We start from the raw sequence: 72,089 nt of genomic DNA, 5'->3' as shown, positions 1-72,089 counted from the left end.
CGACGCGGTGGGTCGGGGGTGCGGTGCGGCGGGTCGAGGGGGTGGCAGTCGCGGTGCGGGGAATTATCGGCTTATCGGCAAGTTAATTGCCGATACCGATAATGCCCAAAATCGTGATTATCGGCCGATATTATCGGCCATACCAATAATCGGTCGATCCCTAGTATTATCCCTGTACTGTGACATCACTGTGTGTTTTATCCCTGTACTGTGACATCACTGTGTGTATTATCCCTGTACTGTGACATCACTGTGTGTATTATCCCTGTACTGTGATATCACTGTGTATTATCCCTGTACTGTGACATCACTGTGTGTATTATCCCTGTGCTGTGACATCAATGTGTGTATTATCCCTGTACTGTGATATCACTGTGTATTATCCCTGTACTGTGACATCACTGTGTGTATTATCCCTGTACTGTGACATCACTGTGTGTATTATCCCTGTATTGTGACATCACTGTGTGTATTATCCCTGTACTGTGACATCACTGTGTGTATTATCCCTGTACTGTGACATCACTGTGTGTATTATCCCTGTACTGTGACATCACTGTGTGCATTATCCCTGTACTGTGACATCACTGTGTGTATTATCCCTGTTCTGTGACATCACTGTGTGTATTATCCCTGTACTGTGACATCACTGTGTGTATTATCCCTGTACTATGACATCACTTTGTGTATTATCCCTGTACTGTGACATCACTGTGTGTATTATCCCTGTACTGTGACATCACTATGTGTATTTTCCCTGTACTGTGACATCACTGTGTGTATTATCCCTGTACTGTGATATCACTGTGTATTATCCCTGTACTGTGACATCACTGTGTGTATTATCCCTGTACTGTGACATCACTGTGTATATTATCTCTGTACTGTGACATCACTGTGTGTATTATCCCTGTACTGTGACATCACTGTGTGTATTATCCCTGTACTGTGACATCACTGTGTGTATTATCTCTGAACTATAACATCACTGTGTGTTATCTCTATACTGCAACATCACTGTTGATACTTACACTGCACTGTGACATCACTGTATATATTAAGCCTGTATACCCTAATGTCACTGTACATATTTACATTGCACTGCGAGTGACAATACAGGGTAAATATGCACAGTGACATCACAGTTCAGAGTTAATATATACAGTGACATCACAGTTTAGAGTTAATATAAACAGTAATGTCTCTGTACAGGGACAATAAACAGTTTTGACACTACAGGGTTAATAAACGCAGTGTTGTCACAGTAGAGGGTAACTATACAGTGATGTCATTGTACCGGGAAAATACCGATAATCGGTGCAGGTTAGGGCCGATAGCAGATAACTTATACCGATATTCCGGTATAAGTTATCGGCTATTTAACCCCCTGCGACACCGCTGCAGATCATTGATTTAAAGCGGGTGCTTTAAATCAATGATCTGCAGTGGCTTTTGCGGGGCCATAGGCCGCCGCCACAACCCGCTTCTCTCCCCCTACCTGTCAGGGTGGTCCGGGCCATCCATCCTTCCTTCCTGTAGTGTCCGGGGGCGTTCCGGGTGAAGAGTGAACCGGTCCGGGCTGTCCTTCTTCTCCGGCGGTCATCTTCTCCACTCCGGGCAGGCTCCGGCCTAGTACGCTGCATAGACGCCGCTGCGCAGTGACGCCCGTGTGCAGCGACGCACCTGACGTCACGGCGTAGCTGCGTCTATGCAGTGTACTAGGCCGGAGCCTGCCCTGAGTGGAGAAGATGACCGCCGGAGAAGAAGGACAGCCCGGACCGGTTCACTCTTCACCCGGAACGCCCCCGGACACTACAGGAAGGAAGGATGGATGGCCCGGACCACCCCCATTACGGGTAAGTTTAATTTTTTTATTGACTCGGAGAGTGGGGGAGGGGCCCGACCGGTTTAGCGGTATGGGCAAAAATCCATACCGGTATACCGCCCACCATCACGGTGGGGGGGGTGCGACGCGGTGGGTCGGGGGTGCGATGCGGCGGGTCGAGGGGGTGGCAGTCGCGGTGCGGGGAATTATCGGCTTATCGGCAAGGTAATTGCCGATACCGATAATGCCCAAAATCGTGATTATCGGCCGATAATATCGGCCATACCGATAATCGGTTGATCCTTAGTATTATCCCTGTACTGTGACATCACTGTGTGTATTATCCCTGTACTGTGACATCACTGTGTGTATTATCCCTGTACTGTGACATCACTGTGTGTATTATCCCTGTACTGTGATATCACTGTGTATTATCCCTGTACTGTGACATCACTGTGTGTATTATCCCTGTACTGTGACATCACTGTGTATATTATCTCTGTACTGTGACATCACTTTGTGTATTATCCCTGTACTGTGACATCACTGTGTGTATTATCCCTGTACTGTGACATCACTATGTGTATTTTCCCTGTACTGTGACATCACTGTGTGTATTATCCCTGTTCTGTGATATCACTGTGTATTATCCCTGTACTGTGACATCACTGTGTGTATTATCCCTGTACTGTGACATCACTGTGTATATTATCTCTGTACTGTGACATCACTGTGTGTATTATCCCTGTACTGTGACATCACTGTGTGTATTATCCCTGTACTGTGACATCACTGTGTGTATTATCTCTGAACTATAACATCACTGTGTGTTATCTCTATACTGCAACATCACTGTTGATACTTACACTGCACTGTGACATCACTGTATATATTAAGCCTGTATACCCTAATGTCACTGTACATATTTACATTGCACTGCGAGTGACAATACAGGGTAAATATGCACAGTGACATCACAGTTCAGAGTTAATATATACAGTGACATCACAGTTTAGAGTTAATATAAACAGTAATGTCTCTGTACAGGGACAATAAACAGTTTTGCCACTACAGGGTTAATAAACGCAGTGTTGTCACAGTAGAGGGTAACTATACAGTGATGTCATTGTACCGGGAAAATACCGATAATCGGTGCAGGTTAGGGCCGATAGCAGATAACTTATACCGATATTCCGGTATAAGTTATCGGCTATTTAACCCCCTGCGACACCGCTGCAGATCATTGATTTAAAGCGGGTGCTTTAAATCAATGATCTGCAGTGGCTTTTGCGGGGCCATAGGCCGCCGCCACAACCCGCTTCTCTCCCCCTACCTGTCAGGGTGGTCCGGGCAATCCATCCTTCCTTCCTGTAGTGTCCGGGGGCGTTCCGGGTGAAGAGTGAACCGGTCCGGGCTGTCCTTCTTCTCCGGCGGTCATCTTCTCCACTCCGGGCAGGCTCCGGCCTAGTACGCTGCATAGACGCCGCTGCGCAGTGACGCCCGTGTGCAGCGACGCACCTGACGTCACGGCGTAGCTGCGTCTATGCAGTGTACTAGGCCGGAGCCTGCTCTGAGTGGAGAAGATGACCGCCGGAGAAGAAGGACAGCCCGGACCGGTTCACTCTTCACCCGGAACGCCCCCGGACACTACAGGAAGGAAGGATGGATGGCCCGGACCACCCCCATTACGGGTAAGTTTAATTTTTTTATTGACTCGGAGAGTGGGGGAGGGGCCCGACCGGTATAGCGGTATGGGCAAAAATCCATACCGGTATACCGCCCACCATCACGGTGGGGGGGGGTGCGACGCGGTGGGTCGGGGGTGCGATGCGGCGGGTCGAGGGGGTGGCAGTCGCAGTGCGGGGAATTATCGGCTTATCGGCAAGGTAATTGCCGATACCGATAATGCCCAAAATCGTGATTATCGGCCGATAATATCGGCCATACCGATAATCGGTCGATCCTTAGTATTATCCCTGTACTGTGACATCACTGTGTGTATTATCCCTGTACTGTGACATCACTGTGTGTATTATCCCTGTACTGTGACATCACTGTGTGTATTATCCCTGTACTGTGATATCACTGTGTATTATCCCTGTACTGTGACATCACTGTGTGTATTATCCCTGTACTGTGACATCAGTGTGTATATTATCTCTGTACTGTGACATCACTGTGTGTATTATCCCTGTACTGTGACATCACTGTGTGTATTATCCCTGTACTGTGACATCACTGTGTGTATTATCTCTGAACTATAACATCACTGTGTGTTATCTCTATACTGCAACATCACTGTTGATACTTACACTGCACTGTGACATCACAGTTCAGAGTTAATATATACAGTGACATCACAGTTTAGAGTTAATATAAACAGTAATGTCTCTGTACAGGGACAATAAACAGTTTTGCCACTACAGGGTTAATAAACGCAGTGTTGTCACAGTAGAGGGTAACTATACAGTGATGTCATTGTACCGGGAAAATATACACAGTGAAGTCAGCGTTCAAGAATAATAAACTGTGATGTCACTACAGGGTTGTTATACACAGTGACATCAAATTATATTATGAAGCACGGTGATGCCACAGTTTATTATGAAGCGCAGTGATGTCACAGTTTATTATGAAGCGCGGTGATGTCACAGTTTATTATGAAGCACGGTGATGTCACAGTTTATTATGAAGCACGGTGATGTCACACATTATTATGAAGCACGGTGATGTCACAGTTTATTATGAAGCACGGTGATGTCACAGTTTATTATGAAGCACGGTGATGTCACAGTTTATTATGAAGCACGGTGATGTCACAGATTATTATGAAGCACGGTGATGTCACAGTTTATTATGAAGCACGGTGATGTCACAGTTTATTATGAAGCACGGTGATGTCACAGTTTATTATGAAGCACGGTGATGTCACAGTTTATTATGAAGCACGGTGATGTCACAGTTTATTATGAAGCACGGTGATGTCACAGTTTATTATGAAGCACGGTGATGTCACAGTTTATTATGAAGCACGGTGATGTCACAGTTTATTATGAAGCACGGTGATGTCACAGATTATTATGAAGCACGGTGATGTCACAGTTTATTATGAAGCACGGTGATGTCACAGTTTATTATGAAGCACGGTGATGTCACAGTTTATTATGAAGCACGGTGATGTCACAGTTTATTATGAAGCACGGTGATGTCACAGTTTATTATGAAGCACGGTGATGTCACAGTTTATTATGAAGCACGGTGATGTCACAGTTTATTATGAAGCACGGTGATGTCACAGTTTATTATGAAGCACGGTGATGTCACAGTTTATTATGAAGCACGGTGATGTCACAGTTTATTATGAAGCACGGTGATGTCACAGTTTATTATGAAGCACGGTGATGTCACAGTTTATTATGAAGCACGGTGATGTCACAGTTTATTATGAAGCACAGTGATGTCACAGTTTATTATGAAGCACGGTGATGTCACAGTTTATTATGAAGCACGGTGATGTCACAGTTTATTATGAAGCACGGTGATGTCACAGTTTATTATGAAGCACGGTGATGTCACAGTTTATTATGAAGCACGGTGATGTCACAGTTTATTATGAAGCACGGTGATGTCACAGTTTATTATGAAGCACGGTGATGTCACAGATTATTATGAAGCACGGTGATGTCACAGATTATTATGAAGCACAGTGATGTCACAGTTTATTATGAAGCACGGTGATGTCACAGAGACTAAAGAATGTACGTATGATAAAGATGGCTGGATGCTATTGAAACGTCACACATACATGGGGGAAGAAAACACTTGGATAATGTAGATTAATAGATAGATTTGAGATAGATAGATATGAGATAGATAGATAGGTGTATCCCAATCAGGGGGCCTCTAGCTATTCCAAAACGACAACTCCCAGCATGTCTTTGGCTGTATGGGCATACTGGGAGTTGTAGTTTTGCAACAGCTGGAGGCCCCCTGGTTGGGAAACACTGATCTATCTATCTATCAATCATCTATCTATCTATCTATCTATCCAGACAAAGAATAAGTCAGCCAGCACTTTAGTTGATACCAAACTATTATATGGACCTGGCCTACAGGTGCACGTTACTAGGCTAGATATACAGCAACAGAAGAATGCAGCAGCACACTGCCAGCACAAGGATATAGGTGAAACATGAACATGCAGATAAAACCTGTAGAGCTATACAGCTATGGTGTAATAGATGCAAATGTGAAACTAGGAGATAGTGAGGCACTTAGCTCGCAAATAGCTGTATAGCTCTCCATGTTTTAACTGCATGTTCATGTTTCACCTATATCCTTGTGCTGGCAGTGTGCTGCTGCATTCTTCTGTTGCTGTATATCTAGCCTAGTAGCGTGCACCTGTAGGCCAGGTCCATATAATAGTTTGGTATCAACTAAAGTGCTGGCTGACTTATTCTTTGTCTGTATTGCACATACGGGGGAGTGGCTACCTCCATGTTGGCCTTGCACCCCACCCACCTCTATCAGGTGTGTATATAAGGTGTCTTGGATGTTCCAGACCCTGCCATGCTTACTGAACTGTTCACACAGAGGCATATTCACAGTGTAGGGTCCGTCCCAAGGAGGCCACCTTATCGCGGTGGGACGGTCCAAGCTATTTGACCGCCGGCGGAGACAAATTTGCGAGCTAAGTGCCTCACTATTTCATCGTTTCACATTTGCATCTATTACACCATAGCTGTATAGCTCTCCATGTTTTAACTGCATGTTCATGTTTCACCTATATCCTTGTGCTGGCAGTGTGCTGCTGCATTCTTCTTTTGCTGTATATCTATCTATCCATCTATCTCCTATCTATCTATCCCTCCATCTCTCTATATCCATCTTTCTATTTATCTATCTATCTATCTTTCTATTTATCTATCTATCTATCTTTCTATTTTTCTATCTATCTTTCTCATATCTATCTCATATAGATGAGAGATAAATGAGATATAGATAGATAGATGAAAGATAGATAGATATGAGAGATAGATAGATAGATGAAATATAGATAGATAGATACATAAATAGATGGATATATAGATAGATATGAGATAGATAGAAAGATACATAAATAGATGATAGATAGATACTATCTCTTTCTATCTATCTATCTATCTAAAACAAATAAAAACGGCACAAACAAAATCCAGAGATTAGAGAGAAGTCGGGGTGCCCGCATACTTGGAACCTGGGTCCACTGGTTCTTCAATCCAGACAAAGAACAATGGGGGAGATTTATCAAAACCTGTCCAGAGGAAAAGTTGCCTAGTTGCCCATAGCAACCAATCAGCTCACTTCTTTCATTTTTGAAAAGGCCTCTGAAAAATGAAAGAAGTGATCTGATTGGTTGCTATGGGCAACTGGGCAACTTTTCCTTTGCACAGCTTTTGATAAATCTCCCCCAATATGATGCAGCATAGTCTATGCACATGATGGAATAAACCACCATTTTCTGCAAACCTGTGGCGTGCTGCATCATATTGTTCTTTATCTATCTATCTATCTATCTATCTCCTATCTATCTATATCATACCCATCTATCTATATCATATCCATCTATCTCCTATCTATCTATATCATATCTATCTATCATCTATTTATCTATCTTTCTATCTATCTCATATCTATCTATATATCCATCTATTTATGTATCTATCTATCTATATATCATCTATCTATCTCTCATATCTATCTATCTTTCATCTATCTCTCATCTATCTGAGATAGATATAAGATAGATAGATAGATAGATAAATAGAAAGATAGATACATAAATAGATGGATAGATAGATAGATATGAAATAGATAGATATTATATAGATAGATAGACATGAGATAGATAGATAGATGGATAGATAGATAATAGATGATTGATTGATAGATAGATCAGTGTTTCCCAACTCGGGGGGCCTCCAGCTGTTGCAAAACTACAACTCCGAGTATGCTCATAAAGCCAGAGGAATGCTGGGAGTTGTAGTTTTGCAACAGCTGGAGGCCCCCTGGTTGGGAAACTGATCTATCTATCTATCTATCTTTCTCCTATCTATCTATATCATATAAATTTATCTATATCATATCCATCTATCTATATCATATCCATCTATCTCCTATCTATCTATCTATCTATCTAATCTTTCTATCATCTATCTATCTGTCTATATCATATCTATGTATCTATCATCTATCTATCTATCTGTCTATCTATCTATCTATATCATATCTATGTATCTATCATCTATCTATCGATCTGTCTATCTATCATCTATCTATCCATCTATTTATGTATCTTTCTATATATCATCTCTCTATCTATATATCATCTATTTATCTATCTATCTATCTATCTCATATCTATCTATCTATCTATATATATTTATGTATCTATCTATATATCATCTATCTACCTATCTATCTCTCATATCTATCTCATCTATCTGAGTTAGATAGATAGATATGAGATAGATAGATAGATATGAGAAAGATAGATAGATAGACAGATAGATAGAAAGTTAGATGCATGGATGGATGGATAGATATGAGATAGATAGATGATAGATAGATAGATAGATAGATAGATTGATTGATAGATAGATAGATCAGTGTTTCCAAACCTGGGGGCCTCCAGCTGTTGCAAAACTACAACTCCCAGTATGCTCATAAAGCCAAAGGAATGCTGGGAGTTGTAGTTTTGCAACAGCTGGAGGCCCCCTGGTTGGGAAACACTGAACTACCTCCCACTGTCTCCCGAACTACAACTTTCCCCTCTCCCCCAAGCAAGTTACTTACTTTAAAAGGGCAGCATGAGCAGTGGGCACTGGGCAGGTAAGTCTTCCATACTGGTGGTGTCCGGGCCTGTATACACACAGCGGGCCTGCTCCACAAGGTCCAGTATACAGGGGAGTGAGAGAGGGGGAGGAGCTTCCTGTCTGCTCTTCCCAGTCTGCATAGCGCGGCCCCTGCGTGGTGACAGGGCTGCAGGCTGAAGGTTTATTTAAAAAAAGGATGCCCCTTACTGGTGAACTAGCGGTACCCCCCTGATGGCCATGAGAGCTGCTAGTGACCTACTGCTGCTAGGGGGGCACAAGGGGGGGCCAATCATGATGTAGGGGGGGCCGTGGCCCCCTCTGCCCCCCCCCTAGCGACGCCACTGAACACGTGCCTCAAGCTGTTGCATAACTAGAACTCCCAGCATGCGCTTTAGCCATCAGTGCATGCTGGGAGTTGTAGTTTTGCCACAGCTGGAGGCACACTGGTGAGGAAACACAGTTAGGTAACAGAACCTAACTCAGTGGTTCCCCACCAGTGTGCCTCCAGCTGTTGCAAAACTACAACTCCCAGCATGCACTGACAGACCATGCATGCTGGGAGTGTTCGTTTTGTAACAGCTGGAGGCACCCTGGTGAGGAAACACAGTTAGGTAACAGAACCTAACTCAGTGGTTCCCCACCAGTGTGCCACCAGCTGTTGCAAAACTACAACTCCCAGCATGCACTGACAGACCGTGCATGCTGGGAGTGTTCGTTTTGTAACAGCTGGAGGCACCCTGGTGAGGAAACACAGTTAGGTAACATAACCTAACTCAGTGGTTCCCCACCAGTGTGCCACCAGCTGTTGCAAAACTACAACTCCCAGCATGCACTGACAGACCGTGCATGCTGGGAGTGTTCGTTTTGTAACAGCTGGAGGCACCCTGGTGGGGAAGCACTGAGTTTGTCTGTTCCCTAACAGGGTTTTCTTCACCAGTGGGCCTCCAGCTGTGGCAAAACTACAACTCCCAGCATGCACGGTCTGTGAGTCCATGCTGAGAGTTGAAGTTTTGCAACAGCTGGAGGTTTGACCCCCCCCCCAATGTGAACGTACAGGGTACATTCACACGAGCTGGGGTTTACAGTAAGTTTCCCGCTACAAATTTGAGCTGCATAAAATTTTCCACCGCAGCTCAAACTCCCAGTTGAAAACTCACTATGAACCCCTGCCCGTGTGAATATACCCTAAAAACCCTACACTACGCTACCACAAAATAAAGAGTAATACACTACATATACCCTTACACAGTGTAAACCCCCCCCCCCCCTATAAAAATTCAAAACGTCTGGTACGGCACTGTTTGCAAAAAGTAGCCTCCGGCTGTTGCAAAACAACAACTTCCAGCATTGCCGGACAGCCATTGACTGACCAGGCATGCTGGGAGTTTTGCCACAGCTGGAGGCACCCTGTTTGGGAAACACTGCTGTAGGGTATTTATGGTAGCAGAGTCAATTGTAATGCTTGCATCCGGGTCCTCCCCTATGCAAATCCCTAATTTAGTCCTCAAATGCGCATTGCGCTCTCTCAGTTTGGAGCCCTGTCATATTTCAAGGAAACGGTTTAGGGACACATATGGGGTATTTCCGTACTCGGGAGAAATTGCGTTACAAATTTTGGGGGCTTTTTCTAATTTTACCACTTATAAAATGGAAAAGTTGGGGTCTACACCAGTATGTTTTTTTACACTAACATGCTGGTGTCGTCCCATACTTTTTATTTTCAAACAAGACCCCCAAAATTTGTACGGAAATACCCCATATGTGGGCGTACAATGCTCTGCAGAGGCACGAAAAGGCTCAGCAGTGAGAGCGCAATATGTACATTTAAGGCCTAAATTGGTGATTTGCACAGAGGTGGCTGAAAGTTGCAACGGTTCTGACATAAACACACAAAAAAAAAAACACCCACATGTGACCCCATTTTGGAAACTGCATCCCTCATGGAACATAACAAGGGGTATAACAATCTAATTTTTCACTTTCAAGTCCAACTTAAATGCAAACCTGTTAAACACCTGTGAGGTGTTAAGGTTCGCTGTACCCCTTGTTACGTTTTTGTTTTTGTTTTTTTTGCTTTTCTGACACCATGGGGGCTTGCTAAATGCAACATGCCCCCCAAAATCCATTTCAGCAATATTCACCCTCTAAAATCCCACAGTTGCTCTTTTCCTTTTGAGCCATGTTGTGGGCCCACAGAGCACTTTGCTTCAATATATGAGGTATTTCCATACTCAAGAGAAGTTGGGCTACAAATTTTGTGGGACTTTTTCGCCTAAGAACCCTTGCAAAAATGGAAAAAAAATTTGGGCTACATGAACATGTTAGTATAAAAAATGGAAATCTTAATTTTTCTCCTCCACTTTGCTGCTGTTCCTGTGAAACACCTAAAGGGTTAACAAACTTTGTTAATGGCATTTGAATACTTTGAGGGGTGCAGTTTCTATAATGGGGTCATTTGTGGTATATTTCTCACAGAAAGGCCCCTCAAATCCACTTCAGACTTAACTGGTCCCTGAAAAATTCAGATTTTTTATTTTTCGTGAAAAGTTTGAAAAAATGCTGCTATACTTTGAAGCCCTCTAATGTCTTAAAAAAATAAAAACATGAAAACTTTACGATGCAAACATAAAGTAGACATATTCGGGGACATTTATCATTGTTGCTTTGGTAATCGAGTTCTGTTGGCATTTTTTTCTTGCTTTTGGTTTTGCTTTTGTGTGACACATTATTAAACTACCACAGGGGGTTGATAAATTTGGCTTACATAAGCAAAAACCAATAAATCACTTTTGAATACCATTTTTTTTTTTGCACACATAAGCAAAAACTAATAAATGACTACAGAACACAATTTTGCAGCTTTGAATTTATATATATATATATATATATATATATATATATATATATACACACACACACACACACACACACACACACACACACACACACCGTATATACTCGAGTATAAGCCGACCCGAATATAAGCCGAGGCCCCTAATTTAACCCCAAAATCCCAGGAAAAGTTATTGACTCAAGTATAAACCTAGGGTGGGAAATACATCATCCCCCCTGTCATCATCCAGACCCCCGTCATTAACACCCCCTTCATCATCACCCTGTCATCACCCCCCTTCATCATCACCGCCTGTCATCATCCCCCCTTCATCATCACCCTGTCATCATCCCCCCTTCATCATCACCGCCTGTCATCATCCCCCCTTCATCATCACCGCCTGTCATCATCCCCTCCTTCATCATCACCGCCTGTCATCACCCCCCCTTCATCATCCCCTTGTCATCATCCCACACACCCCCCCTTCATCATCCCCTTGTCATCATCCCCTTGTCATCATCCCCACCCCCTTCATCATCCCCTTGTCATCATCCCCTTGTCATCAGCCCCACCTTCACCATCACCGCTTGTCAATGTCTGATACAGTGCTCTTCTGCGGACCTCCAGAGGTTTCAAAACTACAACTCCCAGCAAGCCCGGGCAGCCATCGGCTGTCCGGGCTTGCTGAGAGTTGTAGTTTTGAAACCTCTGGAGGTCCGCAGGTTGAAGACCACTGCGGCCTTCAATATCATCTAGCCCCCCCTCTCACCCCCTTTAGTTCTGTACTCCGGGCTGCCATCTTCACCGGGGGGGCCTCTTCTCCGCGCTTCGGGCCCGAAATAGAGGCGTTGCCTTGATGACGACGCAGACGGACGTTGGTAATGAACGTCCCCCTGCATTGTCGTCAAGGCAATGTGACTATTCCGGGCCCGAAGCGCGGAGAAGAGGCCCCCCCCCGGTGAAGATGGCAGCTCGGAACCACTATCCCACCAGACGACCTCCCACCGGACAGTCCTGCAGCACTGGACCAGCGGAGCACCGTCCCGCCGAGCGGAGGTGAGTACAGAACTAAAGGGGGTGAGAGGGGGGCTGGATGATGTCGAAGGCCGCAGTGGTCTTCAACCTGCGGACCTCCAGAGGTTTCAAAACTACAACTCCAATCAAGCCCGGACAGCCGATGGCTGCCCGGGCTTGCTGGGAGTTGTAGTTTTGAAACATCTGGAGGTCCGCAGGTTGAAGACCACTGAGGGCGGAGAGGTCACTCGAGTATAAGCCGAGGGGGGTGTTTTCAGCACGAAAAATCGTGCTGAAAAACTCGGCTTATACTCGAGTATATACGGTATGTATGTTTTTTTTTTTTTACCCTTTTTACCACTTTTTTTTTACCCTAAATGTACTAACTAATTTTTTTTCTTCTCATTTCAGATACGTGTATCTTGTGGATTACTTTAGATTCAGGGGAGTGCAGTGATTAGCATTTTTTTGGTTTAATGTTAATAAAATGGTGAATGAGGACTTTTGGGGGAGTGTTTTTTTGGAATACATTTTTTTTTAAATGTGTTGTTTTTTTTTATTTACTTGGCAGGCTTAGTAGTGGAAGCAGTATTATAGACAGAGTCCATTATTAAGCTGAAGCTTAGCATTAGCCCCCAAAACAGCTAGCGCTAACCCCCAATTATTTCCCCATTACCCACCACCACAGGGGTGCTGGGAGGAGCCGGTACCACCAGGCCCAGAGGCTCAAATATGGCGCTCCTGGGCCTAGGCGGTAACAGGCTGGTGTTATTTAGGCTTGGGAGGGCCAGTAACAATGGTCCTTGCCCACCCTGGTAACATCAGGCTGTTGCTGCTTGGTTGGTATTTGGATAAAAATAGGGGGAACCTTATCTTTGTTTTGCATGAATAATTATAAAAAAAAAATAAAACGCATAGGGTTCCCCCTATTTTTATTTTCAGCCAAATACCAACCAAGCAGCAACAGCCTGATGTTACCAGGGTGGGCGAGGACCATTGTTACTGGCCCTCCCCAGCCTAATTAATGCCAGCCCGTTACCGCCTAGGCCCAGGAGCGCCATATTTGATGCTCCGGGCCTATTGGAACCGGCTCTTCCCGGCACCCCTGTGGCGGTGGGTACCGGGGTAATAATTGAAGGTTAGTGCTAGCTGTGTTGGGGGCTAACACTAAGCATAGGCTTAGTAATGGATTCCGTCTATTAGACTAAGCCTTTCAAGTAATAAAAAAAATAAAAACACAACACGTTTCAAAAAATTTTATTCCAAAAAACACTCTCATTAACATTAAACAGGTTTAAAAAAGACGCTGGTCATTGAAGCAGTCCACCAAATCCGCAATAGTCCACAGGATACATGGATCTGAAATGAGGAGAAAAAAAGAAAAATAGGTTAATACATTTATTGTCACCCGTCCGCGCCTGACTACAACTCCCAGCATGCCCTTACAGTAAGAGCATGCTGGGAGTTGTAGGGGGGGGGTGACAATCTCCCGCCCCACATGACTACAACTCACAGCATGCCCTTACAGTAAGGATATGCTGGGAGTTGTAGTGTGTGTGTGTGTGTGGGGGGGGGGGGGGTAACAATCTCCCGCACCACATGACTACAACTCCCAGCATATATTTACTGTAAGGGCATGCTGGGAGTTGTAGGGGGGCAGGTGAAAAGCCTGTCACCTGCCACACAACTACAACTCCCAGCATGTCCTTACAGTAAGTACACCTACACATCTCCCTGACGGCTGTGGGAGTCCCGTGGGGGGCTGCTGAGTGAGGTTAGCCCGGGCACCTTACCACGGCGCCGCAGGATATCTGAGGAGCCCGGGAGGGTGCAGACTGATGCCAGCCCGGGCTCCTTTTAACATCTAGCGGAACCGCGGAGCTTTTAGTCCTTAATGTAATATCAAATTTCCCGTGATTGGCTGCTCGGTCCTGGCCAATTACGGGACCCAGTGGGAAATATGAAATTACATTAAGGGAAATAGAAACTCTGCTGCGCCGAGGTTTGTTAAAAGGAGCCCAGGCTGGAGTCAGTCTTCAGCCGCCCGGGTTCCTCCGATTCTATCCCCGCTACCCTAATACAATGATGGGGATGGGGACACTGCTTTATATAACCCCCACCCCCCTTGTCTTCCACCTGCCCGCGCCGCACATTGTCCGCCCGCTACAATACTACAACTCCCAGCATGCCCTCACTGTATGGACATGCTGGGAGTTGTAGTCTTGCAACAGGTAGCAGACAGATGGGAGATGTGCAGCGCAGGCGGGTGGGAAACAAGGGGGGGTGTCCTTATGTTAGGGTAGCGGGGTTAGAATCAGACAGAGCTGGGCGGCTGCAGAGTGATGCCAGCCCGGGCTCCTTTGTACAGTTGCAATATATTTCCCGCTGGAGCTGTGATCACGGCTGCCAGCGGGAAATATAAAATTTGCTCTCAAAAGCCGTTTTGTGTGCCAGCTCCGAGCTGGCTTATATTTATGCAGTTTTTGAGGGCTTGCGACTTTTTATGCGACTTTGGCACTTGATAAATCCCTGACCATTGCAAAGTAAAAAATAAAATTTACTTTCGTACGCTCTTTTGTAGCTTTTTGCTTACAGCCAAAAGTCGCACAAAAAATTGCTTAAGTGCTAATGCGACTTTTTCTGCGACTTTTGTAAGCAAAAAAAGAGCTCTAAATCCCTTGATAAATGTCCCCCATTGTATTTGTGAATCAATATATAATTTGGAATGTCCATTTTCCTTACAGGCAGAAAAATGCTAAATTTTCAAAATTTTGGGATTTTTGACCAAGAAAAGATGCAAGTAACGACAAAAATTACCACTATGTTAAAGTAGAATATGTCACGAAAAAACAATCTCAGAATCAGAATGAAAAGTAAAATCATTCCAGAGTTATTCATATATAAAGTGACAGTCGTCAGATTTGCAAAAAAGGGCCGTGTTGTTAAGGTGAAAATGAGCTGCATCCTTAAGGGGTTAAAAATCTAAATATAGCTATTAACTGTTACAGTTTAATAAAGGGAATAAGTGCCTCCTCCAATAAAAAATGAATTCCCCCTCTTTTCCCATTTTATAAAAATTTTTTTTTTATTTAAATAAAATAAATCAACATATTTGGTAGAATAGTCTGAATGACTAAAATATAACGTTAATGACTCCATACGGTGAACGACATAAAACATAAAAATAACAAAGTCCAATGCTGAATTGTGATCACATCCCGGGGAAAAAAAAAAGGAATAAAAAGTCATCAAAAATGACATATACACAAATGTGGTACTGATGAAAACAACAAATCACAGATTAAGTGCCCATACAAGCATAACCATATGAATAAAACATGTCCAGGGATTAACCCCTTGGGTACGGAGGGTTTTCCCGTTCTTGCACGTTAGTTTTTTCCTCCATATGATGGCTCCATATGATGGCTTATTTTTTGCACGTATACCATTGCCTGTGCGGTTTAATTTACTATATATTTTTATAATTCCGACATTTCTGCATGCGGCTATACCATATATGTTTATTTACACAGTTTTTGGATTTTTTTTTTACGGGAAAAGGGGGGTGATTCAAGCTTTTTTCACTTTTTTTTTTCAATGTTATAGCTCCCATAGGGACCTATAACACTGCACACACTGATCTTTTACATTGATCAATGGTTTCTCATAGGAAACCATTGATCAATGATTCTGCCGCTTGACTGCTCATACCTGGATCTCAGGCACTGAGCAGTCATTCGGCGTTCGGACAGTGATCAAGTTGAACGCTGCATCTAAAGGGTTAATAGCGCGCGAAACCACGATCAGTGCTGCTCGCTATTAGCCTCGGCTCCCGGCTGTTGTTAGGGGCCTGGCCCGACCCGCTATGACGCTGGGCCACGGCGTGGCCCCGCATTATAGAAAGGTGGTGGGCGGAGGGCGTATAGGTATGCCCTCCGTCCCCAACAGGTTAAAGGAGATCTTTAGTGCTTATAACTTATACCCCAACCTAAGGATAGGGGATGAGTTATAGATCGCGGGGGGGTCCGAGCACTGGGGCCCCCCACGATCTCCTGTATGGGGCCGTGGCAATGAACAGGAAAGGGGGCATTCTGTTCCCGCATGACGCAGCAGCCGGCACGCCCTTCCATGACTTCCATAGAAATACATGGAGGGGCGTGCCCTCTGCCGCGTCAAGCGGGGACGGAATGCCCCCTTTCCTGTACATAACTGTGGCCCCGTACAGAAGATGGCGGGGGGCCCGATCGCTCGTACCCCCCCCCGTGATCTATAACTTATACCCTATCCTTAGGATGGGGGATAAGTTATAAGCACTACAGATCTTCTTTAAATGTGAGTGCAGGTGCAGTGACCATGCCGGCGTATAAGATGACTTGGCGTATAAGATGACCCCCAACTTTGCCGTGCTGGGAGTTGTAGTTTCACAACAGCTGGAGGCACCCTGGTTTTTAGTATACAGTATTAGTTTTTACTTGCTCTGGCCGGCCCCTGCCTGCAGCTACACACAGGAGCCGGCCCGGGCAGATAATCAGAAGTTTTCCTATCCCGGACCTAAATACCCGGCGTATAAGACGACCCCCGGCTTTTCAGAAGAAAATTTGGGGTTAAAAAGTCGTCTTATACGCCGGGATATACGGTATTTATATATTTTTAACCCCTTCAGGACAGGTTTTTTCATTTTTGCACTTAGTTTTTTCCTCCTCACCTTCTTAAAATTATAACACTTTCAATTTTCTACATACAGAGTCCTATAAGGGCTGTTTTTTTGTGCCAACTATTGTACTTTGTAATGACAACAATCATTTCACCACAAAATCTACGGCAAAACTAGGGGGGAAAAAAAAACTCCATTCTGATTTTTTTTTTTCGGGGCTTCAGATTCTACACAGTGCACTTTTCGGTAAAAATGACACCTTATATTTATTCTGTAGATCCATACGATTAAATTGATACACAGCTTATTAAGGTTTGATTTTGTTTTACTTCTGTTAAAAAAAATTATTACTTTTACACCAAAATTAGTACGTTTAAAATTGTCCTCTTCTGACCTCTATAACTTTTTTTTTATTTTTCCGTATACAGCAAACAATTAGCCCTCATACAGTTTAAAACATACTTATATTGTTCAAAAAGTTAGATTTTTTTGAAGCAGTACAAAAAGAGTAAAGCGTTTACCCAAGCATTGACCCGCAGTATAAAAAGAACATGTCAGTGAATAAAAACGAAAACCCTCAAAAGTTGCCAAATTGTGGTTTTCTTTTCAATTTCCAGCCGTAAATAATATATATATATTTTTTTATAGTACCGTACATTTTATGTTACCGTACATTACAAAGTACAGTTGGTCGCAAAATAAACAACAACTCATATTGGTCTTTGGGTGGAAAATTAAAAGATTTATGGCTCTTAGAAGGGGAGGAGGAAAAAATGAAAATGTAAAAATGAAAATGTCCTTTGTCCTCAAGACCAAAAAGGGCTGTAACCCTGAAGGGGTTAAAACTGTAATCTTCAAATCCTTTGTAAACCCCCAGTATAACTGTACATAGTGTAAGTAAAGTACAGTACAGCCATTACAATGGATACACATACACGTGATGTCATCTGCTGTGACATCACACATCAAAGAGACTTTCTCCAGGGTAGAATCCAATCCCTAACACTTATTTCCTCGGTTCGGCGGGTGAACACGTTCTCCTACTAGACCTGCGCTTATTTTGCAAATTGAAGAGAATTTTGTCTATTTAGGCAAAAGGATCCTGTAAGGACGGTGACCATGAAGCTAAGAGGTAGGAATAATGAAAACTTCCAAAATTTCAGTTTATAAATGGATTTAACATGAATGTATTAGTGTAAAGTTAATATAGTAGAGTTCAGTAAAGTTACTGATGTTCTCTTGTACAGTCTATCCTGGGTGGCTTTAAAGGGGGGCTTCCCCAGCGTTCGGCACATTTTGTTCCAAACGCTTGGAGCGGGCGGCGGGGGTTGTGACATTAGGGCCACACCCCCTCAATGTAAGTCTATGGGTAGGTTGTGGTGTGACCTCACGAGGGGCGTGGCCGTGAAGTTGCGACCCTGTCGAATGCTGAACGAACGCTGGGTGCTGCACAGAGATCGCTGGGGTACCAGCTGCGGGACCCCTGCAATCAGACATCTTATCCCCTATCCTTTGGGTAGGGGATAAGATGTCTAGAGGCAGAGTACTCCTTTAAGTCTCTTACAGCAATTGAGCAAATGTTTATTCCTGTGAGATAAATGATTTCAGTTTGTGAATCAATGCTTTAAGTATTTTGCCTTCTAAAAGAAAACATGGGAAGCTACTCTGAAATTAGTGAAATAATATAATAATAGTAGTAATATAATTATAATAACAATGTTTTAGTCACACATAAGTTTAAAAAAAGCTTCATACAGTGATCCATGACATCTAATCTTCTAGCATATAGCCTATAAAATATTTATAGTTTGCTGTATAAATTACAGTTTAAAAAAAAAAAGTATATATATATATATATATATATATATATATATACATATATATGAACATATGTATTTACATATATATATATATATATACATAAATAAATGAATGAATATAGGTCTAATATATTGTATCCTGTCGCTCTTTTGCAGATATCCCAGTTCTCTCTGTGCCTGTCGTGTGTCTCATACATTACGTGACGAGTTTCCTTTGGCGGTATACTAACCTATATCATTATAAGGTCACTCCACCATATTATGAGATCCATAAAATACCTGGGAAGAAGATTAAGCACCGTGGTCAGCGAGCAGATGTGGCTATTGACATGGCTTTAGGTGACAATTCAGACCCACATGAATCAAGGCACAGCGATCATGTGACAGTCACCATGGCGGATAACCAGATGGATTTACCAACAACCTCTGAAGATGCCTCGGAGCCCAAAGTGTCTTGGCTGCAGCGGACTTGGCAATATGCTAAAAGCAAACTGAAGTGGCCCCATTATGTATCCAATGTTTGGGTTGGAGCATGGGCCATGGCCAAATGGACAGTAACCGGCATGATGACCACATTCAAGATGCCATTTTACTTCCTACATACAAAGCTAAGAAGTATTACAGCAAAGGCCATTGACGATCAATGTGAACCAATTTAACAAGATGCTGATTGGGTCACACAAGGTCTGCATATGGTTGGGGGTGGGGGTGGGGAGGAGCCCGAAATGCAGCCACCTCCACGTGGTGGGCTCTGGGTCACTTGATACATTAACAAGTGAGCGAGGAGCTGCATAATTCAAGGCACATTTCCCATATTGGACATACAGCTTGTAATGGAGACAGAAGATATTGTCCACCTAGAAACATAAGTGGGAAACAAGCCCCCCTATTGGATGATTAAGGAATCAGAGATCTGTAGAAGGGGAGAGTTGGATTCCCAGGAATGAAGGATGACAATATATCTCTAGCATAATATCTCTGGATAAGTGGATATGGTAGAAACAGTATAATTATTATTATTACTATTACTATTATTAACCCCTTAACCCCTTAAGGACCCAGGGCATATGGATACGCCCTGGGTTTTTGATCGCTAAGGACTCAGGGCGTATCCATACGCCCCTGTGAATTCCGGTCCCCACCACACGCCGGGCGGGGACCGGGATCCCAGCTGAAATCAGTCAGCAGGCATCCCATGCAACATGTCAGCGATCGCTGCAAATCGCCGGTGTATTTACACCGGCGATTTGCGCCGATTCCGGGTCATACGGGTCTATGGTGACCAGTATATAAAGGGGATCGCGGTTGTCAAAGAAACCCACGATCCCTCTGAAGGGATTGGAGTGAGGTGGCAGGGGTGCCACCCCTCCTATCCCTGCTAATGGTCATCAAGAAGCGACAACCAATTGCAGATCGGGGGCAGGGGGGTTAACTTTCAGTTTCCCCTTTCTACCCACCCACAGTAGGCTGGGCAGAACGGGGAAACCGACAGGATCCGGCATCGAAGCCCAATCACTAACCGGCGGCGGCAGCAGGCGGCGATCGGCAGGGGTGATCGGCGGCAGAAGAGGAGGATGGCGATGCGGCTCCCTGGATCCTACGAAAGCCGGTGAGTTGCCTAGCAACATCTGGAGGTCTACAGTCTGAGACCAATATACAGTGGTCTCTAAACTGTAGCCCTCCAGATGTTGCAAAACTACAACTCCTAGAATGCCCACAAAGCAGTTTGCAGTCTGGGCATGCTGGGATTTGTAGTTTTGCAACATCTGGAGGCCCACAGTTTGGAGATCAATGCACAGTGATCTCCAACCTGTGACCCTCCAGCTTTTGCAAAACTACAAATCCCAGAATGCCCAAATAGCAAACAGCTGTCTTGGCATGCTGGGAGTTGTAGTTGCGTACCTCCAGCTGTTGCATAACTACATCTCCCAGCATGACCTTCGGCGATCAGTACATGCTGGGAATTGTAGTTTTGCAACAGCTGGAGGCACACTGGTTAGAAAGTGCTGAGTTAGGTAACAGAACTTAACTGAAGGTTTTCCAACCAGTGTGCCTCCAGCTATTGCAAAAGTACAACTCCCAGCATGCACGGTCCGTTAGTACATGCTGGGAGTTGTAGTTATGAAACAGCTGGAGGTTTGCCCTCCCATGTGAACATACAGGGAAAATTCACACGGGCGAGTTTACAGTGGGGTTTATGTTTCAAGTTTGAGCTGCGGCAAATTTTTCGCCACAGCGCAAACTCCTAGCGGGAAACTCGCTGTAATCCGCCAGTGCGAATGTCCCCTAAAAATACTACACTAACACATAATAAAGGGTAAAACACTATATATACACCCCCTTACACTGTTCCCCCCCAATAAAAATGAAAAACGTATCGTACGGCAGTGTTTCCAAAATGGAGCCTCCAGCTGTTGCAAAACAACAACTCCCAGCATTTCCAGAGAGCCACTGACTGTCCAGGCATGCTGGGAGTTTAGCAACAGCTGGAGGCACCCTGTTTGGGAATCACTGGGATAGAATACCCCTATGTCCACCCCTATGCAATCCCTAATTTAGTCCTCAAATGCGCATGGCGCTCTCTCACTTCAGAGTCCTGTCATATTTCAAGGAAACAGTTTAGGGCCACACATGGGGTATTTCCATAATTGGGGGAAATTGTACTACATATTTTGGGGGGCTTTTTCTCCTTTTATCCCTTATGAAAGGAAAAGTATGGGGCTACACCAGCCTGTGTAAAAAAATAAAAATGTTTACACTAACATGCTGGTGTTGCCCCATACTTTTTATTTTCACAAGCAGTAAAAGGGAAAAAATACCCCTAAAATTTGTAACGCAATTTCTCCTGAGCACGGAAATACCCCATAGGTGGGCGTAAAATGCTCTGCGGACGCACCACAACGCTCAGGAGGGAGAGTGCACTATGTACATTTAAGGTCTAAATTGGTGATTTGCACAAGGGTGGCTGATCTTACAGCGGTTCTGACATAAACGCCAAAAAAGAAATACCCACATATGACCCCATTTTGGAATCTACACTCCTCAAGGAATGTAACAAGTGGTATAGTGAGCCTTAACACCCCACAGGTGTTTGAAGAATTTTTCATTAAAGTTGGATAGGAAAATAAAAAAACAGAAAATAGGAAAAAAGCCCCCCAAAATTTGTAACCCCATTTCTTTTGAGTAAGAACATACCCCATATGTGGATGGAAAGTGCTCTGCGGGCGAACTACAATGCTCAGAAGAGAGGAGCACTATTGGGCTTTTGAAGGTAAATTTTGTCCGGAATTGAAGGCTACGTGTGTTTACAAAGCCCCCATAGTGCCAGAACAATGGACCCCGCCCCACACATGTGACCCCATTTGGGAAACTACACCCCTCACATAATGTAATAAGGGGTACAGTGAGCATTTACACCCCACATGTGTCTGACAGATTTTTGGAACAGTGGTCCGTGAAAATGAAAAATGTAATTTTTAATTTGCACAGCCCACTGTTCCAAAGACCTGTCAAACATCAGTGGGGTGTAAATACTCACTGCACTCCTTATAAAATTCTGTGAGGGATGTAGTTTCCAAAATGGGGTCACATGTGTGGGGTCCATTGTTCTGGCACCACGGGGGCTTTGTAAATGCACATGGCCCCTGACTACCACTCCAAACAAATTATCTCTCCAAAAGCTCAATGGCGCTCCTTCTCTTCTGAGCATTGTAGTTCACCAGCAGAGCACTTGACATCCACACATGGGGTATTTCCACACTCAGAAGAAAGGGGGTTACAAATTTTGGAGGTCATTTTCTCCTATTACCCCTTGTAAAAATGTAAAATTTGGGGGAAAAACAGCATTTTAGTGTAAACATTTTTTTTTCACTTACACATCAGACTTTTTTTTTTCCAAACAAGTTTTTATTTTATTTTAAAGTCATTAACGCACAATACAAAGAGATAAGGAACAAAGGTAGGCGAGGGGGTCGCTGTCGCAGCAGCGCCTTCTCCATCATAGTATAGATAACAGTACAGATCTGGCATCAAAACATTGACCTGCACTTATAAACATCTGAGTTGTAACATAAGGAGGAGGGAGTGGGGATAGGGAGGTGTGGAGTAGGGTGGGGGGGGGGGGGTGAGGGGAGAAGGTGTGGGTAGGGGTGGGGGGGAGGCATGTGACAGGGAGTGACAGTCATAATGCTGTAAGACCACGTAACGTATAATACATTTCCCTTGCATTGAAATCATACAAAAAAAGGGTAGAGGAAAACTTCTTTGTAGTTCTCCTCCATCCATCAGTTTAGTGAGTATGCTCGCCATGGTCCCCAGACAATGCGGTGTGCATCTAACGTTCTAATAGCTCTACTGGACATCTCTTCAAATACATGGATCTGTTGGACTTTCGTCAGCCACTCCGCAATTGAAGGGGGGAAGGACTGCAGCCATGTAAGGGGAATCAGTTGTTTGGCTGCCATGATCAAATGTGTGATCAATGAGGACTTGTCTGGGGAATACGTAACGGTTGGGCATCCCAAAAGCGCAGACGCCGGCGATAGTGAGATTTTCTTGCCAATGATTTTGGAGCATGTGTCCTCCACCTCCCTCCAATGTGGGGCAATAAGCGGACACGTCCACCAGATGTGGAAATGGGTACCGGTGTGAAGCTTACATCTCCAGCAGAGAGCGGAGTCTGTTAACTTGTGAAATCAGGCGTCCTGTACCATCTCGAGGTTAGTCTGTATTGTGATTCCTGAAGTCGGACACATCTCGAGAATCCCCTACTGGGAGTCAGTATGAACTTCTGCTCTTCTCTCGTAAAAGATATGTCTAACTCTCTCTCTCCCAAGACAGCAGAAAACCTGGGGGACGGAACGGGGAGCAGGCATCATATAGTGTGCGTAAGGCCGAGAGTTTCCTATGTTTCACGTCAAGGGAGGCTACATCTGACTCAAAGTCTGTAAGTTCCCTGAGGGGTAGAGAGCCCTCTATAAAGAGTCTACTGCATTTCTGAAAGTGAGCTATGTGCAGAAAAGTCAAACTGGTATCTGGGAAAAGCATCCTGACTTCTGTCTCTGTTAGAATCCTTCCGTTCGGGAACAGTTGTGATAAGGGTATGTGGGCCAATTTATTCCATATATCTGGGTGATCCACCACCCCACCGCCCACGACCACAGGCAGCACAGAAGAAGGTAGTAGAGGGGAAAGAGAGGGGGAAAGTGAGGGAAGCAGGAGACGAGCAGTACATAAAACACCAGAGAACAGGACGTCTTTGTTACGCGCGAGGCTACATGATGTAGGAGGGAGCCATAAGTCTGTCAATAGATCACCAGAGTAGTCGACTGATGCCACCTCTAGAGTGATAGGGACTAATTAAATCTATCCATCTGCGGAGCTGTATCAGGTTGTAGAGTTTCTCCACATCTGGCGCATCCATTCCCCCCTGGGCGCTTGTGCGAGAGAGTAGCGAATATGCTGACCTAGGCCTCTTTTGCTTCCAAATAAAGTTAGAAAAGAGAGACTTGACGCTGGAGAAGAAGGAGGCAGGTAATGTGATCGGTAGCATCTGTAATGTGTATCTAACCTTAGGGAGCACATAGCAGTTAATCAGGTTTTTCCTACCCATCCATAGGATCAGGGGAAGATCATATCCAGCCAATGTCTCTTTAATCTCTGCTAGTAGGGGTTTAAAGTTAAGTTGAAAAATGCTTGTGAGCGAGCTAGGTATTTTAACCCCTAGATACGTGAGTGACGATTTGGCCCAGGGGAAAGGGGACAGGGAGTCGATCTCCTTAATCTTAGCTGCAGATAAAGTAATGTTTAATAATTCCGACATAGAAACGTTTACTTTAAAGTTCGACAGCGAGCAAAAGTCTACGAACAGGTCTAATAAACTAGGCAGTCCGTGTGCAGGGTCACTTAAGAGAAATAGTAAATCATCTGCGAAGGCTAGTGCTTTAAGCTCTCCCCTCGGGGTTTTGTATCCTGAGATACTGGTCAACTGTCGAACTCTCTGTAAAAGCGTTTCCATTGTTAGTATAAAAAGGGTTGGGGACAGAGGCCATCCCTGCCTGGTCCCGTTTGTGATCCGGAACGGGGGGATATGTCATCGTTGACCATCAACGAAGCATACGGTTGTGTGTAAAGGGACATAAGAGCTGTTATAAACTGCGGGGGAAATCCGAAGCGGTGTAGTGTCTCCTTCATATACTCCCAATTGACCCTATCAAATGCCGTCAACGCCAAGAAGGACAAGGGGCAGTCTTTTCATGTGAGCATGTTGGATCGCAGTTAGCAGTCTCAATGTGTTCGTGCGACCCTCCCTACCTGGTACAAATCCCGACTGGTCCACGTCTACTAAGTGGGGAAGATGACTCTTGATTCTCAAGGAGAGCAGTTTAGCCCAGATTTTGAGGTCTAAGTTCAGAAGTGATATTGGTCTGTAGCTCCCACAGTCTTCTGGGTTCTTGTCTTCCTTGTAAATGAGAGTGACATGTGCTTCAAGGGACTGTTTAGGGAGAGGAGACCCACGGAATAAAGCCTCGCAAACAGAGGTGAGGTGGGGGATCAGAACGTCTGCATATTTACGGTAGTATTCCAGTGGAAGACCGTCCGGGCCCGGATTCTTCCCCGGTGGGAAAAAAAGAGACCACTCTCTGCACTTCTTCAGGGGTAATAGGTAGCATGAGTTCTCTCTGCATGTGTTCGTCCAAAGTAGGGAGATTTAGTGATGTCAGAAATCTTTTCGTCGCCTCTCTACGGCCGGAAGCAGAGTCCGGGGACTCTCCCTCTGATAAATTATACAGAGAGGTGTAAAACGTCTGGAAAGCTTTAGCAATGTAGGGCGTGTCTGTATACCGGTGGCCTCTCTCATCTCTCACTGCATGAATGTGTTGTTTTGTTCTCGCCTTCTTTATAAGTGTGGACATGAGCTTACCTCCCTTGTCCCCGTGTGCATAAATACGGTGCCTGTGGTGGAGGTAGGCCTTCGCTGATTTTTCGGTGAGGAGAGTATTAAGGGTGGTGCATAGGGATTTAAGTGTCTCCTGAATCGCTATCGCCCCGGTAGGCTTGTGTATCCTCACCAGGGTGGAGATTTCAGACAGAATGTCAGTGATCTTGCGCTGCCTCTCTTTCTTCAGTTTGGAACCCCAGGAAATGAATATCCCTCGCATGAAGGCCGTTCCCGACTTAGAGTTTAAATCAAAGTATAAGGATAACTGTTGCGTAATGTCAGCTAGAGCAGTCTGATTAGAAAGGATGCCTTCATTCAATCTCCAGCACCAAGAAATGGAGGGGAAAGGGGACAGAGACAAAGAAAGATGTACAGGAGCGTGATCGGAGATAGTAATAGAGTCAATACCTGTGGTCATGAGCGTCGGGAGGAGAGACTTGTGGAGCAGCAAATAGTCAAGTCTGTGGTAGGATCTGTGTACTGACGAGTAATTGGAGTAGTCACGGATGGAAAGATTCCTCTGTCTCCTTGCATCTATAAGAGATAAATCAGTTAGTTTGGAGTGTAGTTTGGCAAGTGTTCTCTGGGGAACAGCAGTACGTGCTTGAGAAGTGACTAAAAGCGGATTAAGTGAAACATTCAAATCACCACCTAATATCACCGGACCATCTGCAAACGCCCGGAGGTCTTCCAGTGCCCCCAAAAGCCATGACACCTGGGCATTGTTAGGGGCATATAGATTCACCAGAATTAACTTGCGATTGTTACAATAGGACATTTAGGAAAAGATATCTTCCCTCAGAGTCAGAGAGAGTCTGTAGAACCTTAATCGGGCAACTTTTGTGTATGGCTATAGATACACCTTTAGATGCCGAGGTGTCATGGCAGGATTGGAACCACTGGTCATAGTAGCGGCGAGGTAAATTCGGTATCTTGTGCAACTTAAAATGAGTTTCCTGAAAATAAACAACTGACGGTTTCAATCTATGGAGAATCCTCAGTGCATGGCTTCTCTTGTGAGGAGTGCTCAGTCCCCGTACATTGAAGGAGACAAACGTTGTGAGAGCTCTGTCAGACATAGTGAACACTCGGGGATGTATAGAAAATATTTAACTATTTCTGTCTGAGGAAGTGTCCAGATCTAAGCTGCAGCAAAGGGAAGTCTTACGTAAGGCTGGGGGGGTTGGAGTATGTATGTTTGAAGGAGAGCAGATGATAGAGGTGAAGTGTAGGCGAGTCCGGAGTATGGGGCTGAGGGAAGAGGAAAATGGAAATAGTAGACTGTGATGAGGAGGAAAAGGGTGGGGGGGGTGAGGGAACGGAAGGGTGTAGTGAGGGTATATGGAAGAAAGAGGATAAGCAAGTGGAGCAGGAAGAAGCAGTGGAGAAGAAATGGGAGATGTGGGGGGGGGGAGGTAAGGTGAAGTAGTAGGCAGGTGAGAAGAGTGGATCAGAGGGGAAATGTTGGAAGCGGAGTGGAGAGGGAGGGCGGGAGAAGAGAAAGGAAGATAAAAGAAAATAATGAGAAAAGAGAAGGTGGGTAAGGAAATACAGGTGAGAAAAGGAAGATTTAGAAAAGGTCAGTGATTCAATATGTAAGAGTGGGCAGTAGTTCAAATGACCTGAGGGTGAAAGTCGTTACAGGTAACAGGTGCACTCAGGTACCTAGCACCTAATGTGGTAGGGAGAGTGCCAGTGGGGGGGGGGGGGGGGGAGAAGTAGGATAGGAAATCCTAGCCTGAGGCGCACACTAATACACTCTTAACATTAAGATAACATGAAACATCCTAACCAGGTGGGACAATCTTGTGGAAATACAACCAGTAAAAACATTGCGAACATTGAGGATCAGCTACTATGCACGATAGTAAGAGTAATAACCCAATCAACACCCCCAAATAGCACACAGTAACCGAATACAGGAGAGACGGAGGCAAACATCAAAAGTCTCGTCGTTGAGATAAAGGTAAGGGCATATGTGAGTACCGTAGATCCGGGTGTAGTCGCTGGTTCACCTGGCCACAGGAGGGGGGGGGGGGAGGGGGAGAGATGGGACCAGAGGACTGGGGTTATCAGGGTCCTTGCTTGGAGCAGTAGTTGAGGGGGGGGGAGGGAGTCTCAGATTACGCTGGCTCGTTGTGAAGACCTCAACCCGTTGTGAAGGCGATCGGAGTCCAGTATGCAGTCCAAACAAGTCCCAGTAGCTATGGAACCTAAGAATGGGAGAGTGAAGGGGCGGATTCGGGTGGCAGGGTGATTGAGGGGCGCATGGGCAACATCCTGTCTCTAAATGGCAAGCGGGACTAGTCATCCTCCTTCCATAGCACATGGGGTTAGAGAGATGGGCTAAGAGAGTTTACCTAGTCCGTGGAGGTGCCGTCTCCGCTGGAGAGTCTAAGGGGTGGACCGTAATCCCATCTCAACAACGAGTAAGCTCCGTCCACGAACTCTAGCGATGTCCTGTGGCTCCAGGGGCATCATACAGGTAAATTCCAGGACCGCACATCTTATGTGCTTGAGGCAAGGGCCTGTTTCTTTGCCTTGGGAGTACGGGGTCTGGCTACCCTCTTCCATTCGCCGATGACCGGGAGTGGCGGCAGTGGTTCCGCCACCGCAGCCAGGAGCCATGAAGGTATCTCTACTGGCTCGATACCGATCTGCAACCCAGACACCAGCTAGATCAGACGGTGTCCGTATCGCAATCCTCTTGCCGTCTTTGATCACCGACAGTCCAAACGGGAACAGCCATGCGTATTGTATACCAGCGTCCCGTAGCTTATCCAACAGGGGTCTCATCAGGCGTCTTTTCAGTAAGGTCGTGGGCGCAATGTCCTGGTACAGTGTAACTTCTAGACATGTGCAATTCGGTTCGGCACGAATGTCTAATTTACCGAATTTTACCGTTTTCGGGCATTCGGACCGATCCGAATGCACGAAAACATATTTTGAACATTCCCGAATAGCCACGATAATACGAATAGCTGTAAATAATGAATGCATTCGTTATCCCTAAATGACGTAAATAATTCATTCTGATAACAAAGATAATAAAAAGGATACAGATACAGTTTGATTTTTCGGATACATTCGGTATTCAGGTACATTCGGTAAATCTTTTTATTCTTTTTTTGGACTTAAGCGATCCTAAAAAAATTATGGAGATACCTTTTTTATAAAAATTTCGTAGGGTACCATAAAAAAATCATAATAAAATAGATACAGTAGTGATGGAAAAAATTGTATCTAATGAAATGTATCTTTTTTATTATGAAATGTTTATTCATTTTTAAACAGGGATCATTTTTTGTGAGCGGGTAAAGCACTAAAAATGTAGCCGACAATAATAAAAATGTAGTGTGTGCGTGTTTTTCACTTTTTTTAAAAAACATTTTTTAGGTAGTACTACTACTCCCAGCATGGAACACACTCTTCCATGATGGGAGTAGTAGTTACCTGTACTAATTGACAGATCGCAGGGGTCCCTTGCAATCCTCTTGTATAACGTATAGATGCGGTGGCCGCTCTTCTATGGTCCCCTGCACTCACGTATATATACACATATTCATATTTCCCGCAGAGCTGTGATTGGCCAGATGGTTCCAGCCAATCACAGCTCTCTGTGAGAAATAGGAATATGTGTATATATACGGCCGTGCAGGGGTCCATAGGAGAGCAGCCGCTGCATCCATACATTATACAGGAGCATCACAGCGGGTGTCAGGAGTGATACCTGCAGTGATCTTTCCTTTACTACAAGTACTACTACTCCCAACATGGAGTACACTCTGCCTCATGCTGGGAGCTGTAGTACCTGCGTTAATAGACAGATCGCAGTGGGTGTCAGAAGTTACACTCGCTGCGATATGTCTATTAATGCAGGTACTACAGCTCCCAGCATGGAGCAGAGTGTGCTCCATGTTGGGAGTATTAGTACCTGCAGTAAGGAACAGATCCCAGGGATGTCACTTCTCCTGGCACCCGCTGTGATCCTCCTGATGTGAATGTCAGGATCAGCTGTTCTCAGGGCTACAGAGCCGGGAGAACAGCTGACGCTGAGCCGTAGGTATACATCGTATATCTACTGCCCAGCAAGAACTTACAGTGAGCTTGCAATGTGTATACAGTATACACATTGCTGGCTCACTTAACCCCTTGCTGAGCTGTGCACTATGTGCAAGCCCAGCAAGGGAAGAGTTAACTTACACTGCTGGACAGTGTAGGTTAACCCTTTGGGCGTTATACACTATATACAGCTATCTATAGATAGCTGTATGTGGTATCCCAGTACCGCATTTAATATGGTACTTATTTATCTATGGGTCCCCGTAGCCAGAGTCCCTAGGACTTAGTAATCTCTGTTAGTCAGTTTGCCCCTAGTTGCCTCTATTATATTATATAGATTTCTAATTTGTCCATAGAATAATGTATATAGTATTATTTCTGTATATAAATGGTTAATTACTTGTTTCCATGGTGTCAGAGGGCCCTCGGGTCATGTGATGCGTTCCAAGCCTCATTCTGGATGCGTTCCAGGCCTCACTTAGGTATTTCTAGACTCATTTTGGGTTTTGCAATGTGTATAGATCCTGTGATGTAAGCAATCCCATGATACCATGTAAAGTGAATGGTAGACGTTCGGACCAATCAAAATCGCCACGCCCCCTGCCCATATAAGGGAGCGGCGGCCATCTTATCTCTCTCTTTCTCCTGGCTCTTGATGAGAGAAGACCTATATCGCAGTGAGTTAGGCCTGAGCCTTGCAGCAACGGCTGAATGATCTAAATTATAGAGTGTGTCATTCCCTAAGCACTCTGCAGTATCACCGGACCCAATATTTCCCCTAAATCCGGATGGATCTGCACATCACTCCCTAAATTCAGAGACAAGTTTAATGCAAGGTCCGCAACTTCTGCCAGTCGCTAAGCAACCTAAGAACTCTTATATGAGACTGTTACTACGCATTGGATATTGCAAGCACTGCAGTAAAGTTATTCAAGTTCAAGGTAAATCTGCTTGTGGACCTTCAGTCATTTCATTGCACCTATCGTTTCTGGGAAGGGCGGCGATAGGCCGGAACATGGATTCAGCATACCAGCCCTGACCCTGGCGTCACGAGTGACTGGGTTAATATTAACCCCTCATATACCAACATTATACCATCCCTACTATACACCCCCCAAGGGCTACCACATGTATGTAGTATATACAGAAGACGAAGTCCGCTTACTTCCCTCGAGTACCGGGCAGGTCCATGTAGCTCCGCCCCTAGTGATGACGTAATTAGAGGACAGAGCTACAGAAGGGAACAAGGCTAGTTAATCTGAAGCTCTGTTCAAATTGTCCGTTTTGCATAATGTTAACAGACCCTTCTGGCAGTGTCTACCCAGACAGGGAGACTCCAGCTGTTGCTAAACTACAACTCCCAGCATGCCCAGAGAGCCAAAGGCTGTCTGGGCATGCTGGGAGTTGTAGTTTTGCACCAATTGGTGGCTCCCTGTTTGGGTAGACATTGCATCATGGGTGCTCTCTCCAGCGGACAGCACCAAAAATGTCATAACCAATTTTTTGTTTTTTTTCTTTCTTCTCGTTTCAGATGCGTGTATGCAGAGGATTACTGCGGATTTGATGGATTACGGCGGATTATTTTTTTCTTTTAATAAAATGGTTAACGAGGTCTGTGGGGGAGTGTTTTTAAAATAAAATAATTTTTCCAATGTCTTGTGTTTTTTTTTTTTATTGAATTTTCAGGCTTAGTAGTGGAAGCTGGTCTTATTGACTGACTCCATTACTAAGACAGGGCTTAGTGCTAGCCCCAAAAACAGCTAGAGCTAACCCCCAATTATTACCCCGGTACCCACCGCCACAGGGATGTCGGGAAGAGCCAGTACCAAAAGGCCCGGAGTGTCAAAAATGGTGCTCCTGTTCCTAGGCGGTAACAGGCTGGCGTTATTTAGGCTGGGGTGGGCCAGTAACAATGGTCCTCGCCCCCCTGGTAACATCAGGCTGTTGCTGTTTGTTTGGTATTGTGTTGAGAATGAAAATACGGGGAACCCTATACGTTTTTTATTTTATTTAAATAAAAAAAATAAAAAAACTTATAGGGTTCCCCGTATTTGCATTCTCAGCACAATACCAACCAAACAGCAACAGCCTGACATTACCAGGGTGGGCGAGGACCATTGTTACTCTCCCTTCCCAGCCTAAATAATGCCAAACTGTTACCGCCTAGGCCCAGGAGCGCCATTTTTGACGCTCCGGGCGTGTTGGTACCAGTTCTTCCCGGCACCCCTGTGGCGGAGGGTACCGGGGTAATAATTGGGGGTTAGCACTAGCTGTTTTTGGGGCTAGCACTAAGCCCTGGCTTAGTAATGGATTCAGTCAATAAGACCGGCTTCCACTACTAAGCCTGAAAATTCAATTAAATAAAAAACACAACACATTGGAAAAATTATTTTATTTAAAAAAACACTCCCCCACAGCCCTCGTTAACCATTTTATTAAAAGAAAAAAAAATTAATCCGCCATAATCCATTGAATCTGCAGTAATCCTCTGCATACACGGATCTGAAACGAGAAGAAAAAAAACACAAAAAATTGGTTATGACATTTTTGGCGCTGTCCGCTGGGGAGAGCAACCATGATGCAATGTCTACCAAAACAGGGAGCCACCAATTGGTGCAAAACTACAACTCCCAGCATGGCTGTCTGGGCATGCTGGGAGTTGTAGTTTAGCAACAGCTGGAGTCTCTCTGTCTGGGTAGACACTGCCAGAAGGGTCTGTTCACATTATACAAAACGGACAATGTGAACAGAGCTTCAGATTAACTAGCCTTGTTCCCTTCTGTAGCTCCGCCCCCTAATGACGTCATCAATGGGGGGCGGAGCTACACGGACCTGCCCGATACTCGAGGGAAGAAAGCGGACTTCGTCTTCTGTATATACTATATACAGCTATCTATAGATAGCTGTATATAGTGTATACCGCCCAAAGGGTTAACCTACACTGTCCAGCAGTGTAAGTTAACTCTTCCCTTTCTGGGCTTGCGCATAACGCACAGCTCAGCAAGGGGTTAAGTGAGCCAGCAATGTGTATACTGTATACACATTGCAGGTTCACTTTAAGTTCTTGCTGGGCAGTAGATATACGATGTATACCTACGGCTCAGCGTCAGCTGTTCTCCCGGCTCTGTAGCCCTGAGAACAGCTGATCCCGACATTCACATAAGGGCGATAGCAGCGGGTGTCAGGAGGAGTGACATCCGCTGGGATCTGTCCCTTACTGCTGGTACTAATACTCCCAACATGGAGCACACTCTGCTCCATGCTGGGAGCTGTAGTACCTGCATTAATAGACAAATCGCAGCGAGTGTAACTTCTGACACCTGCTGCGATCTGTCTATTAATGCAGGTACTACAGCTCCCAGCATGGAGCAGAGTGTACTCCATGTTGGGAGTAGTAGTACCTGTAGTAAAGGAAAGATCACTGCGGGTATCACTCCTGACACCCGCTGTGATGCTCCTGTATAATGTATGGATGCGGCGGCCGCGCTCCTATGGTCCCCTGCACGGCCGTATATATACACATATTCCTATTTCTCACAGAGAGCTGTGATTGGCTGGAACCATCTGGCCAATCACAGCTCTGCGGGAAATATGAATATGTGTATATATACGTGAGTGCAGGGGACCATAGAAGAGCTGCCGCCGCATCTATACAAGAGGATCACAAGGGACCCCGGCGATCTGTCAATTAGTACAGGTAACTACTACTACCATCATGGAACAGTGTGTTTCATGCTTGGAGTAGTAGTACTACCTAAAAAATGTTTAAAAAAAAGTGAAAAACACGCACACAATACATTTTTATTATTGTCGGCTACATTTTTAGTGCTTTACCCGCTCACATAAATTGATCCCTGTTTAAAAATTTATAAACATTTCACAATAAAAAAGATACATTTCGTTAGATACAATTTTTTCCATCACTTCTGTATCTTTTTTATTATTATTTTTTTTATGGTACCCTACGAAATTTTAATAAAATCTCCATAAATTTTTTAGGATCGCTAAAAAAGTCCAAAAAAGAATAAAAAGATTTACCCGAATGTACCGAATACCAAATGTCCGAGACAGCACCAATCACAATTGCCCAGCAGGAGTGAGGTGGCACTGGTGCCACCTCACGATCATGGTGATTGGTCGGCTGAGACCGGCTGATGAATCACTGCGTCTTCTGGGCAGTCCTGACGGCACCCGTTCTGCCCCTAGTCTGGAGGGCGAGAGCGGGTACCGACCATGTAGTGTGCAGCGGCGGGGAAAGCTTACTGTTGGGGGCAGGAAATGACTGGCAGCAGGAGGTGAGGCCTGTGTGCCTCCTACTGTTTCATAACTACAACTCCCAGCATGCACAGCCAAAGGGCATGCTGGGAGTTGTAGTTATGTAACAGGTGGAGACACGCTGGTTGGGAAACACTGTGCTGTACAGATGCAGTGGGGCCGGTATGAGAATAGCTCTTAGTGTAAGATTATATGGGAATGGTCCTAACCTTTGAAGTGGGAACTTGCACTTAATGCAGATTCCATTTTTTTGGAGCCAAAAGCAACACGAGTTGTGTGTCTCATCTTGCTCCTCCGCTGCTGCTGAAGCCGTCTCCAGAGTTTTTGTGATCTGGAGTATTGTTATTGGAAGTCTCCTTGGCAGCTCTGGAAGACGGATATCATGGTAGAGACGTCTGTTCCGAGAAACGAAGTTCCAGAAAAAAAACTTTTTGAAAGAGATTTATCATTCTTTTCAAACGTACGGCTTTTATATGACAATTGTTTTTTTTTTTTTTGTTTTTTTTTTTTTTTTCAATTCTTTATTTTCGAGTATTACAATACAACAGAACATACAAATGTAATATGAAGTACATTACATAATGCTAATCAAGAAGAAAGAAAAGGAGAGAAAAGCAGGATAAAGGGGTTGTGTGGGCTAGGCCCCAGGCAACAATTAAAAAGACCATTGTGTTCCTGTGTTGATGTATCATTATAAAATCAATAAGATAAATCTATCAAGAGAAGTATTGGCCAACATCCACTCAGGACATACAGAAAACAGAAGGTCAGACACGTCTATAGGCATCTAATAAGTTTGAGGTATTGTCACCTAGGAGCCCAGTTAATTAGGTTGAACTGTAATATGAGTATGGTACTGAACACAATAGGACCAATGAACATGGGTACAGTGTGTCAGAGTACTGATAAAGAAGAAAGAAAGAGGAGAAATGGAAAGGCTTAGGAATACTCCAAGGTGGGAGGCAGAAGAAAGAGAAAATAGAGAGAAAGAGAGACAAGTGGAGGATAAAGAATAGATACAAGGTTTTTGGACGTGGGTGGGGAGGTGAGGAAGGGGGGGGAAGAGTGGGTTGGGAAAGAGGGGGGGGGGGGGGAGTTGTCTATGTGGTCATTTGCTGGAACCCAGTTGCGAGAGATCAGTGTTAGCATCACGAAAGCCCAGCCAAGGAGCCCATATACTCCAGTATCTGTCATGTGAGCGATCACTCCAACTGGAGAGCTCCTCCATTCTACACAACTGGGAAACCTTAGAGATCCACTGTTGAACTGTAGGAGGCGTTTCATCTAACCAATGTAGTGGGACTAATGCCTTGGCTGCAGTTAGCAAATGTGCAATCAAAGATCTCTTCGACAAGGGGCAATCCCTAGTCGATAAGCCCAAAAGAACCGCCTCAGGTGAGAGAGGGACATGCCTTCCCACTACCTTGTCTATGATGAGATTTACCTCATTCCAGTAAGACGTTATCTTGGGGCACGACCACCAGATGTGAGACAAAGAGCCCACGCCTCCATGGCATCTCCAGCATGTAGGGGAAGCACTCAGACCCCAATGGTATAATAACTCAGGCGTCCTATACCATCTGGCTACTAGTTTAAAATGACCTTCTTGTAGCTTGACGCACCTAGAGAAGCCATGGGAGCCTGTTAGAATGGATTTCCTCTCTTGGTCCGTGAACTTGCGTCCCAACTCCTCCTCCCAGGATCCCAAGTACAACGGGTCAGAAGTTTGCCTCTCATCTCTCAAACATGCGTTAAATGTGGAAAATTTTGGCTTGCAGTTCGGTGAAAGTTGCATCAACTTATCAATCCAGGTCGGGTTTTCACCAATGACATACACCTTTAGGAATTCAACACACGTCTCTCTGAGCATATGAAGATGTAGAAAGTTAGTTTTAAGGTGTGGAACTATCGTGGATAGTGTCTCAACTGTGGGTGGTTGGTTTCTGGCACAAAGGGTTTTGACAGGGACATGTTGAAAGTGGGACCACAAGTCGTCTGCCTCTTGTGTGTCAGGGTGAGCTGCATAAGGAATCAGGGAACTTGGAAAGCATGGAGAAATCGGTGTTTTTCCGTGGTTTCCTTGTGTTGTGCCTTTATCATAAGCCCTTTTAATAGTGAGTGTACCTTTCAACAGTGGGTTATTAACATGTGAGAGGGAACGACGTGTAGGCAGCCAGACATGACGATCCACCCCATAGCCCCGGGAAGCCATTTGGGAGCATTCAAGTTCCGAGCTTCCCAGCAAGGCAGTTCTAGTAGAGATCTCAACCCATCTGTGAATATGGTTAGCTGTATAAAGCATAGTAATGTCTGGCATACCTATGCCACCGCTCCTCTTAGATCTAGTGAGAAGGGAATGTGCTAAACGTGGGCGCTTCCCTGACCAAAGGAAAGCTCCAAAGAGCCGTTTCCACTGCATGAGATACCATTTAGGTAGTTCTATGGGTACCATGCGTAGTAAGTAGAGTATGGACGGTACAATGTATGTCTGTAGGAGGTTGCGTCGCCCCACCCATGAAAGAAAGGGTAACTTGTAGGAGTCAATCTTATTCTTCATTTTAGTCAGTAAGGGTATATAGTTAAGGTCAAACAAGTTGCTCAGCGACGAGGGAAGAGCTATGCCCAGGTATGTGATGTGTTTAGATGGCCATCTGTAAGACGAGGAAGATTGTAGACTCGAGGCTACATGAGGGGGTATCGTGATGTTCAGTATCTCCGACTTACTATAATTTACTTTGAAATTGGATAGGGTACCATATTCTTCAATAACGCCTTGAACACGAGGCAGAGCTTCAATAGGATTAGTGATCATTATGAGTAGATCATCAGCGAATGCTGCCGTAAGATGAGTCCTATCCCCTATTTGTAATCCCCTAATCGCCTCATCCTGCCTCAAGGCCTGGAGAAGAGTCTCCATCACGAGGACGTACAGTGACGGCGATAGGGGGCACCCTTGTCACGTCCCATTACATATGGGGAAAGATTCAGAAAGAGTGCCATTGACCCTAACCCGAGCGCTGGGTTCACTATATAAGGACATGATAGCTCGGATGAAGCGATCAGGGATGCGGTATTTGGCTAACACCTTGGTCATGTAGTCCCACGCTACCCTATCGAACGCCTTCTCAGCATCTGTGCCGAGAAGGAGTAGGGGGATCTTTTTTTGTGTGGCATAGTGGATAGCGTGCATGACTCGTAATGCGTTATGTTTCCCCTCCCTGCCCCTCACAAAACCAGTCTGGTCCACATGAATAAGGTCAGGGAGGAGGGGGCGAAGTCTCATGGACAGCAGCTTAGCCCAGATCTTTAGGTCCATATTCAAGAGTGAAATGGGCCTATAACTCGAGCACAATAGGGGATCTTTACCTTCTTTTGGTAGAATAGTGATGTGTGCCTCTAGAGATTGGGGTGGCAAATGGGTGCCGCCAAGTAACGCGTTGCACCACTGAGTAAGCCGAGGCAGCAAAACTGCGCCCAACTTTTTATAGTATTGTAAGCTCAAGCCATCCGGTCCTGGGCTCTTCCCTATGGGGAAGGACTTTATTACTGCCTCAACTTCCCCAGCAGTGCAAGGCTTCAGCAATGTCTCCCCTTCTAGTGTGGTGAGGGTAGGTAAATTCAATCGATCCAAGAAAGTTTGGATTGCCTGCGTGCGTGGCGATGGTGTGGGGTTATTTGGGTGTATGTTATAAAGAGAATAGTAGAAGTCCCGGAATGCCGTTGCCATAGGGCCAGTATCCACGTGTTGGGTACCATCCGGCTCCACAATCCTATCAATGTGTGTTTTCTCTCTACGTTTTTTGATCATGGCCGACATGAGTCGTCCCCCTTTATTCCCATGTAAAAAGAATTTTTGTTGAAAACGTATGACCTGGTCGCCATGCTGTTTTGACAATATGTCTTTTAGTTGTTCCCTAAGGGAGGTCAAAGTCGTGTAGTTTCCGTCAACATCGGAATTCCCAGTTAACTGAGAGGAAGACTTTTCCATGTCAGTAATGTCTGCCAGTAATTGAGTGATTCACGCCGTCCTTTCTCTCTTTACTTTGGAGCCCAGTGATATGAGGAGACCCCTCACATAGGCTTTATGGGCTTCCCAAGTGATTGTAGGGGAGACATCTTGTGTGGTATTTATGTCAAAGTATTCAGTTATTTGAGACGAGAGCTTAGCAAGTTCTATGTTGTCAGATAGCAACGACTCATTCAGTCGCCATGTCCTGGTCCTATTGGGTATGTGCGGTAGGGCGAGATTTGCTTGTACTGGGGCATGGTCAGATAACGTCCGCGATCCTATGTCGGACGATTGGATCGTGGGAAGTAGGCTATGATGACAGAAGATGTAGTCCAGTCGGTGAGAGGTCTTATGGGGCGCAGAGTAGAATGAGTATGTCCGTTCCGTCGGGTGCATCGCTCGCCACACATCAGTCAGTTCCATGTCATGTAATCGGTTGCGAAGTGTGCGGACAGCAAGGCTTGAGGTGTAGGTGTTAGTAGACGAGGTGTCGAGAGATGGATCTAGTGGGAGGTTTAAGTCTGCACCAAGTATTATGGGGCCTTCAGCAAAGGACCTCAACTTATCAAGGGTTTTTAACAACCAGGGGACCTGTTTTTTGTTAGGGGTGTACAATGAGGCTAAGGTGTATGTCATGGATATGACAATTGTTTTTTAACTTACTTTTGCTTATGTGTGACCTATTTATCAAAAAGTCGCACGACTTTGAAAAATAAATCGCACGGAAGCAAAAGCATTTTTTTAAATCAGAAAAGTTTTCCCTTATGTTAATAGCCGAAGTTCTTTATCTACCCTTTATTACCATTAGTGTTACTAGAGAGTGACTGGGAGGGGGTGTACTGCATCAGGTGACACCCTGACTGGCCTCCCTGGCACTAAATAGCTGCACTCCAACTATCCCGCAACATCCCATCCACCCTCCTCTGAAATTAAAAAAGTATTAAAAACACACTATGCCGCACCATGAATATCCGTACTCTGGGGGCTTTTTTATTTAATTTTGAGCCCACATTTTGTGACGTTGGTGGGTGGAGACTTGCGCCACCGCGCTGAGGAAGGAGTTTACATCAGGCAGGAAGGCAGCGCAGCACCAACAGGCACATAAACAATAGTGAAGCCACAAAAAAAAAAAGCGGCTCGGTACATTACCCACCCCAAAATGTGCATGAAGCTGCATTACTATGGATTTTTTTTTTTTTTTAAAGGAAAATTTTTGTGCCACATATGGGTTATTTACGTAGTCTGTAAAAATCTTACACAATTATTTTGTGCCTTATTCTATTTTAACACAACATTTTCAAATTTAGTGGGTACGCCAGCATGTACGTGTCCTACAATTAACAAGGTGTGCAGTGTGTATTTTTAACCATAAAATAATAGAGTTGTTATATAATAAATTTTTTCTATAATTAACATTAAGTTTTGTGTGGTCCCGGTACAGGACCTATCCTGTACCATCCTTAAGTCCCCTCAGGAAGAGTCCCTTAGGTTCATATGGCTCTCCTGCAGGGCTCCCCCCTTGTCTTATAAATGCAGTGTATATTCATTATGTGTATTAATTGTTCATATGTATAAAGTTGTACAGTTTGTATAAAATGTATAGGACCTTCATTGGTCATGTGATCTACTGTCATGTGATATACCCAGAGTTCCATCGGCACAGGAACCCCAGGCATTAGCAACCAATGGGCTTTAGTCCAGCCCCCTAGTATATAAGTGGCTGTAGTCTCTATACTCTCTTATTTCTTGGACTCAAAAGGAAGCACAAAGTCCTGTATACTGCAAATTCATCTCATCTAGACCAAAGCCAAAAGAAACACAACCACTTCTAAAACACGAGTTACAATTCTCTCTACAAATCCAGTGACTACTCCTCAGCTAAGGAATATATCAGTAGCACAGTGGTCTACCTAAATATCTCAATAATAACAAGTCCAAGCAAACCTGTGAGGTATCCTGTGTCCCGGTTGCCTCTGAAGGAACTGCATAATTGTAAAGACTGTTCCCAAAACAAGTAAACGTTCCAGTTTATTTAGAATCCTTGCTGTGGACATTCCTTTATTACAAACCGTTCTTGGGTTGATTGATGGCGATTACCATACCAGAATAACCACATCCTGGCGTCACGAACACTAAGGGGTTAACAACATCTTGCCCCCAGGGTTTATACAACCAGACCCTGTTACATACTGCTACACCCCAGTCACCACATCTCAATGTAGTAGCAGCAACAGTGAGATAATGTAGAGTATGTATAACCATTGCAGACATCATGCATACCATACAGTGGGGATCAAAAGTTTGGGCACCCCAGGTAAAAATTTGTATTAATGTGCATAAAGAAGCCAAGGAAAGATGGAAAAATCTCCAAGAAGCATCAAATTACAGATTAGACATTCTTATAATATGTCAACAAAATTTAGATTTTATTTCCATCAATTACACTTTCAAAATAACAGAAAACAAAAAAATGGTGTCTGCAAAAGTTTGGGCACCCTGCAGAGTTAATATCTTGTACTGCCCCCTTTGTCAAGTATCACAGCTTGTAAACACTTTTTGTAGCCAGCCAAGAGTCTTTCAATTCTTGTTTGAGGTATCTTTGCCCATTCTTTCTTACTAAAGTTTTCAAGTTCTTTGAGATTTCTGGGCTGTCTGTCACGCACTGTTCTTTCAACATCTATCCATACATTTTCAATTATGTTGAGGTTGGGAGATTGTGAAGGCCATGGCAAAACCTTCAGTTTACGCCTCTTGATGTAATCCCCCGTGGATTTCGAGGTGTGTTTAGGATCATTATCCATTTGTAGAAGCCATCCTCTATTTAACTTCAGCTTTTTCACAGATGGCATCAAGTTATCATCCAAAATTTGCTGAAGTTTTATTGAATCCATTTTTCCTTCTACTCGTGAGATGTTCCCTGTGCCACTGGCTGCAATACAACCCCAAAGCATGATTGATCCTCCCACCCATGCTTAACAGTTGGACAGAGGTGCTTTTCATTAAATTCTGTTCCCCTTCTTCTCCAAACGTACCTTTTGCTCATTCCGGCCAAAAAGTTCAATTTTAACCTCATCGATCCACAGAACTTGTTTCCAAAACGGTGAAACGCTAATTTTTGTGGTGAGGATGTAAAAGAGGTTTTCTTCTGATGACTCTTCCATGAAGACCATATTTGTACAAGTATGTTTTTATAGTGGAATAGTGTACCACAACTCCAGTGTCTGCCAGATCTTTCTGGGTTTTGAATTGTTTTTCTCACAATCCTGCGAGCTGTTCTGTTTGATATTTTTTTGGTCTTCCAGATCTTGTTTTAACTTCCACTGTTCCTGATGACTGCCATTTCTTAATTACATTCCGAACAGAGGATATTGACATCTGAAAACGTTTTGCTTTCTTCTCATAGCCGTCTCCAGCTTTGTGAGCATCAACTATTTTCAGTTTCAGATTTCTAGACAACTGCTTAGAAGAACCCATGGTGCTGATTGTTTGGGCAAGGTCAGAGGAGTCTGGGCATTTAAAACCTTTGAGATTCACATCACCTGGTCTTCCCAGATGATGATTGAGAACAATCCATGACACTGGCAGGTCTCAGCTGTGCAAAGGGGGCAGTGCATGCTATAAATTCTGCAGGGTACCCAAACTTTTGCAGACGCCATCTTTTTGTTTTCTGTTATTTTGAAAGTGTAAATGATGGAAATAAAATCTAACTTTTGTTGACGTATTATAAGAATGTCAAATCTGTAATTTGATGCCTTTTGGAGATTTTTCCATCTTTCCTTGGCTTCTTTAATACAAATTTTTACATGGGGTGCCCAAACTTTTGATCCCCACTCTATATAGCAGTCAAATGTCAGTAAGATTGTCAGTCAGTCAAATATGATAGTACTAATAATATGTGCATAGTCACTAGAGATGCATAATAATATGTAGGTATATCTCTATAAAAAAAAAATAATAAAAATAAATAAAGGTATTGTTGTAAAATGTAAAAGTATTGTTACCATATTCATGGCTGTGTTCTTAAAGGGGTACTCCGCTGCCCTGTGTCCGATGCTCCGCTTCCCAGCGTCCGGAAGTTTATTGTTCCGGACGCTGTGTGCGGGCTTCCGTGTTCAGGGCTGCCCCTCGTGACGTCACGCCCGCCCCCTTCGTGATGTCACGCCCTCCCCCTCAGCGAAAGACTATGCGAAGGGGGGCACGATGGCCATCATGCCCCCTTCCCATAGACTTTCATTGAGGGGGCGGGCATGACATCATGAAGGGGGCGGGCGTGACGTCACGAGGGGCAGCCCTGAACACAGAAGCCCGCACACAGCGTCAGGAACAATAAACTTCCGGACGCTGGGGAGCGGAGCTTCCGACACAGGGCAGCGGAGTACCCCTTTAAGGAACCTTGTCTCAACCATTAAATGGTAAATTATATCCAGCAAGTACTAAAATTAACCAATATCCTCCTGTTCCCAAGTTACAGAGCATGTATGGACATTTTAATGTGTACTGAAATTGGACGTTATAGTTAAATGCTTCAGGACTACATTCGGCCCAATGGCCATTTCGCTCCTCTCCCTAAGGGGACAGACGTTGAGGGCGACTTTCATTAAACAAGGGGGTTTGAGGTGTCCCGGTACAGGACCTGTCCCCTCAGGAAGAGTCTCTTAGGTCCATAGGGCTCTCCTGCAGGGCTCCCCCCTTGTTGTCTCATATAAATGCAGTGTATATTCATTATGTGCATCTATTATTCATATGTATAAAGTTGTACAGTTTGTATAAAATGTATAGGACCTTCCTTGGTCATGTGATCTACTGTCATGTGATATACCCAGTGTTCCATGGGCACAGGAACCCCAGGCATTAGCAACCAATGGGCTTTAGTCCAGCCCCCTAGTATATAAGGGGCTGTAGTCTCTATTCTCTCTCTTATCTCTTGGACTTAAAAGGAAGCACAAAGTCCTGTATACTGCAAATTCATCTCATCTAGGCCAAAGCCTAAAGAAACACAGCCACTTCTAAAACGTGAGTTACAATTCTTTCTACAAATCCAGTGACTACTCCTCAGCTAAGGAATATATTAGTAGCACAGTGGCCTGCATAAATATCCTCAAAACTACAAGTCCCAGCAAACCTGCAAGGTATCCTGTGTCCCGGTTGCTTCTGAAGGAACTGCATAATTGTAATGACTGTTCCCTAAACATTTCAAGTAAAAGTTCCAGTTTATTCAGAATCCTTGCTGTGGACATTCCTTTATTACAAACCATTTCTGGATTGGTTGACGGCGGTTACCATACCGGAATAACCACACCCTGGCGTCACGAACACTAAGGGGTTAACAACATCTTGCCCCCAGGGTTTATACAACCAGACCCTGTTACATACTGCAACACCCCAGTCACCACATCTCAATGAAGTAGCAGGTAAACTCAGACTTACAAGTGGGTTGAGTTCAGTTCACATTGGGTGAGATATTAAAAAAATTACTGTAATTTCTGTTCCAGCGATATTAATCACACCATTTTTTTTCTCCTCACATTTTTAAAGGTCTCTTGTGCTGCTTTTAAAATATTTACCCCTTAAGGACGCAGGGCGTATCCATATGCCCCCATTTCCGAGTCCTTAAGGACTCAGGGCATATAGGTATGCCCTGCGTTCTTCCAGCTCCTGCCGATCGCTGGGCATGGACCGGGATGCCTGCTGATATCGTTCAGCAGGCATCCCGGCATATTGCCCAGGGGGGTCCAGAGGTCCATTCAGATGTGCGATTTGTGGTTATTCCGTGTCAATTGGGTCTCTGGTGACCCGGAAAAAAAGGGTGAATGGGGCTGTCCGAGACAGCCCCATTCCCCCTTACTCAGCAGGAGTGAGGTAGCATGGGTGCCACCTCACGATCACGTGATTGATCGGTCGAAGCAGCAGCAGGATTGGGCCCGGCGGCAGGATACAGTGCGGCGGTCCCGGCGGCAGGATACAGCAGGAGGTGAGGCCTGTTCACCTCCTGATGTTGCTTAGCAACAACTCTCGGCATGCAAAGCCAAAGGGAATGCTGGGAGTTGTAGTTTTGCAACAGCTGGAGTTCCAACTACAATTCCCAGCATGCCCTTTGGTAGTCTGTGCATGCTTGGAGTTGTGGTAATGCAACAGCTGGAGGCACATTTTTTCTATGAAAAAGTGTGCATCTAGTTTTTCATAACTACACCTCCCAACATGCACAGACTACCAAAGGGTATGCTGGGAGTTGTAGCAATGTGCCTCCAGCTGTTGCAAAACTACAACTCTCAGCATGCCCTTCGGCTGTCAATGCATGCTGATTGTTGCAGTTTTGCAACAGCTGGAGACACATTGGTTGTGAAACATAGTTTGTTACCTACCTCAGTGTTTTGCAACCAGTGTGCCTCCAGCTGTTGCAAAAATACAACTCCCAGCATATATGGTCTGCCAGTGCATGCTGGGAGTTTTTCCAAATTTTCCATCGCAGCTTAAACTTACTGTAAATCTCCGCCCATGTGAATGTACCATAAAAACACTACACAACCAATGCCGTTACTGAGACATGGTTTAATGAATGGAATAACTGGGACATATCCATACCAGGGTACTCTTTATACAGAAGAGACAGAGAAGGCAAGAAAGGAGGAGGAGTGGCCCTGTATGTGAAAGATAGCATAAAATCTAACCTAATACAAGTTAGTGAGGAAACCACAGAGTCAGTTTGGGTTACGTTGCAGTTTGGTAACCATGCAGTAACTCGTGTAGGTGTGATATATAGACCACCTGGCCAAGTTAAAGAAGTAGATGATCTACTAGTTGAAAAAATATCTAAAATGACAATGAAAGGAGAAGTTATCATTATGGGAGACTTCAATCTTCCGGATATAAACTGGAAAACCAAAATAGCTAGTTCTGCCAGGAGTACAAATATTCTAAATTACCTACTGGGATTATTTCTACAACAAGTGGTTGAGGAGCCAACGAGGAAGGAGGCCATTTTGGATTTGGTTTTCACAAATGGGGATTTGGTATATGATGTTATTGTTGGCGAAAGCTCTGGATCTAGTGATCACCAGTCAGTGTGGTTTAATATAAGAACAGTGAAGGAGTCACACCACACAAAAACAAAAGTTTTAGATTTTAGAAAAACAGACTTTTCAAAAATGAGATTAGTCATAAATGAGTCCCTATCAGACTGGAACAAATTACATGGAGTTCAGGAGAAATGGGACTACTTAAAAGACGCTTTATTGAAGGCAACAGAAAATTGCACAAGACTTGTCAGTAAAAGCAGAAAAAGGAAGAGACCACTGTGGTACTCAGCAGAAGTGGCCAAAATCATAAAAAACTAAAAACTAGCATTTAGTAATTATAAAACAACCAGAGCAATGAAGATAGGGAATTCTACAAGACTAGGCAGAAAGAGACCAAGCAAGTTATAAGAACTTCTAAAGCACAGGCAGAAGAAAAACTAGCTCAGTCTGTGAATAAAGGGGATAAGACATTCTTCAGATATATAAATGAAAAAAGGAAATCAAAAAAAGGAATAACTAAATTAAAAACAAAGGAAGGAAGGCATGTAGAAGAGAATAAGGGGCTAGCCGACTGCCTTAAGTGAAGACAAATAAATCACAGGGGCCTGATGGGATACACCCAAAATTATTAAAAGAGTTTAGTGGTGAGCTAGCAAAACCGTTAGCAGATTTATTTAACCAATCAATGGTAACAGGAGCCGTGGAAAGATTGGAAATTAGCAAATGTTGTGCCCATTCACAAGAAAGGTAGTAAGGAGGAATCAAGCAACTATAGGCCAGTAAGTCTGACATCAATAGTGGGGAAATTAATGGAAACCCTACTAAAGGATAAGATTGTGGAACATCTAAAATCCCATGGATTGCAAGATGAAAAACAACATGGGTTGACTTCAGGAAGATCATGTCAAACAAATCTTATAGATTTTTTTTGACTGGGTGACTAAACTAATAGATGGCGGAGGGGCAGTAGACATCACATATCTAAATTTTAGTAAGGTTTTTGACACTGTCCCACATAGAAGACTTATCAATAAACTACAGTCATAGAACTTGGACTCCAATATTGTTGAGTGGATTAGGCAGTGGCTGAGTAACAGACAACAGAGGGTTGTAGTCAATGGAGAATATTCAGAGCAAGGTCTTGTCACCAGTGGGGACCTCAGGGATCTGTACTGGGACCAATATTGTTTAATATCTTCATTAGCGATATTACAGAAGGTCTCGATGGTAAGGTATGTCTTTTTGCTGATGACACAAAGATATGTAACAGGGTTGATGTTCCTGGAGGGATCCGCCAATTGGAAAAGGATTTAGGCAAACTAGAAGAATGGTCAGAACTCTGGCAACTGAAATTAAATGTGGATAAGTGCAAGATAATGCACCTGGGGCGTAAAAACCCTCAGGCAGAATATAGATTATTTTACACTGCCCTGACCTCAGTATCTGAGGAAATTGATTTAGGGGTAATTATTTCAGAAGACTTAAAGGTAGGAAGACAATGTAAAAGAGCAGCAGGAAACGCTAGCAGAATGCTTGGCTGTATAGGGAGAGGTATAAGCAGTAGAAAGAGAGAAGTGCTCATGCCGCTGTACAGAACACTGGTGAGACCTCAATTGGAGTATTGTGCGCAGTACTGGAGGCCGTATCTCCAGAAGGATATAGATACTCTAGAGAGAGTTCAGAGAAGAGCTACTAAACTAGTACATGGATTGCAGAATAAAACTTACAAGGAAAGGTTAACTCCTTAAGGACCAAGGGCGTACAGGTACGCCCTTGGTCCTGCTCTCCTGATATAACGTGGGGTTACACAGTAACCCCGCGTCATATCACGGCGGGCCCGGCGTCATAGTGAAGCCAGGACCCGCCTCTAATAGCGCGCAGCGCCGATCGTGGCGCCGCGCGCTATTAACCGTTTAGCCGCGCGCTCAGAGCTGAGCCGCGCGGCTAAAAGTGAAACCGAAAGTGGCCGGCTAGCTCAGTCGGGCTGTTCGGGTTAGCCGCGGCTAATCGCGGCATCCCGAACAGCTGACAGGACAGCGGGAGGGCCCCCACCTGCCTCCTCGCTGTCCGATCGCCGAATGACTGCTCAGTGCCTGAGATCCAGGCCTGAGCAGTCATGCGGCAGAATCGTTGATCACTGGTTTCTTATGAGAAACCAGTGATCAATGATGATCAGTTTGTGCAGTGTTATAGGTCCCCATGGGACCTATAACACTGCAAAAAAAAAGTGAATAAAGATCATTTAACTCCTCCCCTATTAAAAGTTTGAATCACCCCCCTTTTCCAATAAAAAAAAAAAACACAGTGTAAATAAAAAAAATAAATAAACATATATGGTATCACTGCGTGCGGAAATGTCCGAATTATAAAAATATATCATTAATTAAACCGCTCGGTCAATGGCGTGCACGGAAAAAAATTGTGCATTTTTGGTCACTTGTTATATCATTTAAAAATGAATAAAAAGCGATCAATAAGTCCTATCAATGCAAAAAAATGGTATCGTTAAAAACTTCAGATCACGGCGCAAAAAATTAGCCCTCATACTGCCCCACACGGAAAAATAAAAAGTTATAGGGGTCAGAAGATGACAATTTTAAACGTATTAATTTTCCTGCATGTAGTTATGATTTTTTCCAGAAGTCCGACAAAATCAAACCTATATAAGTAGGGTATCATTTTAATCGTATGGACCTACAAAATAAAGATAAAAAATGTACTACGTAGAAACGGAAGCCCCCAAAAGTTACAAAACTGTGTTTTTTTTTTCAATTTTGTCGCACAATGATTTTTTTTTTCGTTTCACTGTAGATTTTTGGGCAAAATGACTGATGTCATTACAAAGTAGAATTGGTGGCGCAAAAAATAAGCCATCATATGGATTTTTAGGTGCAAAATTGAAAGAGTTATGATTTTTTAAAGGCAAGGAGCAAAAAACGAAAATGCAAAAACGGAAAACCCCCCGGTCCTTAAGGGGTTAAAGAACCTTAACATGTATAGTTTGGAAGAAAGAAGAGACAGAGGGGATATGATAGAGACTTTTAACCCCTTAAGGACCGAGCCCTTTTTCACCTTAAGGACCAGAGCGTTTTTTGCAATTCTGACCACTGTCACTTTAAACATTAATAACTCTGGAATGCTTTTAGTTATCATTCTGATTCCGAGATTGTTTTTTCGTGACATATTCTACTTTAACTTAGTGGTAAAATTTTATGGTAACTTGCATCCTTTCTTGGTGAAAAATCATCAAATTTGATGAAAAAAATGAAAATTTAGCATTTTTCTAACTTTGAAGCTCTCTGCTTGTAAGGAAAATGGATATTCAAAATATATTTTTTTGGGGTTCACATATACAATATGTCTACTTTATGTTTGCATCATAAAATTTATGAGTTTTTACTTTTGGAAGACACCAGAGGGCTTCAAAGTTCAGCAGCAATTTTGACATTTTTCACAAAATTTTCAAACTCGCTATTTTTCATGGACCAGTTCACGTTTGAAGTGGATTTGAAGGGCCTTCATATTAAAAATGCCCCATAAAAGACCTCATTATAAAAACTACACCCCCCAAAGTATTCAAAATGACATTCAGTAAGTGTATTAACCCTTTAGGTGTTTCACAGGAATAGCAGCAAAGTGAAGGAGAAAATTCAAAATCTTCATTTTTTACACTCGCATTTTCTTGTAGACCCAATTTTTTAATTTTTACAAGGGGTAAAAGGACAAAATGTTTACTTGTATTTGTAGCCCAATTTCTCTTGAGTAAGGACATACCTCATATGTCTATGTTAATTGTTCAGCGGGCGCAGTAGAGGGCTCAGAAGGGAAGGAGCGTCAAATGGTTTTTGGGGGGCATGTCACCTTTAGGAAGCCCCTATGGTGCCAGAACAGCAAAAACACACACATGGCATACCATTTTGGAAACTAGACTCCTCAGGAAACGTAACAAGGGGTAAAGTGAACCTTAATACCCCACAGGTGTTTCACGACTTTAGCATATGTAAAAAAAATTATATTTTTTTTACCTAAAATGCTTGGTTTCCCAAAAATTTTACATTTTTAAAAAGTGTAATAGCAGAAAATACCCCCCAAAATTTGAAACCCAATTTCTCCCGATTCAGAAAACACCCCATATGGGGGTGAAAATTGCTCTGCTGGCGCACTACAGGTCTCAGAAGAGAAGGAGTCACATTTGGCTTTTTGAAAGCAAATTTTGCTCTGGGGGCATGTCGCATTTAGGAAGCCCCTATGGTGCCAGAACAGCAAAAAAAAAACACATGGCATACCATTTTGGAAACTAGACCATTCGGGGAACGTAACAAGGGGTAATGTGAACCTTAATACCCTACAGGTGTTTCACGACTTTTGCATATGTAAAAATTTTTTTTAATTTTTTACCTAATATGCTTGGTTTCCCAAAATGTTAACATTTTTAAAAAGGGTAATAGCAGGAAATACCCCCCAAAATTTGAAGCCCAATTTCTCCCGATTCAGAAAACACCCCATATGGGGGTGAAAATTGCTCTGCTGGCGCACTACAGGTCTCAGAAGAGAAGGAGTCACATTTGGCTTTTTGAAAGCAAATTTTGCTCTGGGGGCATGTCGCATTTAGGAAGCCCCTATGGTGCCAGAACAGCAAAAAAAAAACACATGGCATACCATTTTGGAAACTAGACCCCTCGGGGAACGTAACAAGGGGTAATGTGAACCTTAATACCCTACAGGTGTTTCATGACTTTTGCATATGTGAACATTTTTTTTTTTTTTTACCTAAAATGCTTGGTTTCCCAAAATTTTTACATTTTTAAAAAGGGTAATAGCAGAAAACACCCCCCAAAATTTGAAGCCCAATTTCTCCTGATTCAGAAAACACCCCATATGGGGGTGAAAAGTGCTCTGCTGGCGCACTACAGGTCTCAGAAGAGAAGGAGTCACGTTTGGCTTTTTGAAAGCAAATTTTGCTCTGGGGGCATGCCGCATTTAGGAAGCCCCTATGGTGCCAGGACAGCAAAAAAAAAAACACATGGCATACCATTTTGGAAACTAGACCCCTCGGGGAACGTAACAAGGGGTTAAGTGAACCTTTATACCCCACAGGTGTTTTATGACTTTTGTATATGTAAAAAAAAAATTATTTTTTTTACCTAAAATGCTTGTTTTCCCAAAAATTTTACATTTTTAAAAAGGGTAATAGCAGAAAATACCCCCCATAATTTGTAACACAATTTCTCCCGAGTACGGCGATACCCCATATGTGACCCTAAACTGTTGCCTTGAAATACGACAGGGCTCCAAAGTGAGAGTGCCATGCGCATTTGAGGCCTAAATTAGGGATTGCATAGGGGTGGACATAGGGGTATTCTACGCCAGTGATTCCCAAACAGGGGGCCTCCAGCTGTTGTTAAACTCCCAGCATGCCTGGACAGTCAGTGGCTATCTGGCAATACTGGGAGTAGTTGTTTTGCAACAGCTGGAGGCTCCGTTCTGGAAACAGTGGCGTACCAGACGTTTTTCATTTTTATTGGGGAGGGGAGGGGGGCTGTGTAGGGGGCTGTGTATATGTAGTGTTTTTTTACTTTTTATTTTATTTTGTGTTAGTGTAGTGTAGTGTTTTTAGGGTACAGTCACACGAGCGGGGGTTCACAGTAGTTTCTCGCTGGCAGTTTGAGCTGCGGCAGAAAATTTGACGCAGCTCAAACTTGCAGCCGGATACTTACTGTAATCCTCCGCCCATGTGAGTGTACCCTGTACGTTCACATTGGGGGGGGGGACATCCAGCTGTTGCAAAACTACAACTCCCAGCATGGACGGTCTATCAGTGCATGCTGGGAGTTGTCGTTTTGCAACCGCTGGAGGCTCCGTTTTGGAAACAGTGACGTACCAGACGTTTTTCATTTTTATTGGGGAGGGGAGGGGGGCTGTGTAGGGGTATGTGTATATGTAGTGTTTTTTACTTTTTATTTTATTGTGTGTTAGTGTAGTGTAGTGTTTTTAGGGTACAGTCGCACGGGCGGGGGGTTCACAGTAGTTTCTCGCTGGCAGTTTGAGCTGCGACAGAAAATTTGCCACAGCTCAAACTTGCAGCCGGATACTTACTGTAATCCTCCGCCCATGTGAGTGTACCTGTACATTCACATTGGGGGGGGAAACATCCAGCTGTTGCAAAACTACAACTCCCAGCATGTACGGTCTATCAGTGCATGCTGGGAGTTGTAGTTTTGCAACAGCTGGAGACACACAGGTTGTGAAACACCGAGTTTGGTAACAAACTCAGTGATTTGCAACCAGTGTGCCTTCAGCTGTTGCAAAAGCTACAACCCCCAGCATGTACGGACAGCGGAAGGGCATGCTGGGTCTTGTAGTTATGCAACAGCCGGAGGCATACTACATTGGCTGGGGATGCTGGGGATTGTAGTTATGCAACAGCTGGAGACACACTGGTTTACTACTTAACTCAGTGTGCCTTCAGCTGTTGCAAAACTACAACTCTCAGCAGTCACCGACAGCCAACGGGCATGCTGGGAGTTGTAGTTATGCAACCACCAGATGCACCACTACAACTCCCAGCATGCACTTTAGCTGATTGTGCAAGCTGGGAGTTGTAGTTACACAACAGCTGAAGGTACACTTTTCCATAGAAAGAATGTGCCTTCAGCTGTTGCAAAACTACAAGTCCCAGCATGCCCATAAGGGCATGCTGGGAGTTGTGGTGGTCTGCCTCCTGCTGTTGCATAACTACAGCTCCCAGCATGCCCTTGTTGCATGCTGGGAGCTGTTGCTAAGCAACAGCAGGAGGCTGTCACTCACCTCCAACGATCCAGCCGCACAGGTCAGTCCCTCGTCGTCTCCGCCGCCGCCGCTGCTCCTGGGGCCCCGATCCCAACAGGGACGCCGGGGATCGGGGTCCCCAGCACCGGGGGTCATCTTCCCGCACCCGCTCACGTCCTCCGGAAGAGGGGCGGAGAGGGTTGCGGGAGTGACACCCGCAGCAGGCGCCCTGATTGGTCGGCCGGTAATCCGGCCGACGAATCAGGGCGATCGTGAGGTGGCACCAGTGCCACCTCACCCCTGCTGGCTCTGGCTGTTCGGGGCCGTCTCTGACGGCCCTGATCAGCCAGTAATTCCGGGTCATCGGGTCACTGGAGACCCGATTGACCCGGAATCTGCCGCAGATCGCTGGACTGAATTGTCCAGCGATCTGCGGCAATCGCCAACATGGGGGGACATAATGACCCCCCTGGGCGATATGCCGGGATGCCTGCTGAACGATTTCAGCAGGCATCTGGCTCCGGCTCCCCTCCGGCTAGCGGTGGGGGCCGGAAATGCTCAGGGCGTATCCATACGCCCTCGGTCCTTAAGGACTTGGAAACGGGGGCGTATGGATACGCCCTATGTCCTTAAGGGGTTAAATACATAAAGGGAATCAACAAGGAAAAGGAGGAGAGCATATTTTAAAGAAGAAAAACTACCACAAGAGGACATAGTTTTAAATTAGAGGGGCAAAGGTCTTTGCAGTAATATCAGGAAGTATTACTTTACTGAAAGAGTAGTGGATACATGGAATAGCCTTCCTGCAGAAGTGGTCGCTGCAAATACAGTGAAGGAGTTTAAACATGCATGGGATAAGCATAAGGCTATCCTTCATATAAGATAGGGCCAGGGACTATTCATAGTATTCAGATTATTGGGCAGACTAGATGGGCCAAATGGTTCTTATCTGCCGACACATTCTATGTTTCTATGGTTCTACAAGAACATGCGAGTGTAAAAAATGAAGATTTTGAATTTTCTCCTTAACGTTGCTGCTATTCTTGTGAAACACCAAAAGGGTTAACACACTTTCTGAATGTCAGTTTGAATACTTTGGGGGGTGCAGTTTTTATAATGGGATCATATATGGGGTATATCTAATAAGAAGACCCCTCAAACGCACTTCAAAACTGAACTGGTCCCTGAAAAAATTTTGTGGAAAATTGGAAAATTGCTGCTGAACTTTGAAGCCCTCGGATGTCTTCCAAAAGCAAAAACATATCAACTTCATGATGCAAATATAAAGTAGACATATTGTATATGGGAATCAATATATCATTTATTTGCAATATCCATTTTCCTTAAAAGCAGAGAGTTTCAAAGTTAGAAAAATGCAAAATTTTCAACATTTTCATGAAATTTGGGGATTTTTCACCAAGAATGGATGCAAGTAACGATGAAAATTTACCACTGTGTTAAAGTTGAATATGTCGCGAATAAACAATCTCGGAATCAGAATAATCAGTAAAAGCATCCCAGAGTTATTAATGTATGAAGTGACAGTGGTCAGAATTGCAAAAAAGGGCTGAATCCTTAAATGGGTACTCTGCCCCTACACATCTTATCCCCTATCCAAAGGATAGGGTATAAGATGTCCGATCGCCGGGGTCCCTCTGCTGGGGACCCCCGGGATCGCCGCTGCGGCACCGCACTATTATTACTGCACAGAGCGAGTTCACTCTCTGCGTAATGACGGGTGATACAGGGGATGGAGCAGCGTGACGTCACAGCTCCGCCCCTTGTGACATCACGGCCCAATCCCTTAATGCAAGTCTGTGGCAGGGGGTGCCCATAGACTTGTATTGAGGGGGCGGGTCGTGACGTCACGAGGGGGCGGAGCCGTGACATCACGATGCTCCATCCCCTGTATCACCCGTCATTACGCGCAGAGCAAACACGCTCTGTGCAGTAACAATAGAGGTGTGGTGCAGCAGAGATCCTGGGGGTCCCCAGCAGTGGGACCCCGGCAATCTTCCATCTTATCCACTATCCTTTGGATAAGGGATAAGATGTCTAGGGGCAGAGTACCCCTTTTAGGTGAAAAAGGGCTCTGTCCTTAAGGGACTAAAATATGTGAGAGTTCTTTTTCGCAACCCTTTTTTTTTTGCGTCAAAATTGCTGAGTTTGGCACCAAATTTTGAATCATGGAAAATTCTGGCGGAGCATCTCATATAATATTCCATGATTACCAGTGCCCATACAAGCAATTACTATAGGAATACAACATGTCGTGGGGTTAAATGTGAGTGCAAGTGCAGTGACCATAAAACATTTATTTATTTAGTTTTAGCAGTTTGGGGACAGGGGGGGGGGGTTAACTTTCGGTTTCCCCATCCTGCCCACCCACAATAGGTGGGTCAGAACGGGGAAACCGTCAGGGACCGTCACCGAAGTCCACTTACCCATCGGTGGCAGCAGCGGGCAGCGATCGGCGGCAGAAGAGGATGGCGGTACGGCTCCCTGGATCCTACGGAAGCTGGTGAGTTGCCTAGCAATATCTGGAGGGCCACAATTTGGAGATCACTGTGCAGTGGTCTCTAAACTGTAGCCCTCCAGATGTTGCAAAACTGCAAATCCCAGCGTGCCCAAACAGCTGTCTTGGCATGCTGGGAGTTGTAGTTGCGTACCTCCAACTGTTGCATAACTGTAGGGTGGGCCATTTATATGGATACACCTTAATAAAATGGGAATGGTTGGTGATATTAACTTCCTGTTTGTGGCACATTAGTATATGTGAGGGGGGAAACTTTTCAAGATGGGTGGTGACCATGGCGGCCGTTTTGAAGTTGGCCATTTTGAATCCAACTTTAGTTTTTTTCAATAAGAAGAGGGTTATATGACACATCAAACTTATTGGGAATTTCACAAGAAAAACAATGATGTGCTTGGTTGTAACGTAACTTTATTCTTTCATGAGTTATTTACAAATTTCTGACCACTTACATAGTGTTCAATGTGCTGCCCATTGTGTTGGATTGTCAATGTAACCCTCTTCTCCCACTCTTCACACACTGATAGCAACACCGCAGGAGAAATGCTAGCACAGGCTTCCAGTATCCGTATACACTGCTATATACTACTATATACACCGCAGGAGAAATGCTAGCACAGGCTTCCAGTATCCGTATACACTGCTATATACTACTATATACACCGCAGGAGAAATGCTAGCACAGGCTTCCAGTATCCGTAGTTTCAGGTGCTGCACATCTCGTATCTTCACAGAATAGACAATTGCCTTAAGATGACCCCAAAGATAAAAGTCTAAGGGGGTCAGATCGGGAGACCTTGGGGGCCATTCAACTGGCCCACGACGACCAATCCACTTTCCAGGAAACTTTTCATCTAGGAATGCTCGGACCTGACACCCATAATGTGGTGGTGCACCATCTTGCTAGAAAAAACTCAGGGAACGTGCCAGCTTCAGTGCATAAAGAGGGAAACACATCATCATGTAGCAATTTCGCATATCCAGTGGCCTTGAGGTTTCCATTGATGAAGAATGGCCCCACTATCTTTGTACCCCATATACTACACCATACCATCAATTTTTGTGTTCCAACAGTCTTGGAGGGATCTATGCAATGTGGGTTAGTGTCAGACCAATAGCGGTGGTTTTGATTGTTAAAGGGGTACTCCACCCCTAGACATCTTATAGCGAGATGTCTGATCGCGGGGGTCCCGCCGCTGGGGACCCCCGCAATATAGCATGCGGCACCCACCTTTTTTCTGCTCGGGAAGCGCTGGAGGGTCTGAGTCCAGACCATGGGAACAGAAGTTTGTGATGTTATGACTCCTCCCTCATGTGACGTCACGCCCCGTCCCCTCAATGCAAGTCTATGGGAAGGGGCGTGACGGCCATCAGGCATCCTATCCCCTATCCTTTGTATAGGGGATAAGATGTCTAGGGGTGGAGTACCCCTTTAACTTCACCATTCACATAAAAGTTTGCCTCATCACTGAACAAATCTTCTGCGTAAACTGAGGGTCCTGTTCCAATATTTGTTTTGCCCATTCTGCAGCACCTGAAACTACGGATACTGGAAGCCTGTGCTAGTATTTCTCCTGCGGTGTATATAGTAGTATATAGCAGTGTATACGGATACTGGAAGCCTGTGCTAGTATTTCTCCTGCGGTTTTGCTATCAGTGTGTGACGAGTGGGAGAAGAGGGTTGCATTGACAATCCAACACAATGGGCAGCACATTGAACACATTTTAGAAGTGGTCAGAAACTTCTAAATAACTCATGAACATTAAAACCAAGCAAATCATTGTTTTTCTTTTGAAATTCGCAAAAAGTTTGATGTGTCACATGACCCTCTTTCTATTGAAAAAACAAAAGTTGGATTCAAAATGGCCAACTTCAAAATGGCCGCCATGGTCACCACCCATCTTGAAAAGTTTCCCCCCTCACATATACTAATGCGCCACAAACAGGAAGTTAATATCACCAACCATTCCCATTTTATTAAGGTGTATCCATATAAATGGCCCACCCTGTACATCTCCCAGCATGCCCTTTGGCGATCAGTACATGCTGGGAGTTGTAGTTTTGCAACAGCTGGAGGCACAATGGTTGGAAAATACTGAGTTAGGTAACAGAACCTAACTGAAGGTTTTCCAACCAGTGTGCCTCCAGCTGTTGCAAAAGTTCAACTCCCAGCAGGCACGGTCTGTACAGGGTACATTCACACGGGCGAGTTTACAGTGGGTTTTCCGCTTCAATAAAGAAAAATGAAAAATGTATCGTATGGCAGTGTTTCCAAAACGGAGCCTCCACCTGTTGCAAAGCAACGACTCCCAGCATTTCCGGACAGCCAAAGACTGTCCAGGCATGCTGGGAGTTTAGCAACAGCTGGAGGCACCCTGTTTGGGAATCACTGGCGTAGAATACCCCTATGTCCACCCCTATGCAATCAATAATTTAGTCCTCAAATGCACATGGCGCTCTCTGACTTTGGAGCCCTGTCGTATTTCAAGGAAACAGTTTAGGGACACATATGGGGTATTTCCGTACTTGGGAGAAATTGCAATACAAATTTTGGGGGGCTTTTTCTCCTTTTACCCCTTATGAAAAGGAAAAGTTGGGGGCTACACCAGCCTGTTAGTGTAAAAAAATTAAAATTTTTACACTAACATGCTGATGTTTCCCCATACTTTTTATTTTCACAAGCGGTAAAAGGAAAAGCACGGAAATACCCCATATGTGGGTGTAAAATGCTCTCAGACGCACAACAAGGCTCAGGAGTGAGAGCCCATTTGAGGCCTAAATTGGTGATTTGCACAGGGGTGGCTGATTTTACAGTGGTTTTGACATAAACGCAAAACAATAAATACCTACATGTGACCCCATTTTGGAAACTACAACCCGCACAGAACATAAGGGGTATAGTGAGCCTTAACACTAAAGAATTTTCATTAAAGTTGGATGGGAAAATGAAAAAAACAAAAAAAAATTCACTAAAATGCTGGCATTACCCTAAATTTTTCATTTTCACAAGGGAAAATAGGAAAAAAAGCCCCCCAAAATTTGTTCTTCTGATTAAGAACATACCCCATATGTGGATGTGAAGTGCTCTGCGGGTGCACTACAATGCTGAGAAGAGAAGGAGTGCCATAGGGCTTTTGAAGATAAATTTTGTCCGGAATTGAAGGCCACGTGTGTTTACAAAGCCCCCATAGTACCAGAACAATGGACCCCCTCCCCCACATGTAATCCCATTTTGGACACTACACCCCTCATGTAATGTAATAAGGGGGTACAGTGAGCATTTACACCCCACAGGTGTCTGACAGAATTTTGGAACAGTGGTCCTTGAAAATGAAAAATGCATTTTTTCATTTGCACAGCTCACTGTTCCAAAGACCTGTCAAACGCCAGTGGGGTGTAAATGTTCACTGCACCCCTTATTAAATTCTGTGAGGGGTGTAGTTTCCAAAATCGGTTCACATGTGGGGGGGTCCACTGTTCTGGCACCACGGGGGGCTTTGTAAACGCACATGGTCCCTGACTCCCATTCCAAACAAATTCTCTCTCCAAAAGCTCAATGGCGCTCCTCCTCTTCTGAGCATTGTAGTGCGCCATCTCCAGAGATCTTGAGACCAGAGAAGTAGATTGTCGATATTACTGATCAGTATTCAAAATCAAAAGATAGCTATTAACTGTTATAATTTAATAATGGGAATAAGTATCTCCTCCAATAAAAAAATTAATTCCCCCTCTTCCCATTTTACAAATAAAAATTTGTAAAAAAAATAAAATAAATCAACATATTTGGCATAACAATGTCCAGAAAAGTCAGAATTATTAAAATATAGTGTTAATGATTCCATATTGTGAACGGCATAAAACGTAAAAATAAAAAAAGTCCAATGCTGAATTGTGATCACATCCCAGAAAAAAATAAAATAAAAAAAAGTCATCAAAAATCACATGTACGCAAATGTGGTACCGACAAAAACAGCAAATCACAGATTAAGTGCCAGTACAAGCATAACCATATGAATAAAACATGTCCAGGGGTTAAATGTGAGTGCAGGTGCAGTGAACATGAAAAATTCAGGACAACAGGTTTTCATTTTTGCGCTTAAGTTTTTTCCTCCTTACCTTCTTAAAATCATAACACAGACTCCTATGGGGCTGTTTTTTTGCGCCACATATTGTACTTTGTAATGACATCAATCATTTCACCACAAAATCTACAGCAAAACGAGAAAAAAAATATTAGTGGGGCAAAATTGGAAAAAAAACAAACACCATTTAGAATTTTTTTTTAGGGACTTCCGATTCTACACAGTGCACTTTTCGGTAAAAATGACACCTTGTTCTTTAGATCAATTAAATTGATATCCAGCTCATTAAGGTTTGATTTTGTTTAACATTAAAAGTTATAACTTTTTGCACCAAAATTAGTACGTTTAAAATTGTCCTCTTCTGACCTCTATAACTTTTTCCTTATGCAGGGATGTATTCGGAAAAAAATTAGCACTCATACAATTTAAAACGTACTTACATTGTTCAAAAAGTTTGATTTTTTTTTTTAAACAGTACAAAAAGAGTAAAGCGTGTACCCAAACATTGACCCGCAGTATAAAAAGAACATGTCAGTGTTATCATACACTTCACTGTGTAAAAATAAAAACTATCAAAAGTTGCAAAATTGCCGTTTTCTTCTCAATTTCCTGCCGCAAATAATATATATACATTTTTATAGTACCATATATTTTATGTTAAAATTAAAGGTTTCATTACAAAGTACAGTTGGTCGCAAAAGAAACAAACCCTCATATTGGTCTTTAGGTTGAACATTTTAAGATTTATGGCTCTTAGAAGGGGAGGAGGAAAAATTTTAAACATAAAAATGAAAATGTCCTTTGTCCTCAAGACCAAAATGGGCTGTGACTTCTAAAGGGGTTAAAACTGTAATCTTCAAATCCTTTGTAAACCCCCAGTATATAACTGTACATAGTGTAAGTAAAGTACAGTACAGCCATTACAATGGGTACACATACACGTGATGTCATCTGCTGTGACATCACACATCAAAGAGACTTTCTCCAGGGTAGAATCCAATCCCTAACACTTATTTCCTCGGTTCGGCGGGTGAACACGTTCTCCTACTAGACCTGCGCTTATTTTGCAAATTGAAGAGAATTTTGTCTATTTAGGCAAAAGGATCCTGTAGGGACGGCGACCATGAAGCTAAGAGGTAGGAATAATGAAAACTTCCAAAATTTCAGTTTATAAATGGATTTAACATGAATGTATTAGTGTAAAGTTAATATAGTAGAGTGCAGTAAAGTTACTGATGTTCTCTTGTACAGTCTATCCTGGGTGGCTTTAAAGGGGGCTTCCCCAGCGTTCGGCACATTTTGTTCCAAACGCTTGGAGCGGGCGGCGGGGGTTGTGACATTAGGGCCACGCCCCCTCAATGTAAGTCTATGGGTAGGTTGTGGTGTGACCTCACGAGGGGCGTGGCCATGAAGTTGCGACCCTGTCGAATGCTGAATGAACGCTGGGTGCTGCACAGAGATCGCTGGGGTACCAGCTGCGGGACCCCTGCAATCAGACATCTTATCCCCTATCCTTTGGATAGGGGATAAGATGTCTAGAGGCAGAGTACTCCTTTAAGTCTCTTACAGCAATTGAGCAAATGTTTATTCCTGTGAGATAAATGATTTCAGTTTGTGAATCAATGCTTTAAGTATTTTGCCTTCTAAAAGAAAACATGGGAAGCTACTCTGATATTAGTGAAATAATATAATAATAGTAGTAATATAATTATAATAACAATGTTTTAGTCACACATAAGTTTAAAAAAAGCTTCATACAGTGACAATACAGTGATCCATGACATCTAATCTTCTAGCATATAGCCTATAAAATATTTATAGTTTGCTGTATAAATTACAGTTTTAACAAAAAAAGTATATATATATATATATGTATATATATATATATACACACATATATATATATATATATATATATATATATATATATATACATATATATGAACATATGTATTTACATATTTATATATATATACATAAATAAATGAATGAATATAGGTCTAATATATTGTATCCTGTCGCTATTTTGCAGATATCCCAGTTCTCTCTGTGCCTGTCGTGTGTCTCATACATTACGTGACGAGTTTCCTTTGGCGGTATACTAACCTATATCATTATAAGGTCACTCCACCATATTATGAGATCCATAAAATACCTGGGAAGAAGATTAAGCACCGTGGTCAGCGAGCAGATGTGGCTATTGACATGGCTTTAGGTGACAATTCAGACCCACATGAATCCAGGCACAGCGATCATGTGACAGTCACCATGGCGGATAACCAGATGGATTTACCAACAACCTCTGAAGATGCCTCGGAGCCCAAAGTGTCTTGGCTGCAGCGGACTTGGCAATATGCTAAAAGCAAACTGAAGTGGTCCAATTATGTATCCAATGTGTGGGTTGGAGCATGGGCCATGGCCAAATGGACAGTAACCGGCATGATGACCACATTCAAGATGCCATTTTACTTCCTACATACAAAGCTAAGAAGTATTACAGCAAAGGCCATTGACGATCAATGTGAACCAATTTAACAAGATGCTGATTGGGTCACACAAGGTCTACATATGGTTGGGGGTGGGGAGGAGCCCGAAATGCAGCCACCTCCACGTGGTGGGCTCTGGGTCACTTGATACATTAACAAGTGAGCGAGGAGCTGCATAATTCAAGGCACATTTCCCATATAGGACATACAGCTTGTAATGGAGACAGAAGATATTGACCACCTAGAGATACATTTTGCACATAAGTGGGAAAACAAGCCCCCCTATTGGATGATTAAGGAATCAGAGATATGTAGAAGGGGAGAGGTGGATTCCCAGGAATGGAGGATGACAATATATCTCTAGCAGAATATCTCTGGATAAGTGGATATGGTGGAAACAGTATCATTATTACAATTATTTTTAACCCCTTAAGGACCTGCAATGTAAATGTATATTTGCATTGCCATCTTCTGGGATCACCACGTCTCTGGATGCGGTGATTGGACTGGGATGGCTGTTGTTATCTAAAAGCAGCCACCTCGGCATATCGCCCAGGGGGGGGTCCCGGGAATCCCCCCTTGGCGGCAATCGCTGTGATTCGTCAGTCAATACTGACCGGTGAATCACGGCTTTTCCAGGCCAAATGGGTCACTGGTGACCAAGGAAATATGGGTGATTGGTGCTGTTCAAGACAGCACCAATCACCATTGCCCAGCAGGAGTGAGGTGGCACTGGTGCCACCTCACGATCATGGTGATTGGTCGGCTGAGACCAGCTGAAGAATCACGGCATCTTCTGGGCTGTCCTGACGGCACCCGTTCCACCCCTAGTCTGGAGGGCGAGAGCGGGTACCGACCATGTAGTGTGCAGCGGCGGGGATAGCATACTGGCGGTGGCAGGAAATGACTGGCAGCAGCAGCAGGAGGTGAGGCCTGTGTGCCTCCTACTGTTTCATAACTACAACTCCCAGCATGCACAGCCAAAGGGCATGCTGGGAGTTGTAGTTATGTAACAGCTGGAGATACCCTGGTTGGGAAACACTGTGCTGTACAGATGAAGTGGGGCCAGTATGAGAATAGCTCTTAGTGTAAGATTATATGGGAATGGTCCTAACCTTTGAAGTGGGAACTTGCACTTAATGCAGATTCCATTTCTTTGGAGCCAAAAGCAACACGAGTTGTGTGTCTCATCTTGCTCCTCCGCTGCTGCTGAAGCCTTCCTCATCTATGCCGTCTGCAGAGTTTTTGTGATCTGGAGTATTGTTATTGGAAGTCTCCTTGGAAGCTCTGGAAGACGGATATCATGGTAGAGACGTCTGTGCTGAGAAACGAAGTTCCCGAAAAAACTTTTTGAAGGAGATTTATCTTTTTTTTTTTTTTTACTTACTTTTTCTTACATGCGACCTATCAAAAAGTCATACGACCTTGATAAATAAATTGCACGTAAGCAAAACCCGGGAAACCCACTTGCAAAAGCATTTTTTTAAATCAGAAAAGTAGATAAAGTTCCTTATCTACCCTTTATTACCAGTAGTGTTTCTAGAGAGTGACGGGGAAGGGGGGGGGGGAGGGGGGTTGGGGCGTACTGCATTGGATGAAGCTGTATTACTTTTTTTTTTTTTTTTTAAAGGAAAATTTTAGTGCCACATATGGGTTATTTACGTAGTCTGTAAAAATCTTACACAACTATTTTGTGCCTTATTCTATTTTAACACAACATTTTCAAATTTAGTGGGTACGCCAGCATGTACGTGTCCTACAATTAACAAGGTGTGCAGTGTGTATTTTTAACCTTAAAATTAATAGAGTTGTTATATAATTAAAGTTTTCTATAATTAACATTAACCTTTGTGCTCTCCCGGTACAGGACCGGTCCTGTACCATCCTTAAGTCCCCTCAGGAAGAGTCCCTTAGGTCCATAGGGCTCTCCTGCAGCGCTCCCCCCTTGTTGTCTCATAAATGCAGTGTATATTCATTATGTGTTTTTATAGTTCATATGTATAAAGTTGTACAGTTTGTATAAAATGCATAGGACCTTCCTTGGTCATGTGATCTACTGTCATGTGATATACCCAGAGTGCCATGGGCACAGGAGCTCCAAGCATTAGCAACCAATGGGCTTTTGTCCAGCCCCCTAGTATATAAGTGGCTGTAGTCTCTATACTCTCTCTTATCTCTTGGACTCAAAAGGAAGCACAAAGTCCTGTATACTGCAAATTCATCTCATCAAGGCAAAAGCCTAAAGAAATGCAGCCACTTTTAAAACGTAAGTTACAATTCTCTCTACAAATCCAGTGACTACTCCTCAGCTAAGGAATATATCAGTAGCACAATGGTCTGCCTAAATATCTCAATAATAACAAGTCCAAGCAAACATGTGAGGTGTCCTGTGTCCCGGTTGCCTCTGAAGGAACTGCATAATTGTAAAGACTGTTCCCTAAACATTTCAAGTAAAAGTTCCAGTTTATTCAGAATCCTTGCTGTGGACATTCCTTTATTACAAACCATTTTTGGGTTGGTTGACGGCGGTTACTATACCGGAATAACCACATACTCGCGTCACGAACACTAAGGGGTTAACAACATCTTGCCCCCAGGATTTATACCACCTGCTACATACTGCAACACCCCAGTCATCACATTTCTTTTGGCGTCCTACGAACAGGATACGGGTGTGTGCCTTTAATAATTCAGCCACCCAGGCCACCCACAATGAAAAACGGGTGTATGCCGTGATTGCAAGTGCCACTAGTCATCCCCCTGTGCAGGAATATGTATAGAAAACTGTCCAGGATTGTCGCAATCCGCGACCGAAATTACGCCCAAAAGTGTACAGGACATTGTTGCTGAAATTGTGCTTTGCCGGGGTGCTAGAAAAAGTAAGGGGGAGGTGAAGAATATTGTATTGTGGCCATGGGTAAGATTAGGAACGAAGCCATGTTACGTGCTTCAGTACAAAAGTACCTGAAGTCTCCTCAGCGGCCAATTTGAGTATGTTCCTGTTTTCATAATATGTGCCCTACTATTTGGTCCCATTACCCTGATGGGTTTGTTCTTACCTTCTTTGTTTCTTGCTCCTTTGAATTGTTTTATTGTATTGTAAAACTTAATGAAATGATCTAATTAAAAAAAAAAATACCTGAAGGGGTTAAGGAAGAACCCAAGAAGCGCGCCAAGATGTCCCATGCTGGATATCATGTAGCAGCGTCTATGCCGAAGTGGAACTGTTGTCTGACTTCCTGTGGGACAGGAAGTCAGAGCTGCACCAATGACGTCCTTCCGGCCGGCCGGCATTTTGTTGAAGCCTCTTATAAAAGGCACCATGCGGCCATCCCTCTTCAGTCCGGAAATGGCAGAGAGGTGTACAGACATGGCGCAGCCCACCAGAGCACGTGAAGAGAGCAACAAGATGGCTGCGGAGCAGCGGAAAGTTACAGTGGCTGCAGCGCAGCTGTTCCATGACCTAGCTGACCATTTGCAGCAATTGCCCCTTGGGGCCGAGGAGGCCTGCAAGCTGCCCCCGCTTCCAGAGGACGATGAATGGCAAGCTACCCCAAAAAGGGGATCACCACAGTCTTCAGCAGCAGCATCGCCGGTGAGATTGTTCCCTCGCCACAGATCCTGGGCGGAGATTGCAACCGAGGAGTCAGATGTAAGTACGCCGGCCGAGGCCGCATTTTCTACGCCTTCAGCCCCGACAGGGAACCCCCAGGGCAGAAGTCTGTTCCAGTTAGAGCACGCTCACAGTCACCCCTTCTCCTTCAATGGGTGTTCGGCGACGAGCCAGAGTTTGTCCCGTACTTGTGGGACCATGTCCTTCCCCTGCCAGGGAAGTCCCATCCACCAGTTCCCACAGTACAGGCTGAGAGAGCCCGCAGAGAGGCCGAAATAGCCAGCATCATTGAGAAATTAAAAGCCCAGCACAGAGAGAGGTATGGGCCTAAGCAGTTGCCCTATGAAGTACAAGTAGAGCAGCAGCAGGATACTAAAAGGCTGGAAGCCCTCTATATAAGCAAGTTGGACTATCCACAAGTGGGTGAGCCACCCTTGGAGCGCCGACTCGCCACAGTTATAAAATTTGATAAAGTACGTGGCTTTGGCACCCTCCAAGACTGCCAGCATGGAGGAACCATGCTAGTAAATAGGAAAGTCGTTCAGCGGGACTGCCTGCCTCCAGCACTCCACTCCTTAGAAGCAGGGGAGATAGTGGAATATACCCCGGTAAAAAGTCTGCGGGGAGAATGGGCGGCAGCCATAACCAGGCCCAAGAATCCCACTCAAATACCCTTTACGTATTTTCCGTCGGACGACTGGGACATAGATCCCCATTGAATTCGGCCGATAAGGTGGAAGAAGAAATGTATTTGTCCGAGGCGCCCATCATGGCTCCTAAATTTATGAGGAGAGAGAGAAAAGGAAAAAAGGGGGGAGGCTCAAGCTAAATGTAAAGCATAACACAAAAGGGTGCTATCTGGCTCATAAAACAATAAGCACAATAATAACCAGACTAAATAGCCATAAAGGATGCATACCCAATATCATATAATGCAAGAAAATGTAAACTTTATTATAACACATATGACACAAAGTAAGGAAAAACACTCTAAAAACACTTAAAAAGGCTCAGAAGAGCCGCACTACAACAGTGGGACCAATTGTGGTCACCACAGGACATGGGAAGAAAAATGAAAGGGACCCCTCCTGTCACTCACCAAATAAGTAACAATAAAACACAAATGACAAAAAAGGGCAATGACAAATGGGCTTCTTTATTGGACATGGGCTTACTGGGACACTTTCCCTCCTTCCTCCGTCTGTGGATCGTCCACTGTGTTTGTATATTAGTGTACTGAGTATTACATTCTTGCACCTGCTTCCCTGAGTAACATTCATCGCATTGTACCATTTACCATTTGGGGACTGGCATGCACAGTTTGTTGACTGTCCACTACTTTTTTGTCATTTGTGTTTTATTGTTACTTATTTGGTGAGTGACAGGAGGGATCCCTTTCATGTTTCTTCCCATGTCCTGTGGTGACCATAATTCGTCCCACTGTTGTAGTGTGGCTCTTCTGAGCCTTTTTAAGTGTTTTTAGAGTGTTTTCCTTGCTTTGTGTCATATGTGTTATAATAAAGTTTACATTTTCTTGCATTATATGATATTGGGTATGCATCCTTTATGGCTATTTAGTCTGGTTTTTATTGTGTAAATTTATGAGGAGGTCCAGTCCTGAATCTTCACTTACAGAAAATGTGCCCAGGCGTACTCCCCCAGAGGAGGTGAGGCCTAACCAACGGGCACCAACTTATGTGCCTAGGCCTACTCCACGCCGGAGGTGAGGCCTAATCAGCACGCACCGACCGATGTGCCGTGGCCTACTCCACCTAAGGAAGTGTGGCCGAACCAGCTGGCACCTACAGCTGTACCAGCGGCATCAGCCTCTGAAGTCAATGTGGTGGTCAATGTTAATCCGACCATAACACAGTCCTGGCTGACCAATGTAGCCTGGAGGGAAACCCAACCTCGTGCTCCCAGATATATATCACAAAGCAGGAAGCACACCGACAGGCGAGGTTGGGAAGCAAGAAGAACCAATTTCAATTTTTTTGCATTCTACTAAATGTGTGGTACACTAATACCTTCTTTATTGTTTCAGGTTATCATTATCCGCAACAGTTCAAGTCAAGTGCCTGGCAGGACTGTGCAAAGAAGTTTCACCATTTGTAAAGTAACCATTTTCGTAAGTTTGTGCCCGGCTCTGGCCGAGAGACTCCTTGCCCTAGGAGATCCTATTAAGTCTTGTGCCCAGCTATAGCCATGATCCTAACCAAAGACTCCATAATGTAGGTGGATTGCTGAGCCTTACATGCACGTTATTGTATATGTGATAAAAGTAATATATATTTTGTGCACTATTTGGCACTCAAAAATATCAGGTAAATTTAACCTGACCATCTTAATTATTTGCTGCTGGTATTTAACCTTTGTGCCTACAAGCAACAAAAGTTATGTTCACCTAAAATGTAATAAAATGTAAATGGTATCACGATTCGGCTGGCTGGAGGTGGATCCTCTGTGCCAGAGAGGGATTGGCGTGGACCGTGCTGGTGGACCGGTTCTAAGTTGCTACTGGTATTCACCAGAGCCCGCCGCAAAGCGGGATGGTCTTGCAGCGGCGGTAGCAACCAGGTCGTATCCACCAGCAACGGCTCAACCTCTCTGACTGCTGAAGATAGGCGCGGTACAAGGGAGTAGACAAGAGCAAGGTCGGACGTAGCAGAAGGTCAGGGCAGGCAGCAAGGATCGTAGTCAGGGGCAACGGCAGGAGGTCTGGAACACAGGCTAGGAACACACAAGGAAACGCTTTCACTGGCACAATGGCAACAAGATCCGGCGAGGGAGTGCAGGGGAAGTGAAGTATAAATAGGGAGTGCACAGGTGAACAAACTAATTAAGCCAGCTGCGCCAATCAGTGGCGCAGTGGCCCTTTAAATTGCAGAGACCCGGCGCGCGCGCGCCCTAAGGAGCGGGGCCGCGCGCGCCGGGACAAGACCGACGGAGAGCGAGTCAGGTACGGGAGCCGGGATGCGCATCGCGAGCGGGCGCCTCCCGCAACGCGAATCGCATCCCGGCTGAGAGAGGTATTGCAGCGCACCCGGTCAGCAGGTCTGACCGGGGTGCTGCAAATGCGAGGATGATGCGAGCGCTCCGGGGAGGAGCGGGGACCCGGAGCGCTCGGCGTAACAGTACCCCCCCCCCTTGGGTCTCCCCCTCTTCTTGGAGCCTGAGAACCTGAAGACAAGACTTTTGTCTAGGATGTTGTCCTCAGGTTCCCAGGATCTCTCTTCTGGACCACAGCCTTCCCAATCCACCAAGAAATTTTTTTTCCCTCTGACCGTCTTGGAGGCCAGAATCTCCTTCACGGAGAAGACGTCAGAAGAACCGGAAACAGGAGTGGGAGAAACAAGTTTGGGAGAGAAGCGGTTAATGATGAGTGGTTTAAGGAGAGAGACATGGAAGGCATTGGGAATACGAAGAGAAGGAGGAAGAAGGAGTTTGTAAGAGACAGGGTTAATCTGGCACAAGACTTTGAAAGGACCAAGATAGCGTGGTCCCAGTTTGTAACTGGGGACACGAAAGCGGACATATTTAGCGGAGAGCCATACCTTGTCTCCGGGAGCAAAAATGGGGGGAGTTCTTCTTTTCTTATCGGCAAACCTTTTCATGCGGGATGAAGCCTGTAAAAGAGAATTTTGGGTCTCTTTCCATATGGTGGAAAGATCACGAGTCACTTCATCCACAGCGGGCAAACCAGAGGGCAAGGGAGTAGGGAGGGGGGGAAGAGGGTGACGGCCGTACACCACGAAAAATGGGGACTTAGCAGAAGATTCGGAGACTCTGAAGTTGTATGAGAATTCGGCCCATGGTAGAAGATCTGCCCAGTCATCCTGGCGGGAGGAAACAAAATGCCGTAAATAGTCACCCAGGACCTGGTTAATTCTTTCTACTTGCCCATTGGATTGGGGATGATAAGAAGAAGAGAAGTTTAATTTAATCTTGAGCTGTTTACAGAGGGCCCTCCAGAATTTAGACACGAATTGGACGCCTCTATCCGAGACGATCTGCGTGGACAAACCGTGAAGACGAAAAATGTGTACAAAAAATTGTTTTGCCAACTGAGGCGCTGAAGGAAGACCAGGAAGAGGAATAAAATGTGCCATCTTGGAAAATCGATCAACGACCACCCAAACAACAGTGTTGCCACTGGATGGGGGTAAGTCTGTAATAAAGTCCATACCAATCAGTGACCAAGGCTGTTTGGGGACAGGCAGAGGATGAAGGAGACCAGCAGGCTTCTGGCGAGGAGTCTTATCCCGGGCACAGACAGTACAGGCCCGCACAAAATCAACAACATCCGTCTCCAGAGTCGGCCACCAATAGAAACGAGAGATGAGTTGCAAGGATTTTTTGATGCCCGCATGGCCTGCGAGGTGGGAGGAGTGTCCCCATTTGAGAATCCCGAGACGCTGGCGTGGAGAAACGAAGGTCTTCCCTGGAGGAGTTTGCCTGATGGAGGCTGGAGAAGTGGAGATCAGACAGTCAGGAGGCATGATGTGTTGCGGAGAGAGCTCTACTTCCGAGGCATCCGAGGAACGAGAGAGGGCATCGGCCCTAATGTTCTTGTCGGCAGGGCGAAAATGAATTTCAAAGTTAAAACGGGCAAAGAACAACGACCACCTGGCCTGGCGAGGGTTCAGCCGTTGGGCAGACTGGAGATAGGAGAGATTCTTGTGATCAGTGTATATGATAACTGGAAATTTTGATCCCTCCAGCAGATGCCTCCATTCCTCAAGCGCCAATTTCATGGCCAGTAGTTCTCGATCCCCGATGGAGTAGTTTCTCTCCGCCGGAGAGAAGGTCCTAGAAAAAAAACCACAAGTAACAGCATGCCCGGAAGAATTTTTTTGTAAAAGGACAGCTCCAGCTCCCACTGAGGAGGCATCTACCTCCAATAGGAAGGGTTTAGATGGGTCAGGTCTGGAGAGCACGGGAGCAGAAGAAAAGGCAGACTTGAGATGTTTAACCCCTTAAGGACTAGGCCATTTTATACCTTAAAGGGGTAGTCCAGTGGTGAAAAACTTATCCCCTATCCTAAGGATAGGGGATAAGTTTGAGATCGCGGGGGGTCCGACCGCTGGGGCCCCCTGCGATCTCTCTGTACGGGGCCCCGGCTCTCCGCCGAGATAGCGGGTGTCGACCCCCGCACGAGGCGGCGGCCGACACGCCCCCTCAATACATCTCTATGGCAGAGCCGGAGATTGCCGAAGGCAGCGCTTCGGCTCTGCCATAGACTTGTATTGAGGGGGCGTGTCGGCCGCCGCCTCGTGCGGAGGTCGACACGCCCCCTTCCAGCGGGCTGTCGGGGCTCCGTACAGGAGATCGCGGGGGGCCCCAGCGGTCGGACCCCCCGCGATCTGCAACTTATCCCCTATCCTTAGGATAGGGGATAAGTTGCTCACCACTGAATCACCACTGGACTACTCCTTTAAGGACCGGAGCGTTTTTTGCAATTCTGACCACTGTCACTTTAAACATTAATAACTCTGGAATGCTTTTAGTTATCATTCTGATTCCGAGATTGTTTTTTCGTGACATATTCTACTTTAACATAGTGGTAAAATTTTATGGTAACTTGCATCATTTCTTGGTGAAAAATCCCAAAATTTGACGAAAAAATTGAAAATTTTGCATTTTTCTAACTTTGAAGCTCTCTGCTTGTAAGGAAAATGGATATTCAAAATAAATTTATTTTTTATTCACATATACAATATGTCTACTTTATGATTGCATCATAAAATTGACGAGTTTTTACTTTTGGAAGACACCAGAGGGCTTCAAAGTTCAGCAGCAATTTTCCAAATTTTCACAAAATTTTCAAACTCAATATTTTTCAGGGACCAGTTCAGGTTTGAAGTGGATTTGAAGGGTCTTCATATTAGAAATACACCATAAATGACCCCATTATAAAAACTGCACCCCCCAAAGTATTCAAAATGACATTCAGTAAGTGTGTTAACCCTTTAGGTGTTTCACAGGAATAGCAGCAAAGTGAAGGAGAAAATTCAAAATCTTCATTTTTTACACTCGCATGTTCTTGTAGACCCAATTTTTTTATGTTTGCAAGGGGTAAAAGGAGAAAATTTTTACTTGTGTTTGTAGCCCAATTCCTCTCGAGTAAGCACATACCTCATATGTCTATGTTAATTGTTCGGCGGGCGCAGTAGAAGGCTCAGAAGCGAAGGAGCGACAAGGGGATTTTGGAGAGTATATTTTTCTGAAATGGTTTTTGGGGGGCATGTTGCATTTAGGAAGCCCCTATGGTGCCAGAACAGCTAAAACCGCCCACATGCCATACCATTTCGGAAACTAGACCCCTTGAGGAACGTAACAAGGAATTAAGTGAGCCTTAATACCCCACAGGGGTTTCACAACTTTTGCAAATGTAAAAAAAAAAAAAAAATCTAAAATGCTTGGTTTCCCAAAAATTTGACATTTTTACAAAGGGTTAAATCCGAAAATACCCCCCAAAATTTGAAGCCCAATTTCTCCCGATTCAGAAAACACCCCATATGGGGGTGAAAAGTGCTCTGCTGGCGCACTACAGGTCCCAGAAGAGAAGGAGTCACATTTGGCTTTTTTGAAGCAAATTTTGCTCTGGGGGCATGCCTCATTTAGGAAGCCCCTATGGTGCCAGGACAGCAAAAAAAAACCACATGGCATACCATTTTGGAAACTAGACCCCTTGGGGAACGTAACAAGGGGTAAAGTGAACCTTAATACCCCACAGGGGTTTCACGACTTTGGCATATGCAAAAAAAAAAGAATAAATTTTACCAAAAATGCTTGGTTTCCCAAAAATTTTACATTTTTACAAAGGGTTAAAGCAGAAAATACCCCCCAAAATTTGAAGCCCAATTTCTCCCGATTCAGAAAACACCCCATATGGGGGTGAAAAGTGCTCTGTTGGCGCACTACAGGTCCCAGAAGAGAAGGAGTCACATTTCACTTTTTTGAAGCAAATTTTGCTCTGGGGGCATGCCTCTTTTAGGAAGCCCCTATGGTGCCAGGACAGCAAAAAAAAACACATGGCATACCATTTTGGAAACTAGACCCCTTGGGGAACGTAACAAGGGGTAAAGTGAACCTTAATACCCCACAGGGGTTTCACGACTTTGGCATATGCAAAAAAAAAAGAATAAATTTTACCAAAAATGCTTGATTTCCCCAAAATTTTACATTTTTACAAAGGGTTAAAGCAGAAAATACCCCCCAAAATTTGAAGCCCAATTTCTCCCGATTCAGAAAACACCCCATATGGGGGTGAAAAGTGCTCTGTTGGCGCACTACAGGTCCCA

This window comes from Hyla sarda, chromosome 2 (assembly GCF_029499605.1).
Source record: "Hyla sarda isolate aHylSar1 chromosome 2, aHylSar1.hap1, whole genome shotgun sequence".
Lineage (NCBI taxonomy): Eukaryota > Metazoa > Chordata > Amphibia > Anura > Hylidae > Hyla > Hyla sarda.
This window is presented reverse-complemented; position numbering follows the sequence as displayed.